Source organism: Staurois parvus, unplaced genomic scaffold (assembly GCF_062004578.1).
Source record: "Staurois parvus isolate SC_StPar_1 unplaced genomic scaffold, SC_StPar_1.0 ptg000576l, whole genome shotgun sequence".
Classification (NCBI taxonomy): domain Eukaryota; kingdom Metazoa; phylum Chordata; class Amphibia; order Anura; family Ranidae; genus Staurois; species Staurois parvus.
Window position 1 is genome coordinate 2,565,481 of NW_028318372.1, and position 72,089 is coordinate 2,637,569.

Genomic DNA, 72,089 nt, shown 5'->3' on the forward strand with positions numbered 1-72,089 from the left:
GGGAGAGGACAACCTGTGTGGCAGGGAGCGGCCCAGCTAGAAGGCCTGGTAGCAGCCACTGACCCACGAGCAACACAGGAGGACTAGGTAATAGTCACCACCACATGTTTTAAAGGAAACATGCACCATTTACAGCATCTGTTGTTACGCTTCTGACCTTTAAAAATGTCTTTATTACTTGCTGCCACATCCAGATAGTAAAGTAACATAGTTTTATACTATGCATCAGGAGCCTCATGCCAACCATATTCACACTCTTATGCGCGTGTGCAGAGACATGCATATACATGTATATACTGCATATATATATATACACAGTTATGTTCAAAATAATAACAGTGTGTTGAAAAAAAGTGAATAAAGCTCAAAATCCTTCTAATAGCTTTTATTTCCATACACAGAAATGCATTGGGAACACGACACATTATATTCCAAATCAATACATAAAGAAAAATATATCAAATTTGTGTTGTTCCTCTAAAAACATTGAAGAAAAGTGAATATTAGACTGTTCAAAAAAATAGCAGTGTTTGTATTCTTCTTTACAAACTCAAACATTCACTATATAAACTGAAAAATGTTTGAAGATTTTGCTTTCCTTTGAATGACTTAATGAATATTTGGTTGTAGTCGCACTGTTTCTGAGAACTGCTGTACATCTGTGTTGCATGGAGTCACCCAACTTCTGGCCCCTGTGATCAGGTATTCCAGCCCAGGATGATTGGACTACATTCCACAGTTCTTCTCTATTTCTTGGTTTTGCCTCAGAAACTGCATTTTTGATGTCACCCCACAAGTTTTCTATTGGATTAAGATCCGGGGATTGGGCTGGCCACTCCATAACGTCCATCTTGTTGGTCTGGATCCAAGATGTTGCACGTTTACTGGTGTGTTTGGAGTCGTTGTCTTGTTGGAACACCCATTTCAAGGGCATTTTCGCTTCAGCATAAGGCAGCATGACCTCTTCAAGTATTCTGATGTATTCAAACTGATCCATGATCCCTGGTATGCGATAAATAGGCCCAACACCGTAGTATGAGAAACATCCCCATATCATGATGCTTGCACCACCATGCTTCACTGTCTTCACAGTGTACTGTGGCTTGAATTCAGTGTTTGGGGGTTGTCTGACAAACTGTCTCCGGCCACTAGACCCAAAAAGAACAATCTTACTTTCATCAGTCCACAAAATGTCACTTTAGGCCAGTCAATGTGCTCTTTGGCAAATTGTAACCTCTTCAGCACGTCTTTTTTTCAACGTGGGCTTCTTGCAGATAGCTTGGCTTCACATAGGCGTAACAGTACTCACAGGGAACTTTACACCTTCTTTCATCTTCCTGGAGCTGATTGTTGGCTGAGTCCTTGCCATTTTGGCTATTCTTCTATCTATTCGAATGGTAGTTTTTCGCTTTCTTCCACGTCTTTCAGATTTTGGTCGCCATTTTAAAGCATTTGCGATCATTTTAGCTGAGCAGCCTATCATTTTCTGCACTTCTTTATATGTTTTCCCCTCTCCAATCAACTTTTTAATCAAGGTACGCTGTTCTTCTGAACAATGTCTGGAACGACCCATTTTCCTCAGAATTTCAGAGAGAAATGCACTGTAACCAGCATGTACAACATTTGCTGCCTTCCTTCCTTAAATAAGGGCAATAATTGCCACCTGTTTTTCAAAGAATGAATGACCTCACTAATAGAACTCCACACATGACATCCTGATAGGCGACCTATCAGGATGTCATCCAGGATCAGAACTCCATAGACTGGGAGGTGTGGATCCTGGAGTTTGAACGGCGGTGGACCTTCTGGTGTGCTTATGATGACCCCCAAGTGTGAGTGACACCATCCCTGGGAGTCTGCTGCAGCCCTAGAGGATGCCTTTCCGGTGACCAAACCTGACCAGACCCTGTAGCCGCTGGCAATAATCGCATGAACGTAGGACAGGTTGGTTATACCCAAGTTGATCGATCAATTGATTTGGGTACAATCAGCCTGCCCATACATGGTTCAAATCTCAGCTGGCCCCTGCTCAACCTGCCAAAATTCGAACCATCTATGGCCAGCTTAAAAGAGATATAACTCACACAAAGTTCCCAAACAGGTAACTAAGTTCTTCTGTGTGCATCTACTGTGCAACATTTGCACAATGAAAGTCAGCATCAGCAGCTCCCATTCAGATTCTTGGCTCGATTAAAAAAAAAAAATATATATATATATATATATATATATATATTTTTTTTTTTTTTTTTAAAGATTAAAAAAAACAGCTCATATTTTGGAAATAACTGTGGATTATCTATACAGGGCACATTGCACTACAGGCTACTCCTCCAAGCAGAGCACTGATGATTTCCACACCCTCCGCATTTCCTCCTTCTGCAAAGAATGAGACTTGTCGCTTGGTATAGACGTTCTCTTGCCAGATGAGGAAGCTCTGTGCAGTCAATGTGAGCGCAAACCAGCTCCAGATAACAGGGGAAACACAACGTAAGTCATAGTTTCCTTCTTCATTACACTTTCCTTCTCTTTCTATCTTTCTAATAGGAGATAAAGCCTATTCCTAGATGTTGTAGTATCTACAGGATTTCAGAGTAGAAGGATGGAATTCTATGAGTGCTTTTAATAAAACAGACTTCCTGTCCTGGAGTAGAAAATGTGTTGTTTTCCTCAACCCCATCCTTCCTAGATCTGGTGTCCCTTTAATAGGGTCTTTATGCCCGGGGGGGGGTAGGAAAGACTGCCGGCCATGTGATCACTGTTCTCCTGAACAATACTAGGAACCAGAATCTGTCTCAGTCAAGGTGCTGTGGTAACTAGTTTCACCCGTCAGAGTAATGGGCAATACTACAGCAGAGGACGGAAGATAACATTTTACCGACAGGTAGTTTGGTTGGTGATTGTATTACCGGTAAATGGTTTAATGCACATTTCTGGAGGAAAATACACAGGGTTCTGAACATCTATTAGCTTCAGATGTCCTAACACTGCCTCTGCTCTCTTGAACCAGGGACCCCCCAAGGGTAACACAAATGCTGGTTGCTGGCCAAGATACACCTTACTAATTGGTTGCTGCAGCTGTCCATCACAGTGGTAGGCCTATGGAAATGCATGTGAGACAAGAATTGGTGGACCACAATCAGTGATTAGCTAAATGATCTGTATCTGAGTTTTTCCACCTTTTGATGTTCCACCAGAAGTAGTGTGTGCACTCCTGGAGGCACCTGTAAAGCAGTTGTAATTGGGGAAATTTCCCTTCATTTCCTGTTCCAGAGACACAACAGAAATATAGACTAAATCTCCCAAAGTGATTAGAAATGCACTCGTAAACAGTTGTCCCCTTGACAGGTGTCCCATTTGAAGATTTTACCTCACTCCTTGTTCTGGGACAGCTGTAAAATTATAGATTTTCTCTCCCTTTTTTTCTTTTTTCAGTGAAAATGTCACCAGTACAATGGAGGAGTTATCTCCCCAATGGAGACACAGACATCTAGAAAACTTGAATTTAAATTTTAAAAAATGTTGCCTACATGTCGGCAGCTTGGGGGGGGGGGTAGGGCGAGTGGTTGTTCATCACATCCTCCATGTTCCTCCTCTAGTTGGGCACTAAACAAGGGTAACATGAAACTCCAACAGTAAACAGAAACCGGCGTTCAAATATCTCTTGCTGCACTCAAAATGGAATTGTGCACTTGCTGAGGTGCCGCCCTTGATAGATTGGGAATCTTGATTCTAGCAGAAAAAAAAAAACAGGGAACACTCTCCTCATGCATTAATGCAATAACAAAAACAAATGTATTTAAAAGATGCAAAAACATACTCACAAGCCATAACGGTCATACAAACAGATACCAGAAGTCAAAGTCGTGGACAGCATGGGGTTTATTTACTAAAGCTGGAGAGTCCAAAATCAGACTCCCTTCTGCATAGAAACCAATCAGCTTCTAACCTCAGCTTGCTCAATGAAGCTTTGGCAATGAAACCTGGAAGCTGATTGGTTTCTATGCAGAAGGGAGTCTGATTTTGGACTCTCCAGCTTTAGTAAATAAACCCCCATGTGTCCTCGGATAAAGTGATAAAGTTCGGGAGTCGAACTCCCTTCCTATTGCTCTGGGTCACTTTACTTCACACGTATGGGGTACTCTCATGCCATTTCTGTCAATGCCCTGGGACAAGGCTGAGGCTGCCGTTAGGGAATAATGGACCTTAAGCCAGACCTCTACACTTAGAGATGAGCGTATACCATGTATACTTAAACAACAACTGTTCTCCAGTTAACTCTCGGGTCCCCGTGTCAATGTACATCTCCCACTGTAGCTTGCACTTAGGCGGAACACGCCAAACACTGACCACAGCCAACTGTTCAGCATTTCCTACTACCAGTCCTGGTGCCAACATGGAACCCCGCTGTGCGCATAGTGTGGGCTCCAATGTGCACTTGACTTTAACTTGAACTTCTAACAGGATGGTGACCTCTGCAGTACAGATTCAGTCTGGTCACTATGAGAGATGGAATGCAGCTTGGGAGTGCCGATAACATCTCCCTCGAGGCTACAGATTCATCCACCTATAAGAAGCACACTTTTCCGACAGGCTGCTTGCTTACTGTACCTTCACTGCCCATGGCAACCACATGTATAGCTTACTCTAAGATGACTCTTCACATGCTAGCTCTTTGTACCCCATTTGTTAGTAACCCAGCCTTAGTGCATAGGTGCTGGTTACTTGCATTACACTCCTTTAAAGAACTTCAGACCAGGTAGAAGACAAATCTTTAACACTTTACTTAAAGTATAAATCAATATAGAGTCCAGCAAAAAGACCAGTCTTTTTCCTAAATCCCTAATCCTACTCAGGCTGTGTGCTGCCCCAGCATACCTGCAAAAGGAAAGTCCATGAGCTTCCAAGTCCAACAGAGGCAATCCCCAGCATCTGGTGTTTATTAATAATTGGTGGCACGTGTTTTTGTGGACTTTGTTATAAATGTATGTGTTTATCATAGACTGTCACTGGATTTTCATTTGTGGATTCACTGAATATTTTATTTATATATATATATATATATATATATAATTTTTTTTTTTCTTCCTGCTATTTATATAGCAGTATAGTCCCAAGTTTAGGGACTAGAGCATGGCAATTTATACTTTGGTACATGTGGGCACTTGTTGAGTGGTGCTTGCACATTTATGTTGAAGGATTTGTTATAGTCCTTGTAGATGTATCTTATAGTCAGGGTTAATTTATCCTGACCGTCTTATTGTTTGTTTTTATAGGCACAATAGTGCCATTTGTCAGTCTATTTCCACTGCACCTTTGGGCATTCATTTATGCCAAGTGTTTTATCACGTGTGGTTTACACGTTTGTGATTTCACGTGTGGTTTACACGTTTGTGATTTCACCCTGTTTAGGGACACAAGTAGGTTTATGTATTGTGTTCTTATGCGTTTTGCACATTTATATTTTGTTTCATATGGTTTATCAAACATCACTGTATAAGATTGTATAATAGTATGCAGAATTGAGTTTGGGATAATTACACACAGAAGGATTCACTAGGGGTGTAATTGAAACCTCATTTTTGATTTAATTATTTATATAAGTGTGGGAGCGCAGCACCAATTGTGTTATAATTTTGATCCCGTTCTATCCAGGTGTATAGCCAGGTGTCAGCGGCAACCCATTCCTAGAATAATAGTGTATTCAGGGTAGCGCAGGTGGTTCTCCATTGTTTTTTGTATTAAACTGGTGGTTAATCAACCTGCGGCAGGACCTCTCACTCTTGTAGCGACGTTGTGGCTTCCAAGAATACTTCTGGCTCTCTTTCTCATTTGTTTTTCCTTTCCCCAGGGTTCTCTGACTATGGACCATAGTACCTTTTTATATCCACAGGAGCAGTTGGGTCAGACCCAAAGATCTTGCCAAAACCTAAAAAATGGGAAACAGAGTTAATTATCACCCTCCCATCCGGGATTAGCACTGGTCTAACTAATCTCAACCCACTTACCTACACATACTGTATGTACACTTTAACCATTAGCCACCTGGCCAATGGCCGTTTGGCGGCTTCAAAAGTGCTTCGGCATTCCGGGTGCATGCCATTTGGCGTGCTCCCGCACATGCGCAGTTTGCGCTCCTGCAGAGCCGCGCAGCGGCGCGATCTGTCACCGGCCGTGTACCTCGGACACGGCCGATGACAGATCTGAGTATCGGCCCCCGTTGCTGGTACCATGTGACCTGCTGTGACCAATCACAGCAGGTCACATGACAGTTGTATACAATGGATGGCTTCATTCATGCCATCCATTGTATACTAGTGCCTAGCTGTGAATGGTCACAGCTAATCACATGCACATGTCATGTGATTAGCTGTGACCAAATCACAGCTAAGCACAAAAAAAAAAAAAACCTGAATGAATCGATTTCATTCAGGTAAATGCTTGCTTAAAGCAAAGTAATTCTTTGCTATAAGCAAATTGTGTAAAAAAAAAAAATACTGATCACTTCCCCAAAGTAGTACAATGTTACTATGGTAACATTGTACTACTTTGGTCATAGTAAAATATGAATAAAAAATCTTAAAAAAAAATAAAAAAAATGTAATAAAAAATTAAAAATAATAATAAAAAAAATATATATATATATATATATTTTTTTTTTTTTTTCATACTGTTACCAGTCAGTGTCCCTGTTCACCGCTATGCCAGTTATATGATTATGCTGTACTGCACTGGTGACAGTATGTAAAAAAAAATAGTGAAAATTATTTTTTTAATTTTTTCATTTTCCGAAAAATTATGACAAAAAAAATACAACTTCAAAAAACTCGCCATGCCTCTTATGAAGTAAGTACGTGGGACTGTCTACTCTTCAAAAAGGGGTCATTTGGGGGATATCTGTACTGTTCTGACATTCTTGGACCTCAAGAAATTAGATTGGCTGTCAGTACTTCAGGATTGATCAATATTCAGATATATACCATAGTTTGTGAACTCTATAACTTTACTACAAACTAAATAATACATCCTAATCTGGGTTATTTTCACCAAAGACATGTAGCAGAATACATTTCGACCTAAATTTATGAAGAACAATTATTTATTTGTAAACTTTTATAACAGAAACAAAGAAAAATGTGTTTTTTTTTCAAAATTTTTGGTCTTTTTTTGTTAATTTAGCAAAAAATAAAAACCCCAGCGGTGATTAAATACCACCAAAAGAAAGCTCTAGTTGTGTGAAGAAAATGATAAAATTTTAGTTTGGGTACAATGTTGTATGGCCGTGCAATTGTCATTCAAAGTGTGAGAGCGCTGAAACCTGAAAACTGGCATGGGCAGGAAGGTGTAAAATTGTCTGGTATTGAAATGGTTAAGTACCACACACAGCTTTGGCATTCAAATAGAAGTTTTTTTTGTTTGCAAGCACTTTAAAAGTAAGTGGAAGAGAATTTATTCGCTTTCACTAAGCTTGCAAATGTCTTCACTTTGTAAGGTAAACAGCCTATACTCCTTTAGTAAATCCAGGCTCAGTCATCTTTGCAGATAATGCTGATTTCACCTCTATCAGACAAGAGAAGTGAGCCGCCTGCATTCCATTTGCACAGGAATGGGTAATGGGAATGAGGTGGAGAGCTATCCAAACAACACAGAAAATATCAGATAAAAGATAACCAGGGTGTAACCTAGCAAGGCACTAAAAGTAGGGAAGGTTAGAAGAAAAGTAATCTAAATGTCACAGTGAAAATATAAATTTGTCCCACCTTTTTTAGCTTCAAGCAGTATTAAACCCTAAACCAAAAATTTAATATATTTCAGCTTGCCAATCATTACATATGGTGGCTGCATTAGGTTTCTTTTTTCAGGCTTTTCCCCCTCTGTTTTCCCCTGGTGAACTGGTCAGTAACACACCTCCTGTATTACAATGCCCCCACTCTGGATGAAGGAGCACAGGGGGTACCTTTGGACTGCAGTATTGTCAGTCTGGGGGATGGGGAGTGTTAGATGCACTAGCAGATAGGACACACTAACCAACTGAAGCCAAACCCCAGCTAACACTTAGTAAGCAGTTACAGCAAACATTTTTTTTCCTTTTGGGATAAATGCTTTACATAAATAAATAATAGCTGATCATTGTAAGCAACCGTGTTGGTGGTAAATGGTTTGTCTCAACTCTGGAACTGCTACATCTGCAGGACAGCTTGTTGTTTTGAAAAACAGATTTACTGATTGGATCACTAGGTGAAGATAAGGGGAAAAAAGCCTTCAGCGGGTATAAAGACCCCCCCCCCAAATAATCACATTTTGTTGCTTTGCAGCCTGAAAAGAAGACAGACCTATTTTTGTTTTATCCAGCTGTATTTACTGATTGCAAAGTATAAAATCCAAGTGAAAGATAAAACACCAACATGTCAGAAAAAAATGAATAAAAATCAAAAACAGAATCACTGAGTTGGAAAAGGGATCACCCCCTCCCAAAAATGACTTGTAAACTCAATCAGGTGTAGATAATCACCTTCTCAATGGCACACTATGATTGTTCAGCTGTGATCAGCTGTGGTCATTTTGATTAGCTCAGCATGAAAAAAACTTTCCTGGAGCATTCCAGTCCCTGATAGTGCAACTGAAGCAAACCATCAACTATGGGTGGTGAGGCACTGTCAAAACATCTCCGGAATAAAGTTGTGGACAGGCACAAGTCAAGAGATGAATACAAAAAAAATTGAAAGGCTTTATCAATGGCTAGAAGCACAGTCAAGCCTATTATTAAGAAGTGGAAGGTATTTGTACAACACAGACCCTGTCTGGATCAGGGCGTCGCTCTCAACTAGATGAAAGAGCCAGAAGGAAACTGGTCAGAGAGGCTACCAAGAGGCCTACAGCAACTCTGAAGCAGTTGCAGGAATTGATGACAAAGAGTGGTCATTGTGTGCATGTGACAACAACATCACAAATTCTTCACAAATGTGGCTTGTCTGGGAGGGTATCAAGAAAAAAGCCACTCTTCAAGAAAGGTCACATGTAGTCACGGCTGATCTTCTCCAAAACGCACCTAGAAGATTCTGAGGCCACATGGAAAAGGGTGTTATGGTCAGATGGGATCAAAATTGAATTATTTGGCCTCAACACCAAATGCTATGTCTGGCAGAAATCCAATAAAGCTCACCGTCCAAATACCACCATTCCTACAGTAAAGCATGGAGGTGGTAATATCCTGTTATGGGGGGTTTTAGCAGGGACTGGGGCACTTGTCAGGATAGGAGGAAAAATGTATGGGTCAAATTCTTGAGGAAAATCTGCTGCACTCTGCCAGAGAGTTTTCAATGGGAAGGAGGTTTACCCTCCAACATGACAATGACACAAAGCACACAGCAAAAATGACCACACAGTGGTTGAAGGAGAAAAAGGTGAATGTTCTTACATGACCCAGTCAGAGCCCAGACTTAAACCGCATTGAACGTCAGTGAAATGCAATCCTCAAAGGGTCATCATCAAATTTAGCTGAACATGAGTTTTGCAAAAAAGAGTTTGAAAATAATGTAAAGGCTAGAGACATATCCCAAAAGATTAATGGCTGGAAATAAAGCAAAAGCTGGTTCAACAAAATACTGACACAAAGGGGTGATGCTTTTTCCAACTCTGTGATTCTGATTTTGATTTTTTTTTTTTCTCTGACATGTTGGTGTTTTATCTTTCACTTGGATGTTATAAATCGCACTGAGTAAATACAGCTGGATAAAACAAAAACTGGGATTATTTGAAAGAGGGGTGATTATTTTCTATACCCACTGTATATAAGAAAACCAGTGTAGCCATCACATCTATGAATGAGTAAGCTTCAATATAATAAACGTTTGCTTTTGGGTTTAATACCACTTTCAGTGAGAAACTTGACATATATAAAGTCTCATGGACTCAAGAAAGAAAGGAATGGAGGAAAAAGGATAGAGAGGTAAGCAGAGTCCCCCCTTCACATCAGACCTCCCCCATTTCACATCAGAGTCCCTTGCCTTCATATTAACCCCCCCCCCCTTTATACATCAGCGTTCCCATAACTGATGGGTAGATCACAATCGACCTGTTGCCAACCCTCGCTTTAGTAAATCAGCCCCAGTGACCCTCCTGTGGAGGTGGGCTGGTTGGCTGGCTGTGCACCAGGGTCATTGTAGAGCTCCTGCTGAACAAACACTAAGGTGGTACTTTGCCCATAACAACTTAAAAAAAAATCATGTTCTTTAGCAAGGAACATATATTCCACACTAATAATTATGCTGCCAAAATTAGTGTTCTGTAAATTGTTCATGTTTCTTCTTGCTTGAGGCAACTATTTTAATGAGCCCCTGAGCAGCTGTAAATCTTTAGGCTGTCAGCAAATCAACCTCTACATTTTCTGCACAGTGCCACAAAATATAGAGCAATGGAGCATGTGCAGAGCAGAGTGAGACAGTGTATTACTGGATTATAAACAATATAGGCACTTATTTTAATGTTTTACACACCTGCAAATGGGGCCAGCCTGAAGGGACCTAGCAGGACTTCATTTTCTGACTAAAGTTCCACTTTTAAGCAGTTTTATAGTAATAATGACTATTGATCTGTCAACTTTCTGCAGGTGAGACCATTAGTTAGAAAAAAGGGGGGTAGATGGTATTAAAGCATAAATCCAGCTTAAACCATTTTTTATTTTTGTTTTGGACAGCGTGACAAAGGGTTAGAAGCTTTGTAGGCATTTTATTGCTGCTTGTCTCCCAGTTTAGGAGATTTCCCCTCACTTCCAATCTTATTGTAGAGTTTCCAACTAAACAGGAAGTGAGGGAAAATCTTCTCCTTCCTGTCCAATTGAGAGGTGACAGGCAACACAGGAAAGGAGGGGAAATCCCTGCATTAAGGATACAAACATCACAAAAGGATTAGGTCCTGGGTTGGAATAATATTGCTGTCTTTGACCCCATTAGGCAAATTTTCCCTCACTTTCTATCGAGGTAACTGGTTTCGGACAGAGAGAGAAGTGAAGAGAAATCATCTCAGAGACACTATTTTAAAACTGACAGAAGTTCTAAACCAGCCAATCTTATCCAAGGTTCCATGGAACAATAGGGTTCCTCCAGGGCTTGCTTCCTTGAGCAATGAGCAATTTCTTCCTCTCAGATAAGTTCCCACCAAGGATCTTTTTGGCTATCTGTAAGGGGGAGATTCTTCCCAATAGCCGCAAATGTAAGCAGCATTCTCCCCAGTGACCATCACACTAATGTACCATGAGGTTTAGATATATCATTTACTGGCAAGAGTTCCCTGAGAGCGGGAAGTTATGTCACGGGTTCCTCCAGAATAAGAAGGTTGAGAAAGACTGTTCTAACCTTTATTCACTCACACAAAGAAAAAATGTTTTGGCTGGTGTTGCGCTTTCGTTTAATTCTGTCATCATTTGTACACATGTGTGGTTTGGTTTGTTCCAAATCAAAATTTGGACTAATTCTTCATTATTCGGAGATGCGAATGTTTCCGAAATTCCGAATTACAATGTAATTAATTTAAACGAATCTGAAATGACAAGACAAAATTATGTCCGAGATGCAAATTGAATTAAAACTTGAACTCGAAAACTAAATCAAATTCGAAAACAAGAATAGAATACAAAATAATAAATACAATAGAAAATAATGGAACAGAATAGAATATAAAAGAATAGAACAGAATGGAGTAAAACAGAATTGAATAGAATAGAATACAGCGGGTAAAATAAGTATTGAACACGTCACCATTTTTCTCAATAAATATATTCTGAATAGGGAGAAAGGTGATCCTTACTATATTCTACATCATAACAATATATATAATGAAATAACAGTAATAAGAGTGTTCAATTAAGTTAATATATATATATAAGTGCTTTAGAGTGAGCTTTATTGCTTTAGAAATAGCTATTATTAGGCGTATATAGATATACAGGTGAAACTCAAAAAATTTGAATATTGTGCAAAAGTTCATTTATTTCAGTGTATATGACAAGTGCAGCGCTCGTCGCTAATAGAGTGAATGGATGAAATACAGTATCATAAGTCAAATTGAATTCCAATAAATGTAAGGAGTAGTCCCATAAATATAAATAAATCAGGATAGTAAAACAGGATAACGAAAGGTGACTTCGTTGTCCGGGTAGTAGTGGAAATGAAATGCGCACTCACCGGACGCGCATATTAAATGCGCCTTGTATGTAACAATCCTGATCCTTTCATTATCCTGTTTTACTATCCTGATTTATTTATATTTATGGGACTACTCCTTACATTTATTGGAATTCAATTTGACTTATGATACTGTATTTCATCCATTCACTCTATTAGCGACGAGCGCTGCACTTGTCATATACATTGTCTCTTTCATAGGTTATTGGTACCTAATTCTGTGCATAGCAGCTTGTTTATTTACACTAAGGCGCTTTTTACTCTCTATATATCATTTATTTCAGTAATACAACTTAAAAGGTGAAACTAATATATGAGATAGACTCATTACATGCAAAGCAAGATAGTTCAGGCCGTGATTTGTCATAATTGTGATGATTATGGCTTACAGCTCATGAAAACCCCAAATCCACAATCTCAGAAAATTAGAATATTGTGAAAAGGTGCAATATTCTCGGCTCAAAGTGTCCCACTCTAATCAGCTAATTAAGCCATAACACCTGCAAAGGGTTCCTGAGCCTTTAAATGGTCTCTCAGTCTGGTTCAGTAGGAATCACAATCATGGGAAAGACTGCTGACCTGACAGTTGTGCAGAAAACCATCATTGACACCTTCCATAAGGAAGGAAAGCCTCAAAAGATAATTGCAAAAGAAGTCGGATGTTCCCAAAGTGCTGTATCAAAGCACATTAATAGAAAGTTATGTGGAAGAGAAAAGTATGGAAGAAAAAGGTGCACAAGCAGCAGGGATGACCGCAGCCTGGAGATGATTGTCAGGAAAAGACCATTCAAAAGTGTTGGGGACTTTCACAAGGAGTGGACTGAGGCTGGAGTCAGTGCATCAAGAGCCACCACACACAGACGGATCCCGGACATGGGCTTCAAATGTTGTATTCCTCTTGTCAAGCCGCTCCTGAACAACAAACAACGTCAGAAGCGTCTTACCTGGGCTAAAGAAAAACAGACCTGGTCTGTTGCTCAGTGGTCCAAAGTCCTCTTTTCTGATGAGAGCAACTTTTGCATCTCATTTGGAAACCAAGGACCCAGAGTATGGAGGAAGAATGGAGAGGCACACACTGCAAGATGCTTGAAGTCCAGTGTGAAGTTTCCACAGTCTGTGTTGATTTGGGGAGCCATCTAATCTGCTGCTGTTGGTCCACTGTGCTTCATTAAGCCCAGGGTCAACGCAGCCGTCTACCAGGAGATTTTGGAGCACTTCATGCTTCCTTCCACAGGCGACCTTTATGGGGATGCTGACTTCATTTTCCAGCAGGACTTGGCACCTGCCCACACTGCCAAAAGCACCAAAACCTGGTTCAATGACCGTGGGATTACTGTGCTTGATTGGCCAGCAAACTCGCCTGACCTGAACCCCATAGAGAATCTATGGGGCATTGCCAAGAGAAAGACGAGAAACAGGAGACCGAACAATGCAGAAGAGCTGAAGGCCGCTATTGAAGCATCCTGGTCTTCCATAACACCTCAGCAGTGCCATGGGCTGATAGCTTCCATGCCACGCTGCATTGAGGCAGTAATTGCTGCAAAAGGGGCCCAAACCAAGTACTGAGTACATATGCATGCTTATACTTTTCAGAGGTCCTATATTGTTCTATGTACAATCCTTGTTTTATTGATTGCATGTAATATTCTCATTTTCTGAGATTGTGGATTTGGGGTTATCATGAGCTGTAAGCCATAATCATCACAATTATGACAAATCACGTCTTGAACTATCTTGCTTTGCATGTAATGAGTCTATCTCATATATTAGTTTCACATTTTAAGTTGCATTACTGAAATAAATGAACTTTTGCACGATATTCTAATTTTTCGAGTTTCACCTGTATGCACTTTTATTTAAAAAAAATACATATTCAGTTGTTTTTGTGTATTCAGCTACATTGGGCACATGTTGGTCCACTGCACCATTGGGTGTGCAGAGTACTAATGCACCATTGATACTGATAAAATGTGCAGACTGGTTCTCTATACATCATAAGTGTTGTGAACTGATAAGCAATGAAGGGTGTAGCATGGAACCCTATAAAAACGAGAACTGTAATCAATGTAGCCAGAGCATCTGATGGGCAGGGCATGGGTGCTCTCATACAGCTGTATTTTTGATAATAAATATATTATCTGGAGCTCTCGTCTGCAAGGTTATTTATTTCAGGTTTAAAGGTGCTTTTGACATGAAACTTTCACCACATATTGATAACAACCCATGCAATCCATACATACACAGAATCAAAAACAAATAAGTTCAGAAATCAAGTTATGTGTAATAAAATGGAATGACACAGGGAAAAAGTATAGAACACGCTAACTGAAATGTATTTAATACTTCATGCAAAATCCTTTGTTGGTAATGACGGCTTCAAGTTGCCTCCTGTATGGAGGAACTAGTTGCATGCATTGCTCGGGTGTGATTTTGCCCATTCTTCTACACAGTCTTCAAATCTTCCAGCTTCTTCTTTCCTTGGCTTTATGTTTGGGATTAGAGATGAGCGAATTATTCAAAAATTCGGTTCGGCTGATTCGCTGAATTCGCCGATTAAATTCGCTTCGAGCCGAATATATTCGCTGCGAATTTAACTTTGAAAAAGGGTGTTTCTAGGCTTCAGAGAGCCTTTATATTAGTGCAGAACACTGTACCTTTAATTTAAATGCCCTTGGAGTCTGCTGGGGAAGAGAAATAATACTGTCAGTCAGTATGACATGCAGATGAGTGCCGTCGATCTTAGAATCACCGCACACTTCACTCATTTGGGCAGTCACGGGGCCAAAACCAGAGTGTGGAGCCACAGTGTGGCGGTGGAGGCAGCAGCAATGGGAGGCCATACAGCACCCTATGGCAAAATGGAACCCACCAGCAGTGTGAGGAGACCTGAAAGTGGCACATGGCAGAGTGTGGCGATGGAGACAGCAGCAATGGGAGGCCGTACAGGGATCCATGACACACTCTGGACCTGGCAGCAGCATGAGGAGGCGGTACAGGGGCCCATGACAGATTACGGGCCTGGCAGCAGCATGAGGAGTCGGTACGGGGGCCCATGGCAGATTACGGGCCTGGCAGCAGCATGAGGAGTCGGTACGGGGGCCCATGGCAGATTACGGGCCTGGCAGCAGCATGAGGAGGCGGTACAGGGGCCCATGGCAGAGTGGCGGAGCGTAAGCAGCTAAAATTGAAGGCCATACAGAGGCCTATGTTAAAAAGTCCCCCCAGCAGCAGCGTGGGGAGACGACTATCAAGAGCCCAATGGCAGAGTGGCGGAGCAGAAGCAGCTTCAATTGAAGGCCATACACAGGCCTAGGTTTAAAAGTCCCTCACAGTTAATTCCAATAACGAACTCTACTCCTCCGTGCAATCTACTTACGAGACCCTGGGCAGGTCTGGGTCCAATTTGTGGTAGAGACTGGTTTTGTTCAGCCATGCTTGAGCGAGTAATAACAGGTCTGTGCTGCCCTTTGGTGTCTGGCTTAATGCGCACAAAACTGAACGTCCCAGCGTTTGTCAACGATTTGCCGTTAAGTGATGCAAACCCGCTGAACCACGTTCATGAGGAGCCGGTACAGGGGGCCATGAATCAGTATGGACCTGGCAGCAGCGTGAGCAGACGACAGAGGCACATGGCGCAGGGTGGCGGTGTAGGCAGCATTATTCTGAAGCCATACACAGGCCTAGGTTAAAAAGCGGAAGCCGTCAGCAGCGTGAGCAGACGACAGAGACACATGGCGCAGGGTGGCGGTGGATGCAGCAGTATTCGGAAGCCAAACACAGGCCTCGGTTAAAAAGCGGAAGCCGTCAGCAGCGTGAGCAGACGACAGAGGCACATGGCGCAGGGTGGCGGTGGAGGCAGCAGCAATGGAAGGCCATACAGCACCGTATCACAAAATGGAACCCACCAACAGTGTAAGGAGACCTGAAAGTGGCACATGGCAGAGTCTGGCGATGAAGTCAGCAGCAATGGGAGGCCGTACAGGGACCCATGACACACTCTGGACCTGACAGCAGCAAGAGGAGGCGGTACAGGGGCCCATGGCAGAGTGGCGAAGCGTAAGCAGCTTAAATTGAAGGCCATACAGAGGCCTAGGTTAAAAAGTCCCCCCAGCAGCAGCGTGGGGAGACGACTATCAAGAGTCCAATGGCAGAGTGGCGGAGCGGAAGCAGCTTCAATTGAAGGCCATACACAGGCCTAGGTTAAAAAGTCCCCCCAGCAGCAGTGTGGGGAGACGACTATCAAGAGTCCAATGGCTGAGTGGCGATCCGGGAAGTCAGCGTTGTGATTGCAGATGCAATGCAGAAATTCTACGAAGTAATGCCGTGGGTGCGAAGAAGATCATATACCGTCGTACTTCCATCCATAAGACGGAACAACCTGCGAACCGGGAGCTTTATTGCCCTGACCCGCTGAGCAGCTTCTGGGATACCCAAGAGTTTGGCTTCTGTGGGGAATATGGTTGAAAACTGAAACTTAAAGGCATGTTGACGGAAGGGCACCAGTGTCAGTGCTCCGGAGGGAATATAGCTTCAAAGCTGACACTTAAAGGTATATCGACGGTCAGAGACCACAGGAAGTGGAGCTTGCGTCTTAAATCGACTGAATGTGGCAGACGTGAAACGTCTACGGGCCGTATATGAAACGGGTTGTTCCTCTTTCTGGAATAAGTGTTGGAAATGGCCACTCTTTTTGGTGTGGCGTTTTGTCTATTTAATTCCGATAACGGACTCTACTCCTCCGTGCAATCTAGTTACGAGACCCTGGGCAGGTCTGGGTCCAATTTGTGGTAGAGACTGGTTTTGTTCAGCCATGCCTGAGCGAGTAATAACAGGTCTGTGCTGCCCTTTGGTGTCTGGCTTAATGCGCACAACACTGAACGTCCCAGCATTTGTCAACGATTTGCCGTTAAGTGATGCAAACCCGCTGAACCACGTTCATGAGGAGCCGGTACAGGGGGCCATGAATCAGTATGGACCAGGCAGCAATGTGAGGAGACCCAAAAGTGGCACATGGCGCAGGGTGGCGGTGGAGGCAGCAGTATTCGGAAGACATACACAGGACTAGTTTAAAAAGCGGAAGCCGTCAGCAGCGTGAGCAGACGACAGAGGCACATGGCGCAGGGTGGCGGTGGAGGCAGCAGTATTCGGAAGCCATACACAGGCCTAGGTTAAAAAGCGGAAGCCGTCAGCAGCGTGAGCAGACGACAGAGGCACATGGCGCAGGGTGGCGGTGGAGGCAGCAGTATTCGGAAGCCATACACAGGCCTAGGTTTAAAACTGGAACCCAGCAGCGTGAGCAGATGACAAAGACGCACATGGCAGAGGATGGATCTGGCAGCAGTATGAGAAGGCGGTACAGGGGCCCGTGGCACAGTGTGGTGATGGGGGCTACAGCAACTGGATGCCAGAAAGTGGCCGATAGGGCTATATACTGCATGGAATTATAAAGTTGTAAAGACAGCAGCCTATAAGGCTATACACACTATAACAATCATGACTTGATTGACCATTGGCCTATAAGGCTATACACAGCATGAATATCATGACTTATTCTGAGAGTGGTTTGGAAGGCTATATACAAAAAGTAATTCATGAGCTGTCCGGACAGCGGACAATAAGTACATATATACAAATCAATTCATCAGCTGTCCAGCCAGCGGCCTCAAAGGCGACACATATAGAAAGCAATTCATGAGCTGTTCAGACAGCGGCCTCTAAGGCGACAGATATACAAAGCAATTCCCGAGGTGTTCAGGGAGCTGCCTGAACGGCTAGGTTATTACTAAATATATTTTTGTGGCCAAACATCGGCCTATAAATAGATGTCTACACAGTGACAAAAAATTATGTCGCCAGACAGCGGCCCCTAAGGCGACAGATATACAAAGCAATTCCCGAGGTGTTCAGTGAGCGGCTTGAACGGCTAGGTTATTACTAAATATATCTTTCTGGCCAAACATCGGCCTATAAATAGATGTCTACACAGTGACAAAAAAGTAGGTCGCCTTACAGCGGCGTATCCTACAAATTGACATTATAAGAAATGGTTTAGACCAAAAAAAAAAAAAAAAGCCCTTTGATGCGATGCTATACCTTAGTAGATTGTGGAAAGTCGACAAGTCAAGCGTAACTGTGTACATTACAGAAAATCTTAACAAGACAACCAAACATGTGGCCAAACCGTGACCGATACAACAAGTTAACAATGTAAGAAACAGGAGGGGGCCAAACCGTGGCCAATAAATAAACAGTCCACCTCATTGATGAGATGGACAACACGTGTCAAATAAATATTTAAAAAAATTGCTATTCCATCGGTCTGGAACTGGTCGACTATAAATATTTAAAAAGTTTAAATTCATGTGACAGTCGTCCAGCGACGTATAAATAATTTAAAAACACCAATTCATGAGGGGCCCGACCAGCAGAGTATAAGTCATTAAAAAGGTTCAATTCATGTGACGGTCGTCCAGCGAAGTATAAATAATTTAAAAACCCCAATTCATGAGGGGCCCGACCTGCAGAGTATAAGTCATTAAAAATGTGCAAAACATGAGTCGGCCGACCAGCAGCCTCTCAATAAAATATATATACAAATGTACGGATCAGGTGGAGGTCTTCCATTTGTCCCTAATAACATGTTTGGGGCATGATTCATGGCGGATTTAGTCAGTTGTGTCAGGAACTGGTGGTTTGAAATCCAGACTAATCCACGCCTGATTCATTTTCACAAACGTGAGTCTCTCCACACTTTGGGTGGACAGTCGTGTCCTCCGCGGAGTTACAATACCTCCTGCCGCACTAAACACGCGCTCCGATGCCACGCTACTGGCCGGGCATGACAGCCTTTCAAGGGCAAATTCAGCTAGTTGGGGCCAAAGGTCAAGTTTCGTTGCCCAGTAGTCAAGGGGATTGTCTACCTCGGTTGGCAGGGTGCTGTCCAAGTAGGCCCAAGCCTGTTGTTTGAGCTCCTGCTCCAGGTCCACCTGATGCTGCTGCTGCTGCGGCTGGTTAGTAGTTTCCTCACTGCGCTGGTGAAGAAAGCTACTCATCATCGACTGCAGACTGAGGCAGCCGCTGCTGGTGGAGCTGCCACTGCTCCTACCACCCCACCCCTCCCCTGCTGCCATGGCAGCGGAACGCGAGCGCACAGGGCCCACAGTGTCTGAGGATGGACGTTGGCGCAGAAAGGCAGAGACCAACTGACTACATAGGTGGTTTTTATAGTACGTTATTTTGGCCTCCCTCTCAGCAGGTGTGAAAAAGGCCACCATTTTTGAACGGTAGCGAGGGTCCAACAAGGTGGACAGCCAAAAGTCATCCCTCTGTCTGATGGTTATTATTCGGCTGTCGCTACGCAAGCAACCGAGCATGCTATGGGCCATTTGTGCCAAGGAATGCGAGGGACTCCCTGCCTCCATCTCCACAGCATACTGCCACGGTGCGTCTGGGTCCTCTGTCTCCTCTTCCTCCTCTACCAGATGCTCCTGCTCCTCCACTCCTGTCCGCTGAGTGGAAAAACCACCCATTTCACTCAATAATTCCTGAGCACCAATGTCCTCCTCTACCTCCTCCTCTTCTTCCTGTCCTGCCCCCACAGGGGTCATGTGGCGTTGAGATCTGTGCGCTACGTCTACCGCACCCTGACCAGCCATTGTTAACAGCATTTGTTCCAGGACGTGCAACAGAGGAATGACGTCGTTCATCCCATAGTCCTGCCGACTCACGAATAGCGTGGCCTTCTCAAAGGGCCTGAGCAAGCGGCAGGTGTCACGCATGAGCTGCCAATGGCTGACATCTAAGTTACACAGGGGAGTACCTTTATCCGCTTGTAACATCAGGAAATCGGTGATGGCCTTTCGCTGTTCATAAAGGCGGTCTAACATGTGTAGGGTTGAATTCCACCTTGTTGCAACGTCGCAGATCAGGCGATGCTGTGGAATTCCGTTCTGCCGCTGCAGCTCAAGGAGGGTGTGCTTTGCGGTGTAGGAATGGCTGAAATGCATGCAAAGTTTACGTGACATTTTAAGGATGTCTTGCAGTGGGATGGTGGATTTTAGGAACCGCTTGACAACCAGATTGAACACGTGAGCCATGCATGGCACAACCTTCCTTGACGCAGAGCAGACACCATGTTCTTTCCGTTGTCGGTCAACATGGTTCCGATTTTCAGTTTGCGCGGAGACAGCCATCTGTCGATTTCTCTGTTCATTACACTCAGAAGTTCCTCCCCTGTGTGACTACGTTCGCCAAGGCATACCAGGTGTAGCACAGAGTGACACCGTTGCGCCCTGCACATGTGATATGACGGTCGGGTAATGGGACTTGGCACGGGGGTGGCGGCTGAGGACACGGCGGAAGAAGAGGTGGTAGAGGCGAACATCTTTGCTGGACCAAGGACGTACAAACGTGGAGGCAAAAGCGGCGTGACCTGTCCAAGTTGCTGGTGCGGCTGTGCCGGCACCACGTTCACCCAGTGGGCCGTAAATGACATGTACTGTCCCTGACCGTAGTTACAGCTCCACACGTCGGCGCTGCCGTGCACTTTGGCAGAGACCGACATGCTCAAAGACTGGCCCACCATCTCTTCTACATGTGAATGCAGGGCTGGCACTGCCTTTTTGGCGAAGAAATGCCGGCTTGGCACTCTCCACCGCGGCTCGGCACAAGCCATCATTTCTCGGAAAGGTGCTGAGTCCACCACTTGGAAAGGGAGGGACTGCAGCACCAGCAACTTGGACAGGAGGACGTTCAGCTTCTGCACCGTCGGGTGCGTGCTCGCAAACTGTTGTCTCTTGGAAACGGATTCCAAGAAAGACTGCTGACGGAATCCGTGAAGAGGAGTAGCAGGAGAAGGAGCATCTGAACGAGCGGAAGATGCCAATGAGCGACAACTCCCCTCAGCAGAGGTGTTGGAGCCTTGACTGGCTGATAGAGCGCGATTGACGTCGGATGACGGAGCAAGTAACGGAGCGGGTGATGGAGCGGGGGCTGGGGCAGGCAGAACCGCCGTATCTTTATCACGGTTTTCCCAGGCCACCGAATGGCGACGCTGCATATGCTGACGCAACGCTGTAGTCCCAACATTGGCCCCCTGGCCACGCTTGACTTTCTGGCCACATAGTCGACATACAGCTACGTTTACTTCCTCGGGCGGCTTGACGAAAAATTACCACACCGCCGAGTAGGAAACTTTGCCCCCGCTACTCCTCACTGGCTGACTGCTACTTCCTCCGTGCACACCGGCACCACTACTGACCGTGGTGGTAGGCTGCAGTGGAGCTGGTGCTCTACTCCGTGGCCGTTTGGCTCCACTGACACTGCTGCGACCCTGCTGCCTCCTGGGCAACCCACCGACTGTTTTGCTCGCTGGCAAGCTGGCACCCTCTTCTCCTGATGATGCGGAAGCAATAGCCTGATGACGACGAGGCTGCCAAGTGCGATCAGCCTCATCATCATCAATTAGGGTCTCCACGTCACTACTAGCCCCCTCGGCTGCGTGTGGGTCAGGAGACAGACCTGTCTCTAGACCGGCTACCGAGCCACTCTCCTCGCCAGTACTTCTTCGCCTGGCTGCTGAAGAGGCGGATGTCTCCCCCCGTTCCTGACCGCCCTCTGTTAGCTCTTCCTCACTGTACAGTGGGGCTGAGCCCACAGCATGCGATACTTCGCTTGGTGAGGGAACACCAAAGGACAGGGGCAGGTCGAGGACACGTGATTTCAGTGGGCTTGCTCCCGGGCCATGCCAACTAACGGTTGTGTCTGACGTACCCACCGACCGTTGGCTGTAGGTGTCAGAGGTGACCTGGGAAGAGGAAGACGACCGAGTCAACCAATCGATGACGGCAGGGTTGTCGGTGGAGACACGACCGCTGGATGACACCGGGAGCACTGGCCTCTGGCTGCGACTAGTGCTGCCTCGACCCCTTCCTCTGCTGCCACGTCTGCTCGCTCCTAAAACATTGCCTCCTCTGCCTCTGTGGTTGTGAAGCAGAAAGTCAGTTTATTGTACACAATCGGTCAATTGCAGCTTGCCGTTGGCTGGAAACTGTACGTTTCTGTCACTGGAATGCACTAATCACCCAAAAAATATTACCGCCAGCCGGCGTGCAAATGGATTTAACTCTTTGAACGTACAATAGTGGTTCTGAAGCAGAAAGTCAGTTTATTTAGCACAATCGGTCAATTGCAGCTTGCCGTTGGCTGGAAACTGTACGTTTATGTCACTGGAATGCACTAATCACCCAAAAAATATTACCGCCACCCGGCGTGTAAATGGATCTAACTCTTTGAACGTACAATAGTGGTTGTGAAGCAGAAAGTCAGTTTGTTGTACACAATCGGTCAATTGCAGCTTGCCGTTGGCTGGAAACTGTACGTTTGTGTCACTGGAATGCACTAATCACCCAAAAAATATTACCGCCAGCCGGCGTGTAAATGGATTTAACTCTTTGAACGTACAATAGTGGTTGTGAAGCAGAAAGTCAGTTTATTTTGCACAATCGGCAAACTGCAGCACCAACTGTGCACGACAGCCACCAAAAAAAAAAGGGTGTATGTCACTTTAAATTTTCGATTCTTTGATAGCTGTGGCCCTAAGTAACGATTCTGTGTCCCTGAGTAATGATTCTGTGTCCCTGAGTAACGATTCTGTGTCCCTGAGTAATGATTCTGTGTCCCTGAGTAACGATTCTGTGGCCCTAAAGTCTCTGTGGCCCTAACTCTGTCCCTTAATACACACAGGTCTGTCTCTCTTGAATGACCGGAGGCTAATGGAGAATTCTAAGATGGCCGCGATTTATAGCTCCACCATTACACAGTGCTGGCTGGCTGCTGATTGGCTAATGCGATCACATGTCATGAATGCATTATGGGTCAGCGCGCCTTGTCTGCGCGCCTTCCCAGAGATCCCTGCCCCATCTTCTCTGTCCATTTTCTCCGTCGCCACACATGTCGCCGCCATTTTTGGGAAAATTCGATTCGTGCATCCGAAGTTTGCTAATCTTCGGATTCGTCGCGAATAGAATTTTTCCAAATCTTCGGAACGAATTCCACTTCGTCATGTTCGATTCGCTCATCTCTATTTGGGATGATTGTCTTGCTGAAATGTCCACCCTCATTTCATCTTCATCATCCTGGTAGATGGCAGCAGATTTTTATCACAAATGTCTTGGTATATTTTTCCATTCATCCTTCCTTCCACAACATGACGTTTGCTAGTACTGTAAGCTGAAAAACAGCCCCACACCATGATGTTCCCACCTCCAATCTTCACTGTTGGGATGGTGTTTTTGGGGTGATATGCAGTGCCATTTGACCTCCAAACATGGTGTGTATTATGGCATCCAAAGAGTTCCCTTTTGGTCTCATCTGACCAGACTATATTCTCCCAGTATTTCATAGGCTTGTCTAAATGTTGTGCAGCAAACTTTAAACGAGCTTCAAAATGCTTCTTCTTCAGCAATGGAGTCTTGTGTGGTAAGCGTGCATACAGGCCATGGCGGATGAGTGCATTACTTATTGTTTTCCTTGAACAAAAAATTAATAAATGAGCTCCATTTATTATTCATTGTATTGAGTTCATTTATTAATTTTTTGTTCACTTGCTATTCCCCTTATGTTTATTTTTTCACTTTATTCATACTTTGTCCTTGAGGTATCCTATTATTCTATACCCATTTTTTTTACATCCACTGGATTGAGTTGTATTTATGATCCACTCATCTATTTGTTCACTTGCTGCATTTTTTCTATCGTTCTATTCATTTACCTATTTCACATTCATTATTGGGGTAGCGCAGTACAATTTTTTTTTTTGTAGCACATGAGCCCAATTCTCCATTCCTCTCTTGGACTGATTTTATTTTCGCACACACGCATTTATCTCGGGCACTCTGCAAATGAGGATTTGAAGCCAAGAATCCTTATTTGCATTCATCCGCTGCCCCCGTTGATTTGTGTTATACTGGCAGCATACAAAGCGGTAGATGAGGGAGGATGGAAAGGGGGCACAAGACAGGGAGCCAAGGTAGCAAAATACATTCAGCCATATAATAAGGCATTTCACATATATTTAGTGGTTGAAGAGACTAGATCTAGACTGGGGCTTAGTAAACCTTTCAGGTCACATGCACACACACAGTTTGGCCTGTCAGCATTAAATCCTAGCCTTTTCGGGCCCCTCGGAGTCACAGGTGCAGCTTCTAGCCCCTCTGCCAGCAGTCTGACAAAATAAGGCTTAAATATGCAGTGATAAGACGCTGTATTAGGGGGTCCTGCGTTCTGAGCTTACATCCCTGAATGCACACCACCCTAAGGGCCCATTAACACTTTAGATACTAAAGTCGCATGACAAGTCGTGCCGCGTGTTTTTCAATGAGAACCTTTCAAATACAGTTGCAAGAAAAAGTATGTGAACCCCTTGGGATTACGTGGAGTTTTGCATGAATTGGGCATAAAATGTGCTCTGAACGTCATCTAAGTCACATCAATAGAAGAACACAGTCTGCTGAACATAATACTACACAAACATTAGATGTTGCCATGGTTTAATTGCACATAACATGTAAACATTCACAGTGCAGGGAGGAAAAAGTATGTGAACCTTTTGACTTAATAACTGGTTGACCCTCCTTTGGCAGCAATAACCTCAACCAAACGTTTCCTGTAGTTGCAGATCAGACCTGCACAACGATCTGGAGTCATTTTGGACCACTCCTCTTCACAAAACTGTTTCAGTGTAGCTGTCAGGGATCTCCTCGATCCCCACTGCGATGGTCCTGGCGCAGGCGCAGTGCGCCGCCCTGTGCAGGGACACGGGCACTAGGTCCGCTGGGCACCAATGGCAGCGCAGGGCGGGATATTTAAATGGCCCTGAGCTGTCATTCAGTGCCTTCTGGTCTTTCCTGCATCCTGTGAATCTGTGAATCTGTGCCCTGTAAGTTATTGACCCAGATTGTACCTGACCTTGCTAATTTCTCCTGTCCTGACCCTTGCTTTGCCTGACCTCTCTCCTGGATGCCCCCTATTGGATTTGACCTGCTGTTGCTGACCTGGCGTGTGACCCGACCATTCTCTGCCTGCTGCCTTGTACCTTACCGTCCTCTCTGACCTTGCTCATCCATCCATCCATCCGTCCATCCCTCGCAGTGGGGTCTTCTGACCTCCTCATATCAGACTCTTTCCCGTGGGAGCCCTTGGCGCATACCACTACTACTGACGGACGTACCCAGTAGCCACGACCTGGTCTCGGGGTGCTCCAAGTCCATCCCCACCATCAGGGGCCCTGGTGAACAAGCACCCTGGGACTTAGATTCCGTGCGCTGGGGGCGCCTATTCAGTGGAGTGCTAGTGGTAACGCCGGGCGGTCACTTACAGTAGCAATATTCTTGGGATGTCTGGTGTGAATCGCTCTCTTAAGGTCATGTCACAGCATTTCAATCGGGTTGAGGTCAGGACTCTGACTGGGCCACTCCAGAAGGTGTATTCTGTGCTGTTGCAGCCATTGTTTTGTTGAGTTACTTGTATGCTTTGGGTCATTGTCCTGTTGCATCACCCATCCTCTGCGGAGCTTCAGTTGGCAGACAGATGGTCGTACGTTTTCCTGCAAAATGTCTTGATAAACTCTGGAATTCATTTTCCCATCAATGACAACAATCCGTCCAGGCCCTGAGGCAGCAAAGCAGCCCCAAACCATGATGCTCCCTCCGCCATGTTTTACAGTGGGGATGATGTTTTGATGTTGGTGTGCTGTGCCTTTTTTTCTCCACACATAGTGTTGTGTGTTCTTCCCAAACAACTCAATCTTGGTTTCATCTGTCCACAGTATATTTTGCCAGTAGTGCTGTGGAACATCCAGGTGCTCTTTTGCAAACTTCAAACGTGCTGCAATATTCTTTTTGGACAGCAATAGCTTCCTCCGTGGTGTCCTCCCATGTACTCCATTCTTATTTAATGTTTTCCTTATTGTAGATGTGTCAACAAAAATGTTAGCATGTGCCAGAGATTTCTGTAGGTCTTTAGCTGACACTCTGGGATTCTTCTTTACCTCATGCAGCATTCTGTGCTGTGCTCTTGCAGTCATTTGTACAGGATGACCAGGCCTAGGGAGAGTAGCAACAGTGCTAAACTTTCTCCATTTGTAGACAGTCTGTCTTACCGTGGACACATGAACATCAAGGCTTTTGGAGATACTTTTGTAACCCTTTCCAGCTTCATGCAAGTCAACAATTCTTGATGGTAGGTCTTCTGAGAGCTCTTTTCTGCAAGGCATGGTTCACATCAGACAGTGCTTCTTGAAACCAGTAAACCCAAAACAGGTGTGTGTTTTTTAAGGGCAGGACAGCTGTCAGCAACACATCCAATATCATCACACTGATTGGAGTCAAGGTTGGCTCACTCCTGGCTCCAATTGGCTCTGGGAGAAGTCATTAAGCTAGGGCCTCACATACTTTTTCCTCCCTGCACTGTGAATGTGTACATGTTATGTGCAATTAAACCATGGCAACATCTAATGTTTGTGTAGTATTATGTTCAGCAGACTGTGTTCTTCTCTTGTTGTGACTTAGATGACGTTCAGAGCACATTTTATGCCCAATTCATGCAAAACTCCACGTAATCCCAAGGGGTTCACATACTTTTTCTTGCAACTGTATGTGCGACTTAAAGTGTTTTAAAAAGGTTCCTGCACTACTTTGGTATGACTTTCATGTAACCTGAGTGCCATAGACTGCAATGTAAACCCTCAAAGTAACATGAAAGTCGCACCTGAATGTTATACTGTACATGCCACAGTTGTGCAACAGTTGTCTATTATCATTGGTCAAAGCCAAAGTCGCATCCAAATCACACCCATCCAAAGTTTCAACAAAGTTGTGTTGTGGGCAGCACAGTGGCTAAATGGTTAGCACTTCCGCCTGGCAGTATTAGGGTCGTTGGTTCAAATCCAAACCACGGCACCACCTGCCTGGAGTTTGCATGTTCTCCCTGTGTCTGTGTGGGTTTCCTCCCACACTCTTAAGACATGCTGGTAGGTTAATTGGCTCCTGTCTAAATTGTCCCCAGTATGTGTATGTATGAATGTAAGTTAGGGACCTTAGATTGTACGCCCCTTGAGGGTTAGGGACTGATGTGAATGTACAATATATATGTAAAGTGCTGCGTAAATTGACGGTACTATAAAAAAGACCTGTAATAAATAATAAAGTTGCACAAGTGTGAATGGAGCCTGAATCAGAGTATCACTCAAATAGGGAAATGTTTGCTGTACTAGGACCCAAGAAGATAATTTTTACAAAAAATGTCAACAAAACCATACACAAAAAATGGCTGTATAGTGATAATTTAAAAAAAAAAACACAACCAGTAATATATGCAGCTCTATGTTATACATCATGTGGGGGGTGGGACAGGACTAGAGATGAGCGAATCGAACCAGGCGAACCGGAATTCGAGTCGAATTTCAGGAAATATTCGATTCGCGTCGAAACCGAAATTTTGCCTACTTCGGGTGCGCGAATCGAAGATTTCCAGATCAGCCGGCAAAAGTGTCCCTGCAGTGAGCTCCGCTATTTCTGACAGTTCTCTGACAGAAGGAACACATGTTTAGCGGTTGAAACATTGTATCTATTAGTTTACATTTAGGATACAGATGTTTCAACCGCTGTACATGTGAAGAAGCTGTGAGAGAACTGTCAGAAATAGAGGAACTCTGCACATACACTTTTTGACGGCTTGGAATTATTCTTCTTTTCATCCTACTTCTTCTTCTTCTTCATCCTCATCCTCTTCTTCTGAGGATGAGGATGAGGATGAAGAAGAAGAAGAAGAAGTAGGATGAAAAGAAGAATAATTCCAAGCCGGCAAAAAGTGTATGTGCAGAGTTCCTCTATTCTGCAGATACACTTAGAGGAGCTCTGCAGATACACTTAGAGGAGCTCTGCACATACACTTTTTGCCTGTTTGGAATTAATCTTATTTTAATCCTACTTCTTCTTCTTCTTCTTCTTCATCCTCATCCTCAGAAGAAGAAGAAGAGGATGAAGAAGAAGAAGAAGAAGAAGTAGGATGAAAATAAGAATAATTGCAAGCCGGCAAAAAGTGTATGTGCAGAGTTCCTCTATTCTGCAGATACACTTAGAGGAGCTCTGCAGATACACTTAGAGGAGCTCTGCACATACACTTTTTGCCGGCTTGGAATTAATCTTATTTTCATCCTACTTCTTCTTCTTCTTCTTCATCCTCATCCTCATCCTCAGAAGAAGAAGAAGAGGATGAGGATGAAGAAGAAGAAGTAGGATGAAAATAAGAATAATTCCAAGCCGGCAAAAAGTGTATGTGCAGAGTTCCTCTATTCTGCAGATACACTTAGAGGAGCTCTGCAGATACACTTAGAGGAGCTCTGCACATACACTTTTTGCCGGCTTGGAATTAATCTTATTTTCATCCTACTTCTTCTTCTTCTTCTTCTTCTTCATCCTCATCCTCATCCTCAGAAGAAGAAGAAGAGGATGAGGATGAGGATGAAGAAGAAGAAGAAGAAGAAGAAGTAGGATGAAAATAAGAATAATTCCAAGCCGGCAAAAAGTGTATGTGCAGAGCTCCTCTAAGTGTATCTGCAGAGCTCCTCTAAGTGTATCTGCAGAATAGAGGAACTCTGCACATACACTTTTTGCCGGAAACCGCTGTATGGAGGGAATGTCCCAGAACTGTCATAAATAGACTATTTCTGACAGTTCTGGGACATTCACTCCATACAGCGGTTTCAACCGCTGTATGGAGGGAATGTCATAGAACTGTCAGAAATAGACTATTAATGACAGTTCTGGGACTGTCCTTCCATACAGCGGTTGAAACATTGTATCTATTTGTTTCCATAAATGGATCCATTTATGGAAACAAATAGATACAATGTTTCAACCGCTGTATGGAAGGATCCATTTATGGAAACAAATAGATACAATGTTTCAACCGCTGTATGGAAGGACAGTCCCAGAACTGTCATTAATAGTCTATTTCTGACAGTTCTATGACATTCCCTCCATACAGCGGTTGAAACCGCTGTATGGAGTGATTGTCCCAGAACTGTCATAAATAGTCTATTTCTGACAGTTCTGGGACATTCACTCCATACAGCTGTTTCAACCGCTGTATGGAGGGAATGTCATGGAACTGTCAGAAATAGACTATTAATGACAGTTCTGGGACTGTCCTTCCATGCAGCGGTTGAAACATTGTATCTATTTGTTTCCATAAATGACATTCTGGAAATACACTTAGAGGAGCGCTGCAGATACACTTTTTGCCGGCTTGGAATTAATCTTATTTTCATCCTACTTCTTCTTCTTCATCCTCATCCTCATCCTCATAAGAAGAAAAAGAAGAAGTAGGATGAAAATAAGAATAATTCCAAGCCGGCAAAAAGTGTATCTGCAGCGCTCCTCTAAGTGTATCTGCAGAATGTCATTTATGGAAAAAAATAGATACAATGTTTCAACCGCTGTATGGAGTGAATGTCCCAGAACTGTCATAAATAGTCTATTTCTGACAGTTCTGGGACATTCACTCCATACAGCTGTTTCAACCGCTGTATGGAGGGAATGTCATGGAACTGTCAGAAATAGACTATTAATGACAGTTCTGGGACTGTCCTTCCATACAGCGGTTGAAACATTGTATCTATTTGTTTCCATAAATGGATCCATTTATGGAAACAAATAGATACAATGTTTCAACCGCTGTATGGAAGGACAGTCCCAGAACTGTCATTAATAGTCTATTTCTGACAGTTCCATGACATTCCCTCCATACAGCGGTTGAAACAGCTGTATGGAGTGAATGTCCCAGAACTGTCAGAAATAGACAGAAACTGTCACAGAACTGTCCTTCTTCTCATCCTTCTCCTTCTTCTCATCCTTCTTCTCATCCTTCTCCTTCTTCTCATCCTTCTCCTTCTTCTCATCCTTCTCCTTCTTCTCATCCTTCTCCTTCTTCTCATCCTTCTCCTTCTCCTTCTTCTCATCCTTCTCCTTCTCCTTCTTCTCATCCTTCTCCTTCTCCATCTTCTCATCCTTCTCCTTTTCCTTCTTCTCATCCTTCTTCTTCTTCTTCTCCTTCTCCTTCTTCTCATCCTTCTCCTTCTTCTCATCCTTCTCCTTCTTCTCATCCTTCTCCTTCTTCTCATCCTTCTCCTTCTCCTTCTTCTCATCCTTCTCCTTCTTCTCATCCTTCTCCTTCTCCTTCTCCTTCTCTCATCCTTCTCCTTCTTCTCATCCTTCTCCTTCTCCTTCTTCTCATCCTTCTCCTTCTTCTCATCCTTCTCCTTCTCCTTCTTCTCATCCTTCTCCTTCTTCTCATCCTTCTCCTTCTCCTTCTTCTCATCCTTCTCCTTCTCCTCATCCTTCTCCTTCTTCTCATCCTTCTCTTTCTCCTTCTTCTCATCCTTCTCCTTCTCCTTCTTCTCATCCTTCTCCTTCTCCTCATCCTTCTCCTTCTTCTCATCCTTCTCTTTCTCCTTCTTCTCATCCTTCTCCTTCTCCATCTTCTCATCCTTCTCCTTCTTCTCATCCTTCTCCTTCTTCTCATCCTTCTCCTTCTCCTTCTTCTCATCCTTCTCCTTCTCCTTCTTCTCATCCTTCTCCTTCTTCTCATCCTTCTCCTTCTCCTCATCCTTCTCCTTCTCCTTCTTCTCATCCTTCTCCTTCTTCTCATCCTTCTCCTTCTCCTTCTTCTCATCCTTCTCCTTCTCTTCATCCTTCTCCTTCTTCTCATCCTTCTCCTTCTTCTCATCCTTCTCCTTCTCCTTCTTCTCATCCTTCTCCTTCTCCTCATCCTTCTCCTTCTCCTTCTTCTCATCCTTCTCCTTCTTCTCATCCTTCTCCTTCTTCTCATCCTTCTCCTTCTCCTTCTTCTCATCCTTCTCCTTCTCCTTCTTCTCATCCTTCTCCTTCTCCTTCTTCTCATCCTTCTCCTTCTCCTTCTTCTCATCCTTCTCCTTCTCCTTCTTCTCATCCTTCTCCTTCTCCTTCTTCTCATCCTTCTCCTTCTCCTTCTTCTCATCCTTCTCCTTCTCCTTCTTCTCATCCTTCTCCTTCTTCTCATCCTTCTCCTTCTTCTCATCCTTCTCCTTCTTCTCATCCTTCTCCTTCTCCTTCTCCTTCTCCTTCCTCATCTCCAAGGGCATTTAAATTAAAGGTACAGTGTTCTGCACAAATTTAAAGGCTCTCTGAAGCCTAGAAACCCTTTTTATAAGGCATCTTCGTAGCGGAGAAATTCGCATCGAATCGAATTTCATACTGGAATTCGCCGAATCAGCCGAATCGAATTTTTCATTTCTTCGCTCATCTCTAGACAGGACCACTGCAGAACATTGTCTAAACTGGCAGTATGATGTTAGCAAATTACCCACAACTATTGTCCTACAAGTTGTTTCTCCCACAAACAAACTCACCCTTCCTTGATCAAATCACTGGGTTTTTTAGGCTTTCTGCCTTGCCATTGAATACATTGTTGGAGCTGGTAACATGTGTTGGATTGTTAAAATATGCCTTTCTTAGGCCTTTTTTAGCTTGTTAACCTCAAGGCATACATACCAACATTGAACAAATTTCAGACACTCCATTTCTGCATGTTGTAGGAAAGCCAAGAGAAATAAAATCTTTATTGTATTTATCTGTTTGCCAATGTGCAGATTTCGTGCTTGGACACCAAGTCAAGTGGCGACCCATCTCAAATAATTTGAGTACCAACCTGTGGGTGGGTCCACTCGCCCTCCACGTGGGGGTACCTTTTGCCGTGCATGCGCTCATCAATGCTTGGGACAAGACAGGGAATGCGGTCATGTGAGAATCAAACATTAAGGCAGTTTCCTGATTTAAAGATGAGCATGTCACTGTATGCAGTAATAAAAGTACAGAGTTCCTCTGAAAAGTGCTGTCCCATGTCACTACACACCATAGCTTGATATATGTTACATTTAGGAGGGACACCTCTGAGCCTGTGCCCTCTCCACCAGTCCAGGATACCTCTACCACCTCACTCCCAGTTCTGCCGCGCACATAGAGCGAACCTCATGCACTTGTTAATTCCTTCCTTGTCCAACCATGTGGCCCAGATAGGAGCCTCCCGTAATGTTAGTTTGGTCCCGGTTGCTATGGAAGACCGACCACTGGGAAGGGAGTCAGGACACCCATCCCCTCACTACCCGAGGACCCCTCACCATGCCAGGTACCACACATTATGACTGCTGTGTACCTTGCATTAATTCTTGGTTACCAAAAGCAACTGCACTACTGTTGTTGGACTTGCTGAGTGGACCTTCAGTAGTGGCTTAGCTTCATACTCCATATGTGCTTACTGACCGTAGTTTTCTCATACGCCCGAAAACCATCATGCGCCCCTTTAAAGAACTTCAAACCAGTCTTAGGATAGTTGATGCAACTTTTATTTTAATTATCACAACAGCACAGTCCTACATGAACCTAACTATCTCTAGCAGGCTGCCCAGGCATACCTTCATAAAGGTAGTGGTCCATGTCTGGCACTCTCCAGAAGCTGGTTGATTTCTGGACTCCCAGTGCATCCAACAGACTGCAAGGTGCAGCAGTCCTTCTCCACAACAATCACACCGTCTTCTTCTTGATTGGGCCACTGACCCTTGAACTCAGCATTCCATCTTATTTATATTGCCTGGATCCAAAAAGCTCAGAAACAGCAGCACACACTTGAACTCTTCCCCCCAGCCTGGGCCAGCCATTGTCTAACCTACCTACAAACCAATAGTTTAGGAAACACTGATCTAGACCTGTAGTGGGATGCATCTACATTGGATCACATGCCTAGCTACAGAAGCAGGAAGTTCTCTATCTACTTCCAAATGCAACACTAAAACCATGGGCAAGCACTGGGAGAAATTTACTATCAAATAAACACACGCAGATTACATGGTCCAGTTACAGGTGTGAACAATTCCAAGCAGCATGTAAAATCAGGCAGTAATCTAATACATTCTAACAAACGCTTTAGCTATGATAAACTCACATACCGCATTGTAGGTTCTGAGTAATCAATTGCATCCATAAGTACACACTGCTCCACAACGTGCCAGTAGGAGGACAGTAGGTATGTACATCATGAAGTACTGTCTGCCTCTTTTCTGTTTATTTTCAAAAGCAGGTCTAAATCTTTTTACATTTTTTTTTCATTTTTTTCTTTTTTTTTTAATTGTTATTTTTTTTTGTCATCATGAACTAAAAAGTATTATCCCATACATGGTACTAATAATATTCTGAACGGTAGTATTCAATGCCCTTTATATGTCCTTTTTGATCATTATTTATATTACACCCCTTAGGGTTAACTCAGTAAAGTTTATTATTCGGGAAGACAAGTGCCGGCTATACCAATCCTCATCATTCAGGTCTAAATCTGATTGGCAGATATGAGAAACATCAAACTGCTACCTTTTTTTCTTTTTTCTCCATCAGGCTTTCTGTAAGTGGGAGATAGCAGAGTCTACAGAGTATGTCCAGCATCACAAGCAGTTGTTTTCCAGGATCATCATATTATCCACAAAAGAAGAGGACCAATTAAGAACAACAATGTCTAGATGAAAAACTGAAGTACTGTGTAGGTAAGATATGCTCCCTGTATGCATCTCAATTTTCAATTAGAGGTATCTTTGAAACAGGCAACCTATTAATTTTGTCTGATCAGCGTAAACATCCTTGTTGTCCACCACATCTATGAGTCGGGAGCCTGGGGCCCCTTCCATACAGAGCGGTGCCCACTCCGATCAGCAGGGAATCTGTGAGCAGACCCCCTACTGATCGGAGCCGAGCTGGATAGACATCACATTGTTGCCCGCTCAGTTTATGCAGAACAGACACAGGCTGCATGGGTGGCCAGGTGTAAATGGACTTTGCTGTCCGTTTACATCAGGCTACCTCTGATCCAGTCCACCAAAACAGAAAATAGACTCAAGTCTGTTCACAGCCACCTGTCCATAGGACTGCATGGACCTACCAATCAGGTCCACCTGAAAAACTCACAGGTGTACCTGACCGGAACAGCCATGTAAAAGGAGCCTGACTCCACCCTTCTCATCTCCAAATCCTTACTTTTGCTTAGTAATACCATAACAGCAATGGATCATTCAAACCTGCAATCACATCCGCTTGCAAAGAGAAATCTTCCAGCACCAGCTTTCTTTGTAGCACTGGGATAAAATGTGACTGCATGCTCAGAGCTGCAATTAAGAAGAAGCTGGAAGATGTGAAAAAGTGTAGACTAATAAACCATGTTCTTTAGAAAAGCCATCTTTTTGTTATAAAAATCCTGGTATTAACAGAGTCTCAAACTAATTATTGGGCTATAACTAATTAGGTAATAACTAATTATAACTATGTGGCAAATGAGGTTTAATGCTGATAAATGTAAGGTTCTGCACTTGGGGGCTAAGAATATGCATGCATCATACATACTAGGGGGGTACAACTGGGGGATTCAATGGTGGAGAAGGATCTGGGTCTTCTGGTAGATAATTTTCTTGTCTCAGTGACAATTGCTCTCTTTTCTTGTCAATGGTGTGACGGATATAAGAAGTGAGTGAAAATCTCCTGATAAAAGACACAGAGAAAAGTAAAAAAACAGGCAAAAACAAAAACAAATTTTGGCCGGAATTTCAATTTTCACACGTGAATACTCCTATGCTATCTTCTTTTGCTTTTGTCATTGTCAGTTTCAATTTCCCCATTCACAAACATCCACTTTAAAAATAAAGACAATTTTTAAAAATTGCTTGGCGTTAGATTTTATTCCAATTAAGATTTTGCTGCTTATAACATTTTATAGTTGTCTTTTATATATGTCAACAGTGCAGATGAAATTTTTCTTTAATTGGATGCAAATAGAAAAGCTTATTGGGTCACAAAAAATACAAAAAAGACAAATGAATTAGATTCCAGTCCAAAAAGTATTCACTTTTTATTTCCACCACATTTTTTTTTAAAGCTTTTATTTATATGATTCAACAAGATTACCAAAATTAAGAGACGGATACAAATTGCCAGCCATGGAAGGAATATTCTACAATGTGTTATTAAATAGACATACCTGTAGCCTAGATACTTCTTGGTCTATCATGTGTTGGCCATGAAATCTATAGTAATAAAGAGAAAAAATTGTTTTAAGTCATCTCTAATACACATGAGAATATCAATCCACTGGATATAACCATCCTGTAGAATCCAAATTTTAATTTGAGCAACATAAACAAATGATAAATGTCCAAGGAAGAGGATACAGAGGAACAAACTGAGGCAATTAGGGTCTAGGGTTGGAAATCCCTAGAATTAGGTCTAAAATATAGGTCAAAATGGGAAGGAAATTCTCCTCCGTCACAGTTTTACCTAATTTAATTTGGGTGTGCAGATATTGACTGAATAGTAGATAATATACATGAAAGTTTAAATACATTTAATGAAAATATATTCTGTTATGGAATATTTTCTGACAACAATTATTTTATTTCCAGGAAAATGACAGATCTGAAAATGGACAAACCAATTAATCTGCCTTCAAATGTGGAAGAATGGACAAAGAATCATGTAAAACTCTGGGTCACCCAACAACTTAAACAGGACTCATCTGTTGGAGACATTATTTACAATCAAGAAGTAACAGGGGAGATTCTAAAAGTATTAACAAAAGCAGACTTAGTGGAGATGGGAATCAAGCATGGGCCCGCTACATTTATAGTTCATCATTTTAAAAAACTCAATGAAACTTGCAAAGATGGCCAGCAGAGGGGGGTTAATGAAAAAGGTTCAGAGGCAAAGCAAAAATTATCAAAATCCAAAAAGAAGACACATGTCAAACAAGAAGAAAGAAAAAATAGTATGGAGGACGAGTCACAGAATACATCCAAAGAATTGGGAAATGTCAACACTGTCCCTGCTGAATTTTATCATAGTCCCTCAAAAACAATACCATGCTCTTTTGACTGCACCCCTGTAAATAAATGTTATACACAGCATCATTTTCTGCCACCTGAATCCGGGACATCTAATTACATTGACCCAGTACACGAGTACAAGGAGTTCACCAACACAGAAAATGCTACAACAGAAGATAAGAAAATGAAATTTTGCAATGAAGTCTTTAGGTTTGCTGCTGCATGCATGAATGCCCGCACCAATGGTACTATCCATTTTGGAGTTCGGGATAAGCCACATGGAGAAATTATTGGTGTTCACATTGAGAACAGTGAACTATACGTCAATTACATAGATCAAATGATGAACAAATATTTTGAGGAAAAGCAATTGGGTTTGGCAAAACAATGCATTCGCCCACCCCGTTTTGTCTGCGTACTGTGTCAGGACAACACAAAGTCTGATTTGTTTGTTATAGAAGTAGATGTAGTTCCTGCATATGCGTACTGTCACTCACAAATATTCTACACGTATGAACAGGTTTGTAAAGACAATACCTGGAAAAAGAGTAAGGAAAAATGTTGTTTTCTAAGAGATGGAGCAAGCTCCAAAGATATGCTGGCAAATGTACAACACAATGTAGCTGAACTAAAGTCATTTCACACTCAAACAAAAGACAGGGATGATGCCCGAAAAACAGCTGAAGACAACCAAAGAAAAAATCTAAAGAAGAGCAAAGAACATGGTTTCAAGCTTGTGAGTTTACTAACAGGAAACAGAGATACATTGGACAACTCATACTATAAATGGTATATTCTGGTTGTGAACAAATGCCAAGAAAGCTATACAAAGAACTTAGACTTCATACATGAAGTCCCTTGGTTTACAGTTTTGGATTTCGATCCAGAGTCGATTACGAGTGGTTTATGTAAAGCTTTCCAAGAAAAACGGAAACCTAGTTTGCACGATCCAAGCCAATACAAAAATATGGACAATGTCACAAATGAAAAGCTGGAAGAACTTAAACTGTATCAGAAGACCGCTTGGATCTTCTGTAATGGGAGAATGGACTTTGAGGAGAGTCAAGACTACAAACCCTTAAGTTATAAGTTATGGCAAAAAGAAAAAGCAGCAGATGTGAGACAATTGGTTTCCTTTCTTATCAGGAAAGATGTATTGGAAAGAGGAAAATTCCTTGTTGTATTTCTTTTGCTTTCAACTGTTGAAGACCCAGTTGACCCCATAAATGAAGTCTTCAGTGCCTTTTACCAGGGGCTTAATGGTATGACAGACATCCTGTGCATTTGCGAAAGTGAAGAATCCTTCCAAAGCTGGAGAGGTTTGCAAACTAGGCTAGTAAATGAGGAGGAAATGGAAGAAAGATGTATCTACAGCTTGGACATTGAAAATGTAAATGGCACCATTTTAAAGCTAAAGTCTGACACCCGATCATCAAGCAGATTTTTGCCATCACATAATGGATCTTCAACCATACTTCACAGAAAAGATGAAGATTTGATGACTTCTTTAAATATTCTTTGCGTCAATGAGTGTCATGACACAGAGATGGAAAGTAATGAGCCCAAATTTAGAGATTTTATAAAGGCTCAGGAAGAACATTTTTACAAAGGAGGCAAAGCCACATGGTGGAACTTCTACTTTTCACTGAAAAAGTACACAGGACCATTCATTGAGAGAGGTAGCCATAAAAAGCTGAAGGAACACATTGAATGGTGGTCTAAATGTGACAAGCAAATAAGTGTAAAAATTATTACACTGTTTCACCACCCTGGCTGTGGAGGTACCACTACTGCAATGCATGTCCTCTGGGAACTACGGGAGACATTTCGATGTGCAACATTAAAGCGAAAAACAGATAGCTTTAAAGACATTGCAGGGGAAGTTATTAATCTAGCTGTCTCTGGCTCACCCAATCGCACAGATTATTACCCCGTGTTGCTTCTTGTGGATGATTATGAAGAGGAAGAAAATGTTTTTATTTTACAGAACTGTATCCAGTCTGTAATTGCAGAACGGTATATGAAATTTGAGAAGCCAGTTGTCATCATCTTGAATTGCATGAGATCTCAGAATCCAGAGCAAAGCTCAAAATCGAATTGTACATGTAGTGTTCCCCTAACGTATAAGCTTTCTGAGCAGGAGCGAAGAGCCTTCGAAAAAAAGTTAACAGAGATTGAGGAGAAGTATGAGAAGCCACATGATTTTTATTCCTTCATGATAATGAAAAGCAATTTTGACAAGAGCTATATTGAAAATGTGGTACGAAATATACTAAAAAGATTAAACAATGCAAGCAAGCAGGCCCAACTCATTTCCATTCTAGCCCTTTTAAACACATATGTAAAGGATTCTACAATTTCTGCATCAATGTGCGAAGAATTCCTTGGCATAACAGCAAAGAAAACATATTGGGGTTACGAAAGTATAGAAGACACAATGGGGGCTTATTTTGCCATAATGCTCCGCACAGAGGTGGAAGAATATGGAAGATACGAAGGTCTACGGATAAGTCATCCACTGATTGCAAAACAATGTCTAGAGGAATTAATGAACACATACCAGATTCAACAAAGTAGCATAATGCGTAGCCTGCTGGACTCCAATGTTTTCCATAGCAATGGAATTGGCAGAGAGATTCTGTGTCAAAATATGCAAAGCATGCTGGTAACGCGGCATCGAAAGGAACATGGCGATGAAACAGACACTTTGTTCTCTCCATTAATTGAAGAAATACAAAAACATGAAGGTAATTCATGTGTTGAAACAGTTCTGACAGAAGGGACATTGAGATTCGACCAAAATCCTTATATCTGTCAAGCATTAGCAAGGCACTTCTATATTCGAGAGAAAAAATTTTTAGATGCCTTTCAATGGGCAAAGAAGGCAAAGGAAATTGCACCAACAAATTCCTTTATTTTAGATACTCTTGGTCAGATATACAAGACCCAACTGAAATCAATGATAGACGCATTAAGCAATGATAACCCTATATCTGGCACAGTACTAAAAAACATTCTAGAAACAGCTGAAAATGCATCGATTGCCTTCAGGGAGTGCCAGGAACAAACAGAAAAAAAAGAAAGAGAAAGAGAAGAATATGAACCGACAAAGACTAGACGCTACCGGGTGTACAATACAGCGGGGTACCTTGGCCAAATTGAAGTATGCCTTTCTACAGTAAATATACTTCTACAGTTGCCATGGTTCAATTCAAAAGATTTTTTGTCTAGAAAACACCTAATGCAATATTTGTCTGGTAAATGGGACATTTCCGTCGACAATGTCTGTGAAGATTACACAGAGTTTCATAGCATTCTTAGCGATTCTAGATCTTTTTTGATTAAGCTGAACACTTATCTAAAAGAAGCTTTTGATTTCTTTCAAGACTATTTTGTGTATCTAAAACAGCGAAACACCCTAAAGGAAAGTACAGAGTTTAAAACAAGACACAAAGTTTCAGAATGCTATACAAAATACAGAGAGAATTTCTGTAACACTGATCTAATGCAGATTACAGATGAAAAGGACACACAACGAGGAGGCGCTTTAAGACGTATTGAGGATTACAGGATTGGCCTTCAGTCCTTAAAGGCAGACATGTTTTCAGGTATTCTGGAAAATCTCACAGATCCTGAGAAGAAAGATAAAAACATGGAAGCCATTGTCAAAGCCTACAAATATTTACTCCAGAACCGCACAGACAAATTCATTATGAGAGACAAGCAAAATTTTATTTTGGCAAATATTGTGCTTCATTGTATCTCTCCAAAATCGACACTGGTTGCACCCTTTGAAACACTGAAAAGGTATCTCAGAGAGCTTTTGCAGCTTTCTAGCCTGGATTACAAGTATCCAGAACCTTACTTCTTGGCTTCACTACTGTTCTGGCCCAACAACATTCACCAGTTGGATTCTGACTCTAAACACATTGCCGAGTATGTCATCTCCATGAGAAAAACTTTCAGAGGTCGGTATCGGCACATGTGCCATGCCAAACAGCCCATAGCTCATTTCTATCTCGGAAAACACGCTGGCTTAGAAAGACTAATTCACAAAGGCAAACTTGATCAGCATTTTCCTGTTCCAACATCCGATCTAAATTCTCTGTGGCAGAGTGGAGACATCTGGAAGGAAAAAACAACAAAAGAATTGTTACTTCTTGTAAATGGAAGAGCAGAAGATAACATGATCTATGTGGAGTGTAAAGGTGGGATAAAGATTCCAGTGAGACCAGTTTATCTTGGACAGCTGAGAAGCGGGAAAAGCATTGAGCGGGTGTCCTTTTACCTTGGATTCTCTATGGATGGCTTAATTGCTTATAACATAGAAACCTTATAAACAGCATGTAATCTACTTCCATTAATATCCACAGTCAAATATTGCAGCAAGTTGAGAATAGAATCTAAACTTTGCATTTTATTTTTGTGATCATTTTTAAATTGTGAACTCCTTTGTTATTAAAATGAAATGTTTTATTTCTGACAGAAGTAAGACTTTTGGTCCGTGTGTTCAACAAAGTTTATCCTTTTTATGTCACTTGGACCTTTTAACTAAGCTACATGTTCAGCAACTGGCAGAAGTTGGCCTGTGGTCCTCCAATGGTCCATAAAGCTGTGGTTGAGAAATATGGCTTGTGTTATAGAGCAGAGAATGTCCTCTTTGTCTACCAATAAACGTAAACAATGTACTCTTTGTTATCTAAAATGTGCTTTACTCTATAAGACTTTTTTACTTCATAGCTGCAATAAACACATTATACAAACAAGTGCAATAAAAGAAAAGTAACACACTCAAAGCTGAACTCCAGACAGATTTAAATATTACGCATGAATGCAACTCGGTATTCATTATCTGTACAACAATGCTCAATTTGGAAGATGGAGAAGCAGCACAAGGAGCCAGTTAATTGTACCACAGTTTTAATTACCTGTACAACAGTGCACAATTTGGAGGATGGAGAAGCAGCACAAGGAACCAATCAATTGCGTTGCAATACAAAGAGCATGTTGATAGAAAGGGAGAGTATCGTGATGGAGAGGTGAACTCATCGGTCTGCTGCTTCTTCTTTCACTGTCCAGTCACAAGCTGGGAGAGGGACAAGACCTGTCCCTTAGCTGCCCTTAGGGCAGTGTTTTGTGGCAGAGCTGTGTAAATCACACAACTGGATATTAACCACATGCCGCCCAGCCACTGTAGAAATACGGCGGCAGGGCGGCACGGCTGGGCAAAACCACATTTTAAAACGTGTGTTTTTAAAACAGGTAGGGGGCGCGTGTGAGGTGTGCCGCCGCCCTACCTGTCCCACTGATCACAGCCGCGGATGTCAGTCGCTGGGTCACAGCCGGTCGTTACCGGCTATGTCCCAGTGATCGGCGGCAATCGCTGACAGAGAGCACAGCTGCAGTAGCTGTGCTTTCTGTCAGTTCCCTGACAGCTCCAGGACACGCTGATCGGAACAGAAGAGTTTCTCTCTCCCGATCAGCGGTGTTCCCTGCAGTACACACCCCCGCCCCCTAGTAAAACACTCCCCCTCACACAGTTAACCCTTTCCCTGAATAACGTTATAACTTTCACGTAAACCAATTAATTTACACGTATTGGGTTTTTTTTTTTTTGCAAAGACATGTCGCAGAATGCATTTTGGCATCAATTTATGACTAAATTTGATTCTTAAATTTTTTTTTACTGGACATGTTTGATAGCAAAAAGTCCAAAATATTGTTTTTTTTTCCTCAAAATTGTCAGCCTTTTTTTTTTTATAGCACAAAAAATAAAAACCGCATAGGCGATCAAATAACACCGAAAGAAAGCCCAATTTGTGGGAAAAAAAAGGATGTAAATTTAATTTATGTACCGTTTTGCATGACCGCGCAATTGTCCGTTAAACTAGTGCAGCGCTGTATAGCAAAAAAATGGCGTAAATTGCAGTATCTATACCATAGTTTGTAGACGCTATAATTTTCACACAAAGCAATCAATATACACTTAATGGGATTTTTTTTACCAAAAACATGTAGCAGAATACATTTTTGCCTAAATTTATAACTAACTTTGAGTTTACTATATATTTTTTATAGCTGAAAGTAAAAAATATCATTTTTCTTCAAAATTTTTCTATAGTTTTCTATTCCTCAAATATTTCCCTTTAGCAGATAACTTGGTGGCTCAGAAAGAGAAGAACTACCGAAGATTTTTCCCTTTCTGAGTTGACCTCATTGTTTGCTAAGTGTAACTATTGGAGGTATAGGCCATTGAGGTCAAAGAGATATGGGACTAAGAGCCTCTAGCCATAGTGGGCCAAGCACTGACACTGTGAACCTGGAAGCACTCTGAACTCTGGGTTCTCTGCACATAGCAAGGACTGGGGATTGGATTTTCTTGAATCCTCCTCCACTTGTCATTCCAATGCAGTTTTTGCCAATTCCTTTCTCCCGGGAGCAGCAGGCAAGCCAAGAGACTGTGTCAGGAGTTGCACATGTCAGCACCCTGTAGAAGTGATGGAACGGATTTATAGCCGTCCTATCATTGCTAAATTACAGTAGAGAGCCAGCTGTACAAGTGATCTTGTTTCAACCCACTGAGTGTCATAACATATAAGACAAGTGCTTGGCAGTCAAAGGTTTAAAGTATATCTAAAGCCAATTTGTTTTTCTCATTTTGGATAGAGTAAGGTATGGTAACTCCTCTGTGTCACGTACTTGTTATAAACAGCCTGAGATGATGCATAACTGTGCATTACAAACACTGTGCGATATGCTCTGCTGACCCCTACACTCTACAGTTTCAAGAAAAAGTATGTGAACCCCTTGGGATTACGTGGAGTTTTGCATGAATTGGACATAAAATGTGCTCTGAACGTCATCTAAGTCACAACAATAGAATAACACAGTCTGCTGAACATAATACTACACAAACATTAGATGTTGCCATAGTTTAATTGCACATAACATGTAAACATTCACAGTGCAGGGAGGAAAAAGTATGTGAGGCCCTAGCTTAATGACTTCTCCCAGAGCTAATTGGAGCCAGGAGTGAGCCAACCTTGACTCCAATCAGTGTGATGATATTGGATGTGTTGCTGACAGCTGTCCTGCCCTTAAAAAACACACACCTGTTTTGGGTTTACTGGTTTCAAGAAGCACTGTCTGATGTGAACCATGCCTCGCAGAAAAGAGCTCTCAGAAGACCTACGATCAAGAATTGTTGACTTGCATGAAGCTGGAAAGAGTTACAAAAGTATCTCCAAAAGCCTTGATGTTCATGTGTCCATGGTAAGACAGACTGTCTACAAATGGAGAAAGTTTAGCACTGTTGCTACTCTCCCTAGGCGTGGTCGTCCTGTAAAAATGACTGCAAGAGCACAGCGCAGAATGCTGCATGAGGTAAAGAAGAATCCCAGAGTGTCAGCTAAAGACCTACAGAAATCTCTGGCACATGCTAACATTTTTGTTGACACATCTACAATAAGGAAAACATTAAACAAGAATGGAGTACATGGGAGGACACCACAGAGGAAGCCATTGCTGTCCAAAAAGAATATTGCAGCACGTTTGAAGTTTGCAAAAGAGCACCTGGATGTTCCACAGCACTACTGGCAAAATATACTGTGGACAGATGAAACCAAGATTGAGTTGTTTGGGAAGAACACACAACACTATGTGTGGAGAAAAAAAGGCACAGCACACCAACATCAAAACCTCATCCCCACTGTAAAACATGGCGGAGGGAGCATCATGGTTTGGGGCTGCTTTGCTGCCTCAGGGCCTGGATGGATTGTTGTCATTAATGGGAAAATGAATTCCAAAGTTTATCAAGACATTTTGCAGGAAAACGTACGACCATCTGTCCGCCAACTGAAGCTCCGCAGAGGATGGGTGATGCAACAGGACAATGACCCAAAGCATACAAGTAATTCAACAAAACAATGGCTGCAACAGCACAGAATACGCCTTCTGGAGTGGCCCAGTCAGAGTCCTGACCTCAACCCGATTGAAATGCTGTGGCATGACCTTAAGAGAGCGATTCACACCAGACATCCCAAGAATATTGCTACACTGAAACAGTTTTGTGAAGAGGAGTGGTCCAAAATTACTCCAGATCGTTGTGCAGGTCTGATCTGCAACTACAGGAAACGTTTGGTTGAAGTTATTGATGCCAAAGGAGGGTCAACCAGTTATTAAGTCCAAAGGTTCACATACTTTTTCCTCCCTGCACTGTGAATGTTTACATGTTATGTGCAATAAAACCATGGCAACATCTAATGTTTGTGTAGTATTATGTTCAGCAGACTGTGTTCTTCTATTGTTGTGACTTAGATGACGTTCAGAGCACATTTTATGCCCAATTCATGCAAAACTCCACGTAATCCCAAGGTACAACGATATGCATACAATAATCCTTTATAAAGGTAATCAGATATTTTTGAATATTTATTTTTACATTTATGCTATAATATTGGAAACATGTAAAATATATAAAGTAGGTGTTATCCCAATGTGGCTGCAAAAGTGGAAATACACTTTTAAAGTGGAACATCAAGAATTGAGCTAATATGTAAAATGTGCTGAATTAGCAGGGGTTAAGTCCAGTGAGGTGCATGTCACCTTGTGGACATATCTCTTTTAATTTACAGTTTACATTTTTTCTGAGTGCCTGGAGCATAACTATCACTATGCTTCTGGAGCTGCAACACTGGACCCTCTGGTTGCAGCTCCTGAGGCTGCAGAGTTGCATGCAGTTGCTGTCCCTGCACCTCCTCTCCTTCTGCCCAATCACAGAGCACTATGTATTAAGTGAACTCATTCATTGAATACATAGCCTTCTGTGAATGGACAGCAGAGGGAAGGTGCTGGCAGAAATGCTATGGGTGAGAAGGCAGCATCTCTCCTGTCAGAGCTCCAGGAGTGTGGTGATAGCTGCACTCCTGGAGTACCACAAAACTGTCAGTTGTACATTAAAGAGATAAGTCCATTAGGTGGCACCTCATTGGAATCAACTCACAGTATGCCATCACATTTTACAAAGTGACTGAATTATTGGAGTTCAGCTTTAAGTTGAAGTTTAGGAACTAAAAAACTCAAAGTTTAGACATTTGAAAGATCCCATGCGGATCAAGTCACATTTATGTTTTTTGCACGTTGTGTCACTCTATATATTGTTTTCATATTTTTTATATTATGCATATATTAGTTTAAAATATGTGATTTATTGCTTTTGAGTAGCGCTGCATCATTTCTTTCTTATGACACTAATATACACTCACTGGTCACTTTATTAGGTCCACCTTGCTAGTACCGGGTTGGACCCCCTTTTGCCTTCAGAACCGCCTTAACTCTTCCTGGCATAGATTCAACAAGGTGTTGGAAACATTCCTCACAGATTTTGGTCCATATTGACATGAGTTATTGTTGCCTTTCTATCATTTCTAACCAGTCTGCCCATTCTCCTCTGACCTCTGATGTAAACAAGGCATTTTCGTCCACACAACTGCCGCTCACTGGATATTTTCTCTTTTTCGGACCATTCTCTGTAAACCCTAGAAATGGTTGTGCGTGAAAATCCCAGTAGATCAGCAGTTTTTGAAATACTCAAACCAGCCCATCTGGCACCAACGACCATGCCATGTTCAAAGTCACTTAAATCCCCTTTCTTCCCCATTCTGATGCTCATTTGAACTTCAGCAAGTTATCTTCACCACGTCTAGAGACTTACATGCATTGAGTTGCTGCTGTGTGATTGGCTGATTAGCAATTTGTATTACCAAGCAATTGAACAGGTGTACCTAATAAAGTGGCCGGTGAGTGTATGTGATTAGTTAGGCGCAAAGCTTGTACACTAGATCACCACAAGAGGTCAGTATTGTCAAGTTTATGTAACTAATGAAACTCAGCAGTTTGAAGTGAGCAGATTCAGCTGCCAAAGGTTGACATTGTCATGTGATGTCACGGAAGGTTCCAAAATGTCCACCAGCCAAAGGAGAGGGGAATTCTACTCCAACCAGCCGGACAGAGGTCCTAGTTCCCTGGCTGTTATGCTGATCCTTTGGCTTAAACTCCAAGCACACATTAAAGATACAAAATAAAGCAGCTCTGTAATTATTATTACATTAACAAAATAATGTTTTAAATACAATCAGCATATCCTGGTACTGTATATTATTATTATTATATAGGATTTATATAGCACCAACAGTTTTCTCAGCACTTTACAATATAAAGGGAGACAATACAGCAACAATACAGTTCAATACAAGAGGCTTAGGAGGGCCTGATCCTGGGAGCTTACAATCTAAGAAGGAGGGGCTGGTGGTAAAAAACATAATAACTGTGGGGGGTGAACTGATAGGAGGAATAGAAGATTCTGTTATTAGCTAAAGGCAGGATAGGCTTCCCTGAAGAGATAGGTTTTCAGAGATTGCCTATAAGTGGGCAGAGTAGGCCAGCTGTTGGATAGATTGGGGTAGAGAGTTCCAGAGAATGAGGGAGGTTCTGGAGAAGTCCTAGAGATGAGCATGGGAGGAGGAGAGCAGGAGATCTTGGGAGGAGCGGAGAGGACAATTTGGGTGATATTTGGAGACAAGATTGGTGATGTAATTTGGGGTGTTATAAATGGTTTTATATGTTATTGTTAATGTTTTGAATTTTATTTGTTGGGCAATGGGAAGCCAGTGGAGGGATTGGCAGAGAGGGGTGGCAGATACAGAACGGTTGGTAAGGTGGATGAGTCTGGCGGCAGCATTCATGATAGACTGAAGAGGGGATAGCCTGTGATTAGGTAGGCCAATGAGGAGGTAGTTGCAATAGTCAAGGCAAGAGATAACAAAGGAGTGAATAAGTTGCTTAGTAGTTTCAGAGGTTAGGAACGGGCGTATCTTGGAGATGTTGCGGAGGTGAAGTCTACATTATTTGGACAGTGATTGGATTTGGGGCTTAAAGAACAGATGGGAGTCTAGGATTACACCTAGTACCCTGGCATAAGGGGAGGGACTGATGGTTGTATTATTGATCTTGATGGAGAAGTCAGGGGAGGGGGCATGGGCTGGGGGGAATAGTAGGAGATTGAGTTTGAGGAAGTGGAGTGACATCCATGCTGATATGTCACTTAGTAGGTTAGCAGTGCGAAAGGGGACTGAAGGGGTGAGGTGAGGAGTAGAAAGTTAGATTTGTGTGTCATCAGCATAGAGATAATACTTGAAGCCATGGGAGTTTATCAAGTGACTAAGGGGGGAGGTGTAGATGGAGAAGAAAGGGTTCCAAGGACAGAACCTTGAGGGACCCCTACAGATAGAGGGAGTGGAGAGGAGGAGACAGTTATAGATAACGCTGAAGGACCTGTCAGGGACCATCGCGACGCCTGGGTCTACACATGCGTAGGTGTCAGTCAAGACGTGCAGGTAGCAGGGCACTAGGACCCAGGCGCACCCGTCGTCTTGACAGTACTAGGCAGGCACTGGGACCTAGGCTGCGCCTGTCAGGTGCAGGGCGGGCTACTTAAACCTGCCCTTCACAGACACTTGTTGCCGAATGGTCTTTTGTATCCTGTTGCCTGTGTTGTGAATACTCTGATCTGGATTGTCTGACCTTGTTGCCTTCTCCTGTCCTGACCCCTTGGCTTGCCTGACTCTGCTCCTGGATGTTCCCTTATAGATCTGATCTTTTGGTATTGACCCTGCGTGTGACCCGACTATCCTTTGCCTATCGTCTTGTACCTCACCGACCCGCTAGTTATCGACCCGGCTTGTTTGACTCTGACTTTGCTCATCCGTCCATCCATCCCTCAGGGATCCCTGGGCTCCCTCACATCAGACTCTTAACCTGCTGGAGCCCTTGGCAGACTCCTCTACCTCTGATAGAGATACCTAGCAGCTGCGACCTGGTCCCGGAGCGCTCCAAGTCCATCCCCATCATCAGGGGCCCTGGTGAACAAGTGCTCCGGTACTTAGACTCCGCACTCTGGGGAGGCTCTATCAGGGGACTGATAGAGGTACTGTCAGGCGGTCCGTTACAGGAGCGCTGCAATAGGTAGGAGGAGAACCAGGAGAGAGCAGAGTCTCGGAGGCCAAGAGAATGGAGTTTTTTGAGGAGGAGGGGATGGTCAACCGTATCAAAAGCCGCAGAGAGGTCAAGTAGTAAGAGTACGGAGTAGTGGCCATTGGTTTTAGCAGTTAGTAGATCATTAGTGACTTTTAGTAGGGAAGTTTCAGTGGAGTGTAGTGAGCGAAAGCCAGACTGTAAAGAGTCAAGATGGTTGTCAGTGAGGTAGGAGTTCAGGCGATTGCAGACTAATCGTTCTAAGAGTTTAGAGGTAAACGGGAGCAGGGAGATGAGTCTTAAGTTGTTCAGGTTGGTGGGGTCCAGCGAGGGCTCTCTAAGTATGGGAGTGATGTGTGCATGCTTTAGTGGGGAGGGGAAGGCACCAGTAGAGAGGGAGAGATTGAAGATGTGAGTGAGGGGGCATAGGATGGAAGAAGAGGGTGACCGTAGTAGTTGTGAGGGGACTGGATCCAAGGGGCAGGTAGTGAGATGGGCTTCTGAGAAAACTTTAGTAACCTCTTCAGTATTAGCAAGGTCAAAAGAGGAAAGTGTTGAGGGAGGTTTAGTATAAGGCATGCTAAGTGGGACAGATGCCCCTACGAAAGGCATCAATCTTGTTTTTGAAATGATTGGCAATTCCGTAAGCAGTGCATGAGTTACTGCGTGGAGGTGGAGAAAGCAGAGAGTTAAAAGTAGAGAACAGATGACGAGGACTGGATGACAAGGATAAGAGTGACAAAGTAGGCTTGTTTGGCAGCATGAAGGGAGGAATTGTATGTTAAGAAAGCAGATTTATATAGGGTGAATGCTTGCTGATATTTGGTTTTATGCCACAATCGCTCCAGTGCACGACTATGCCTCTAAAGATTTCTGGTGTTGTCAGTCTGCCAAGGTTGTAATGGTCGGGGCCTGATGCTTCGTGTTGTTAGAGGAGCAAGTGAGTCTAATGTGGATGAAAGTGAACTGTTGTAGACAGCAGTGGCCAGGTCAGGGCAGGACAGGGGAGAGATTCTGTCATAGAGGCGGTCAGTTGCAGAGTGGAAAAGAGAAGGATTTAAGTTGTGAAGGTTCCTGCGGGTAATTGTTTGCTGCTTGGAGGGATAAGTATTTGAAGACGAGGAGACTGTGAAGGTGATGAGATTGTGATCAGAGAGAGGAAAAGTGTTTGTGAGGTTGTAGGGAGTGCAAAGATGGGAGAAAACAAGATATAATGTAGTCCCATCAGACTGAGTGGAGGACTGTGTCCATTTTGTTAAGGCAAAAAATGAGATTATGTTGAAGAGTTGGGATGTAGCCGAGTTGTTCACATTAATGGGAATGGTAATATCACCAAGAATGATAGTGGGTATTTCAGAGAAGAGAAAGTATTGTAGCCAAGCAGAGACGTCATCAAGACACCGGTCCAGGAGGACGATAGATCAGTGCAATCCTCAGAGAAATGGGAGAAAACAGCCGAATACAGTGAGTCTCGAAAGAAAAGAAGGATAGAGAGGGAGGGTTATGGAGGACTTGAAAGGTGGGGATAGAAGCAAACCAACCTCACCACTTTTCCGACCACTGGGTCTGGGTGAGTGGGTCCACATGAGCCCTCCACAGGAAAGTGCTGCGGGAGAAGCAGAATCTGATTCTTGAAGCCAGGTTTATGTAATTGCTGGTAGGTTAAGGGAGCGGGAGACAAAAAGGTCATGGACAGAGGTGAGCTTAATACAGACAGAGCGGGCATTCCAGAGCACACATGAAAAGGGGAGGGTGGTTTCTTAGGAGCATGGGGATAGAGATTAAATTGAGTGGATTGCGGCTATTCCCGGAGGAAGGTGGGTGCCTGGTGTGGGGGTGAGATACTGGAGGACCAGGGTTCAGGGAGATATCCCTAGATGTTAGGAGAAGAAGGAGGGTGAGGAAAGTAAGATGGAAGCGGGATGTATATGAGCGGTTTTAATGGGCTGTTTTTTTAATCTTTTTTTTTATCTGGAGTTCTGCCTTACTGCTGCCTGAGCCATTGACCCAAAATAGGAATTCTGACACTTTTCTGAAATATATTTATAGCACATTGGTTCCAGGTTTGTTACTTAAACATACTCTACCAGACAAAGCCAGACAACTAGAATTTTCTTCAGGAGGCCAGAAAATGCAGCCCCCCCCCCCCCCCCCACGTCATTTTAAGGATAGCTGTCTTTGGAGAAGCATGCAGGCTGGCATTAGTGAACTCTCCCTAATAGCTGACCTTCTTGCTTAAAGAAGTTGTAAATTTTATATATGTTTTAATTAAAATAAGAAACCAATTTTATTTACCTGCTGTGTGCAATGATATTGTACAGAGCAACCCAAAACCTCCTCTTCTGGGGTTCCCCACCAGTGATCTCAGCTACTCCTCTTCTGTGTCTGTCCCCTTAGTGTGCTGCTTGCTATGGGGGGCAGACTGTGGGTGTGCTCATGAGCTGGGCTGTGTGCATCCATAGATACACAAAGAGCAGCTCGGCCCCACCCCTGCCGATGGCTCTCACTGCTACGTCTGTGTTCTGTGCGGCAAGGATTATAGACCAGCATTGCTGCAGATGGGCACATTTCTGGATCGAGATAGGACTCAGGTATGTATTTAGGGAGGTGAAGGGATGATAGAACTACTGGGATTTTTTTTACCTTAATGCAGGGAATACCTTGTCTTTAGAACCATTTTAAGTACTTTTAGTTCTGACCCAAGACAAGTATGCAGACAAAAACTCCTGTGCCTTCTGTTCCCATTATCATTAAAAGATAGTTCTCCCCTAGTTTCACCATCAAGCAAAGAAACCAGATTTAGCACCAAAAAAAAGAAGGCACATGACTGCATTAGGGATCGGTCACAAGTACAGCAAGGCACTTCCGTTCCCCGTAAAAGCAATCCATGCTCAGATCGCTTTTCAAAGGTGTTTGACAGGTGGTGAGCAGCTGGCTCCTCACTGTCTGATTTAACCCTTTAATTGCCGTACTACTGCGGCACAATCACGTGTGTTGCATGCGGTTGCGGTGCAGTTCCAGCATGACCCCATGGAGCTGCACAGACCAGTGAAAGTGAGATGCTGTTTAAGCTTTGCCACAGCCACAGCATGTGTACAGCCATGAACTGCATATGTTAGTGTTCAGGCTTTCCTCCTGCACTTCCACTTTAAAACATATAACTCACAAATTAAAGGTCCCCCAGGCAGAGAAGAAAAAAAAAACAGTTCAGCATACAATACCCACTTGAGCTCTGGAAGGTTTTACCCCCTTCATGACCAGCCCATCTTACTGAATACTGTGCTGATTAAACTGGTAATTGTTCGGTCATGCAACATGGTACCCAAACAAAATTAAATACATATTTTTTCCACACAAACAGAGCTTTCTTTTGGTAGTATTTGATCATCATTAGGATTTTTCTTTTTTATTCTTTTGCAATATAAACCAAAAAAGAAAGAAAATTTTGAAAAAAGAAACAATATTTTTACTTTCTGTACCAATAAAAAAAATGAAAAAATCAAATTTAATTTTGGGCAAAATGTATTCTGCTACATGTCTTCGGTAAAAAAAAAAATCCCGATAAATATAAAGTGATTGTTTTCCGTGAAAGGTATAGCATCTACAAACTATGATATATGAAATGGTTTATCCTGATGAAGTCACGTGTGACACGTGACGCAACGCGTCGATACGCTACGTGGTGACGTCATTACGCCGGCAGCCATCTTGGTGCACCCAGGATACAGGTGGATACACCCATAGCATGTGGTGGAAATGCTTTACTAAACCTGTGTAAATGTGAGTGTGTCTACTGGCGTTTTTTGGTCTGATTACCTACATTAAACAGTATCGCACTATGAAAGTGTTTTTCTTCTTTTATGGGCATGTTTACATTGTGAGCTGAGCAGAGTTTCTGTGAGTGGGCTGGAGGTATTTGAGTTATCTGCCTAATCGATCCAGGAAGGGAGATATATACTTGGCATATTGGATCCGTGGTTACATGGAGATCGAGCAATAAGGAGATCCATACTTTAGGATCCGGGTGTGATCCAAAAAGCGTGATGACCCGTTGGGTCACTTATTGGAGGTGAGCAGGCATTTCAGCCGTTTTTGGGATCCCTTGGAGTGCACACCACATAACACCAGTTTCTTGTTTAGAGTGGAGCACTGTCTGTTTTAGTGCGGAGGATTCCCACAGCACTAATATTTGGACTCAATAAGGACTTTTTACTGTTTTTTGTGATTTCACTATTATTGTTTCACTGCATATTTGATGATTGTTCACTATACTTAAGATTGTTTTTGTGTCCCTCACTATACTTAAGATTGTTTTTGTGTCTCTCATTGTGTGTATAGTGTATACACTTATGTGTGTTTGGCACTTGTCACTTTATATTTATCCCTGTTGTAGGGTTTCACTTTGTTTACACTATTGGTGTGAAGTATCCCATATTTGGGATTTGGGTTTGGAGATTTATTCACAGTATTTGGGGTCTGTTAATATGACCCATGTTTTATTTATTTATTGTATTGCACTTTAAGGATTTTTTGCACTTTTGTATATTAGTTCCCTGTAGTGGGATCCGTATGGTGGTATTTGAGTTATTTATTTATTTATTATATTTAGTGCCAGGGGCGGACTGACCATTTGGAAACTCAGGCACTGCCCGAGGGCCCGGGGTCAGTAGGGGGCCCCATAAGATGCCCCTGGTACCTTTTTCATAGGCTTTTTTGAGTTTGGGCAAGGACACAGGGGCCCCATGATCCCCTATTGCCCGGGGGCCCCATGAGTTGTCAGTCCACCCCTGTTTAGTGCATTTTGATTGTTATTTAGCGCTGCACCATATTTATATCGAACTATGATATATACACTGGGATTTGTACTTTTTTTTATGCTACTAATGACATGATCAGTGACTTATAATGGGACTGCAATAGTGTGGCGAGCAATCTGACACAAATTGCCACTGACATTACCAGTGACACTAATATAGTGATTAGTGATACTACTATACACTGTCACTGTACTAATGACACTGACTGGGAAGGGTTTAACATCTAGGGTGATTAAGGGGTTAAATGCGTAGCTAACGATGTGTAATGTGTGTAAAGTGTGCTGGTTTTACTAAGACATCTCTTTGTTACCCTCTGTGCAGAGCCCTGTGTTGATTGTCAGCCGATCACCAGGTCCCAGCCTGAATCATTGGTTGGGACCTGCTGACAGACTCCCGTTGTGTACAATCACAATGGGAGTAAGCAGGGGAACACGAATGTGCGTGCCCTAAACAAGGAAGCAGGCAGCAATGTACCAGTATGTCACTTTGTCTGCACGGGCCGCCTGTCCGCAGTAGGGTGGATACTAACCTTCAGTATGGATCTCTCCTTCGCAGTACCTCTTTTCTACCATAAGATGTCCTCAGTCAACCATGATATTGGATGCCCCCTTGTCACTGTACCTGGAAGATTGAAGAGTTGCTCCTTAGTCCCCGCAGACTTTGGGGTCACCACACCACACTGCACTCATAAGAAGCACAATACAATACTTGAACAAAAATTAGCTGCATGGTCGAGCTGCCAACAACACCTTGACACCCCTCAGCTAGATTTTTTGTGGCATTAATTGGTTTTCAATGCATTCCTATGGGAAACCGCTTTTCGGTTTACAAATTTTTTCGCAATACGAAAAGTCCCGCAGAACGCATTAAATTCGTAAACCGAGGTACGCCTGTAACCGTAAATGAAGGACCTAGAATTATTTCTTACTTCATCGTGTGCAGTGGTAGCCAATGTGTGTTGTGCAACTGTGCGACTATTTACATATACATGCACACCCTATGCATTCGATTAATTTGTATGTGTCATGGGACTGAGATTGAGCTCTGCAGTCACTTGTGCAGAAGTTGTTTTCTAATTCCGGGTCACAATCCTGCGCAATGTTCTTTTGTCTCTTTCAGTCAGTTGACCATGTCAGCCGCGCTTATACTTATCAGACGACGTCTTCCCGGAAGCTGTGTTTGCCTTCACAACCTTTGACACTTTACCCCGCCACATGGCAAATACATTGGCAGCTTCAGTCACAGAGGCACGAGCTAAGCAGCACCAACAACTTGCCCTGTTTGACGCTCAGTAAGGTTGAACATGACTTTATTACTAGCAGCACACGCAGTGTATGACAAAGCAAGGCTTCCCATCTGTTAGCTAGGTGTCTCATCACACAGTGGAAGCAAAACGTCACATTCTCTTTCATTGCAAAACATGCCGTTACTTTCACACCTGTAAATCATGTAGTGTTTCCATTTTTTTGTCCAATCCCTGTATTTAACGCACACAGTTCAGGGGTCAGGAATAAGTAGCACAGAGAGTGCAGGGGTCAGGAATAAGTAGCACAGAGAGTGCAGGGGTCAGGATTAAGTAACACAGATAGTTCAGGGGGTCAGTGTTAAGTAACATAGAGAGTTCAGGGGTCAGGATTAAGTAACACAGATAGTTCAGGGGTCAGTGTTAAGTAACACAGAGAGTTCAGGTGTCAGTGTTAAGTAACACAGAGAGTTCAGGGGTCAGGATTAAGTAACACAGAGAGTGCAGGGGTCAGGATTAAGTAACACAGAGAGATCAGGGGTCAGTGTTAAGTAACACAGAGAGTGCAGGGGTCAGGATTAAGTAACACAGAGAATTCAGGGATCAGGAATAAGTAACACAGAGAGTGCAGGGGTCAGGATTAAGTAACACAGAGTGCAGGGGTCGGTGTTAAGTAACACAGAGAGTTCAGGGGTCAGGAATAAGTAACACAGAGAGTTCAGGGGTTAGGATTAAGTAACAGAGAGAGTGCAGGGGTCAGGATTAAGTAACACAGAGAGTTCAGGGGTGAGTGTTAAGTAACACAGAGAGTTCAGGGGTCAGGATTAAGTAACACAGAGAGCGCAGGGGTCAGGATTAAGTAACACAGAGAGATCAGGGGTCAGTGTTAAGTAACACAGAGAGTGCAGGGGTCAGGATTAAGTAACACAGAGAGATCAGGGGTCAGTGTTAAGTAACACAGAGAATTCAGGGATCAGGAATAAGTAACACAGAGAGTGCAGTGGTCAGGATTAAGTAACACAGATAGTTCAGGGGTCAGTGTTAAGTAACGCAGAGAGTTCAGGGGTCAGGATTAAGTAACACAGAGAATTCAGGGATCAGGAATAAGTAACACAGAGAGTGCAGGGGTCAGGATTAAGTAACACAGATAGTTCAGGGGTCAGTGTTAAGTAACACAGAGAGTTCAGGGGTCAGGATTAAGTAACACAGAGAGTGCAGGGGTCAGGATTAAGTAACACAGAGTGCAGGGGTCAGTGTTAAGTAACACAGAGAGTTCAGGGGCTAGGATTAAGTAACACAGAGAGTGCAGGGGTCAGGATTAAGTAACACAGAGAGATCAGGGGTCAGTGATAAGTAACACAGAGAGTGCAGGGGTCAGGAATAAGTAACACAGATAGTTCAGGGGTCAGGAATAAGTAACACAGAGAGCGCAGGGGTCAGGAATAAGTAACAGAGAGTGCAGGGGTCAGGATTCAGTAACACAGAGAGTTCAGGGGTCAGGAATAAATAACACTGAGAATTCAAGGGTCAGGAATAAGTAACACAGAGAATTCAGGGGTCAGGAATAAGTAACAGAGAGTTCAGGGGTCAGGATTAAATAACAGAGTTCAGGGGTCATAATTATCTAGGCTCACCCTCACAGGAGCTGCTGAGTGTGATGAGACACCTGTCACCCCTATTGGGTGACTCCATCAGAGAACCACTTCCTCACCACTGGGACCCAGGACCAAGGTATTATAGCTGGGCATTGCACCCAAGATTAGACGAGACTAGTTTGAATGCCAAACTGGAACTACTTTGTTGAACAGAGATACAGTTTTTATACACTCCAGAAATAGGGGCTGCCCCCCCCAAAAAAAAACTAATATTACACATTGAGATAAACATCCCACACTGATTAGATAACGAAGTGAAGCTGACATCAGAGTGACCTCATTATGCAGGAGCTTCCATCAGGACTTGCCAACAGACAAACAATAGGTGACTCAAATAACCAGGTTATCCTGAAGAAGTCACGTGGGATACGTGACGCAACGCGTCGGTACGCTACGTGGTGACGTCATTACGCCGGCAGCCATCTTGGTACACCCAAGGATACATGTGAATACACCCATGGTATGAGGTGGAATGCTCAATTTATACTACAACAATGTGAGTGTATTTATTGGCATTTTTGATTACTTTTATTAAAACAATATTGCACTATGGAAGTATCTCTTTCTTCTCCTATGGGCCATGTTTTTTACTGAGAGCTGGGCTATACCTCGGTGAGTAAGGTGGAGATAATAAGACCTGCCTATCGATCCAGGAAGGGGAAATCTTATATGGTATAATTGGAACCCTGTGTATGTGGAGATCGGCTACTAAGGATATCTTAGGATCCTGGTGTGATCCAAAAGCGTGTTGACCCATAGGGTCACTTATTGGAGGTGAGCGGGCATTTTAGCCTTTTTAGGATTTGTTTGGAGTGTACACCGCACGGCACCAGTTCCGTGTTGGTAGTGGAGCACTGTTTTTGTGTGGAGGATTCCAACAGCATTATTATTGGACTTTATTGGACTTTTGCTGCCTTATTTTATGTGATCATTTTTTCACAGCAATTGTTTTCTTCACTGCATATGTTTTTTCACTGCGTATATATATATATATATATATATATATATATATATATATAATTTTTTTTTCAGTGCTGCCCCCCCCCCCCCATTTTTTCACAGCAATTGTTTTCTTCACTGCATATGTTTTTTGCGTATATTTATATATATATATATTTTATTTATTTTTTTTATTGTCTCACTACACATATTTATTGTTTTTTGCATTTTTTTATTGTCACTGTGTTTATTGTGTATACACTATATATATTGTGATTCAGCACTTGTCACTTTATGATTATCCCAATTTTGGGATTCACTTTGTTGACACAGTTTGGTGCGTATTATCCCAATTTGGGATTGGGTTGTGTTTTTTTGGTTTTCTCACTGCATTCAGGGTCTGAATTTGTGACCCTTTTTGATATATTCACTGAGTTGCACTTTAGTTTCTTGCACTTTATTTTAGATCCCATAGGATCTTTTATCATTTTTATTACTGTAATATTGTTTATTTATTTTTAGCGCTGCACCATATGTACACTATTTAGGTTTTGTGCTGCCTTAGGCAACACAAAAATTGGCGCCCCCCGCAGAAAGAGCCTGACATTGACCAAGAACAACCATGCCCTCCACCCGAGCCTTCCACTAACACTGCCCCCCATACACCAGCCACCATCCCACATGGCGAGACAGCTCCGGACATCCCCAGGAACAAGAGTCGGGCTGTGCATACACCGCCATGAAACCCGCAGCATCTCTCGGAATCCACCAGGTCCCCATGCCGCACGTGTCCCTTCTTCTGTCCCTTCTTCCAAGGAGCAGTGCTGCCCCCCCATGAAAAATGCCACCCTAGGCAAATGCCTTGTTTGCCTTGTGGTAAATACACCCTTGACGAGGGGTACGAGGGGAGGTGGCCGTGTGTGTGGATGTTCATCTATGACCATTTTGACCACTGTGTGGATGCTGCTGCCATATATTACCACTCATGTTGATATATGAGTATGTGGAGAAAGTTTCTCGTTGTAAGAATTTTGTAATAATCATAATTGTATGACTAAGGTTATACATATGTGCATATATGTATCTTCAAGCTAGGGCATTGGACTTCTTTGCCTCCAACTCTTTTGGGGTCCTGAGGAAGCTAATAAGCAAAGCGCATTGACCTCTGGAGGACTTAGATGTCATAATACATAATGCTGTGATTTATTGGGCTGACTACCTAAATACTGTTTTTTTATGGTAGATTTTTGGAAGATATGTTTTCAATAAACATGTTCTATACTGTAATATGAGGTTGTCCATTTTCTATGCCAGTAAAGTCCCATTAGTTTTTGGTGGTTCAGGGTTGAAGACCTCATCGTCCATCCTTCATGTAACACTGTTGAAGACCTCATCGTCCATCCTTCACGTAACACTGTTGAAGACCTCATCGTCCATCCTTGACGTAACACTGTTGAAGACCTTATCGTCCATCCTTCACGTAACACTGTTGAAGACCTTATCGTCCAACCTTCACGTAACACTGTTGAAGACCTCATCGTCCATCCTTCACGTAACACTGTTGAAGACCTTATCGTCCATCCTTCACGTAACACTGTTGAAGACCTTATCGTCCATCCTTCACATAACACTGTTGAAGACCTTATTGTCCATCCTTCACGTAACACTGTTGAAGACCTAATCGTCCATCCTTTACGTAACACTGTTGAAGACCTCATCTTCCATCCTTCACGTAACACTGAGCAGCTCTGGCAATTGGTCATTCACACTAGCACTGCATCATGGGAGGAGGTCACATGCTGCCCTATACCTGGAATCACAGGAGGGTAACAATGGAGGGTCAGAAGAGCATGACCGAATTAAGTATAAGTGGGTCATGGGTAGGATTTTTAAGACACTGTTTTGAGCAGGAAAAGTGACAACCCCTCTTTAAAGAATGGAAACCGTCTCCTGTAAGGACAATCTCCTGCGAGTCCCAGTATGGATACATTCCTCAACCCACACACTGGGTGTGACTGGCACAGACCCACCGCCAAGTCAAGGAATGTTTTCCTTTTCTTATGTGCTCTGCGTCTTCCTGTGCCCGGCTCTTTCTGGTTAACCATTGAAACCCTAATGACGGCTGATGGCTTGTGCTGATCTGACACGTCCGTGGGAGTGATGAGTGGAATGTGCTTAGTGGACGGATCCCAATTACACAATCCTTTCCTAAATTTACTCCCAAGTATCAGTTTCACTGAACAAGTTAAAGCTCAACTCTAGGCAGTCAACTAAATGCACAGATATATGACACATATATAGGAGCTGCTTTACCTGCCAAAAGATTTCTATTTCTGTTCATCCAACTTTGAGATTTACACAGCTCTGTCACACAACACAGCCCTGTCCAGCAGAGCACGATACCTGATTTTTCTCTGCTCTAGTTACTTAACACTTATAGTTCTTGTCCTTCCCCAGCCTGTGATTGCAAAGGAAAAGCAGCAGACTGACAGGCAAGCTCTCTCCTCTTATAAGCATGCCCAGGGCAGTGCAAGGATTTTTAACTACATAGGAGAAGAAGCATTTTGTCGCCCCCCCGTCCTCCAGCTACCCCACAATGGAACTGCTAGCTCCCCCCCCCCCCATCCTCCAGCTACCCCACAATGGAACTGCTAGCCCCCCCCAATCCTCCAGCTACCCCACACTAGTACTGCTAGCTCCCCCCCCATCCTCCAGCTACCCCACAATGGAACTGCTAGCCCCCCCCAATCCTCCAGCTACCCCACACTGGTACTGCTAGCTCCCCCCCCATCCTCCAGCTACCCCACAATGGAACTGCTAGCCCCCCCCAATCCTCCAGCTACCCCACACTAGTACTGCTAGCTCCCCCCCCCCATCCTCCAGCTACCCCACACTAGTACTGCTAGCTCCCCCCCAGGGGCGGACTGACAACTCATGGGGCCCCCGGGCAATAGGGGATCATGGGGTCCCTGTGTCCTTGCCCAAACTCAAAAAAGCCTATGAAAAAGGTACCAGGGGCATCTCATGGGGCCCCCTACTGACCCCAGGCCCTCGGGCAGTGTCCGAGTTTCCAAATGGTCAGTCCGCCCCTGCTCCCCCCCATCCTCCAGCTACCCCACACTGGTACTGCTAGCTCCTCCCCCATTCTCCAGCTACCCCACATTGGTACTGCTAGCCCCCCCCCAATCCTCCAGCTACCCCACATTGGTACTGCTAGCCCACCCCCCCATCCTCCAGCTACCCCACATTGGTACTGATAGCCCCCCCCCAATCCTCCAGCTACCCCACATTGGTACTGCTAGCCTACCCCCCCATCCTCCAAAGCACCCCAAGCTGGCACTGCTGTACCCCCCCCCCATTCTCCAGCCACACCATGCTGGTGTTGCTAGCCCCCCCCCCCCCCACTGTTCTCCTGCCATCCCATGCTGGTACTGCAAGCCCACCCCCATCCTCCAGCCACCCCACACTGGTACTCTTGTACCCAGGGCTGCTGTTAGAAACCACAGGGCTCCATACAGCCAACCTGACAGGGCCCCCTCAAACCCCCCCCCCCCCAAAAAAAAACACGGTTTACCATGCTTCAGTTATGAATGAACACAATGAGTGATTGGTACCGATCACTCATTGCATTCATTCAGGAAAGGAAGGGACTGGTAAATGTGACATATTTACTGGACCCTTCCAGGGGGGGCACACAGGGGGCCTTGGCAGCAGAGGGAAACATATGGTGCACAGGGAGGGTGATGGGTGCTGCGGGGAGGGTGATTACTGGAACTGATCCCCTGTATGGCTCTCTCTGCAGCAGATGAAAGACAGCGGGAGGGAGAGAAGAGGAGAAGTCAGCTTTCACCTGCTGCAGAAAGCCATACAATGGATTGGTTCCAGTAATTCCCCCCCCCCACACCATGCCGATCACCCTCCCTGCCCACAAATCTGATTCACCCACGCTGGCCTTGGCCCCGTACAGGAGGACTGGTGGTCCCCGGTATCCACAGCCCTGGTTGTATCCCCCCATCCTCAAGCCACCCCATGCTGGTGTTGCTAGCCCCCCCACCTCTGTTCTTCTGCCATCTCATGCTGGTACTGCTAGCCCACCCCACATCCTCCAGACACCCCACACAAGTATTGTTGTACCCCCATCCTCCAGCCACCCTATGCTGGTGTTACTGGCCCCTGCTCCCACTGTTCTCCTTCCACCCCATATTGGTACTGCTAACTCGACCCCCGTCTTCCAGCCACCCCACTCTGGTACTGCTAGCCCACCCCCCGTCTTCCAGCCACCCCACTCTGGTACTGGTAGCCCACCCCCCTGTCTTCCAGCCACCCCACTCTGGTACTGCTAGCCCACCCCCCGTCTCCCAGCCACCCCATGCTGGTACTGCTAGTTAACCCCCTCCACTCCATGGCACCCCATACTGGTACTGCTGTAACCCGCCCTGAACTCCAGCCACCCCATGCTGGTACTGCTGTACCCTCCCAACCCACCTAACCCCTGTCCTCCAGCCACCCTACACAGCTGTACCAAGTGACTGGGAGTTTACATTTTATCACCCCCCCCCCTATCCTGGCACCCTAAGGCAACTGCCTAAGCTGCCTTTATGCTGGCGCCAGCCCTGAACATCTCTTTTGTTAGCGCGATTTGCAAGGCAGATGTCTATGCAAATCACAACAAAAGTAGTGCATGTACTATTTTAGAAATTGGTGTGGCTCCGACCAAGTCAGAACCAGACCTCTGTAATTGTGGACAATAGGGTGCGACTTGGCATGCGATTTGCAAGTCGCCTGGCATGCAAATCGCATGCCAAATTGCAGCCGATGTGACCTTGGGCTAAAGTTTTCAGAAATTGCTCCTGAAATTGCACAGAAATTGCGTCATTTTAAATTGTAGCAGTGTGACTGGTGACTTAATGTGTTTTCTGAGTCAGATGACCTATGAAAATCGCACACTAAACATGGTAAAATCGCAGGTAAAATTTCAGCAAAATCATGGATAAATCCCACATTTTTGGCGCCCATTATCGGCACCTTTTTTCCTATCCGCAAAATATGCTTATCACATTGTTTCGGCTGCTACATTTTGGCTGCCGATATATCGGGGCATCCCTAGTTTAGATAATCGTTAACCTCTTGTCAGCCACATAATGTGTCTATGAGCGGCAGAGCCTTCTCTGCAGAAAGCATGCACACTGCGCACTCCCAGCACAGTTACTGAGCTGTCATAGACAGCTCTCAGTCTCCAGTAATGATCGGGAGGCAGTCTGGACCAGTGGTGTATTTAGATTTTGTGCTGCCCTAGGCAACACAAAAATTGGCGCCCCTTGCAGAAAGCCTGACATTGACCAAGAACACCCCTGCCCTTCACTTGAGCCTTCCACTACCACTGCCCCCCATACACCAGCCACCATCCCCCATGGTGAGAGAGAGAAAGAGAGAGAAAGACACTCACATTCACAGCTCCGGACATCCCCAGGAACGAGAGTCAGGCTGTGCATACACCGTTATGAAACCCACAGCATCTCTCAGAACCCACCAGGCCCCCATGCTGCATGTGCCCCTTCTTCTGTCCCTTCTTCCAAGGGGCAGTGCTGCCCCCCCAAAAAAAATGCTGACCTAGGCAAATGCCTTGTTTGCATTGTGGTAAATACACCCCTGGTCTGGACTAGTGCCTAATCATGTGACCACTGTAACAGCCAATCACAGTAGTCGTGTAACTGGGCAGTCCTTCTTGCCCTGCCCAGGCGTGAAGACCTATTTAAAGTGACACCGGGGCTGGGTAGAGAGCTTACACAGGCCAGGGTCATGTGACCACAACCAGGGGAATCTGATTTATGTAAAACGTTGGATTTACAGGGAAATGGGCCAATTCGGTGTTTCCTGGACGCCGGTATCAGCGCACAGACTGATTTTTACTTTTGGCGCAGAGTTGATCTTTAATATGGTAAAGAAGGAAATGTGTGAATGTTTGCTCTGGCTCCGGCGTCCTCTAATGTCGCCCTCATTTCCAGGGTTTTATCTCTGGGGTGCCGCGTGCTTTCAGCGCCAGCCGGGAAACTGTCTGGATGGGAAGGCTTGCAGAAAGCTTTTAGGAGCCCCTCAACCCCCGGGCCGAGATCTGCGCCAGAAAAGTGTCCGCCGGCCTTCCAGTAATAACAGACGTGTAGAGGATTTCGAGAGGCTAATTGCCGTTTTCCAGAAGTCTTTATGAAGAATGGCTGGGATGACATAACGAGCTGTAGGAATGAGTCTACAGTGTGGCCCGCTCCCGGCTGACGGATGGCTGAGCCCAGATCTCCGAGGACAGGAAGGATTGAATAGAAACCAGCAGAAGAGGAAACCTCATTGGATGGAAAGTTTTTACTTCTTCACATTATTCTCATCAAATTATCATTGAAAACCCGCACCGCAGAGCCGCACATGAGGTCGGAGGGCGGTTGCGGTGCCGCCCCATTCAAGTGAATGGGTTGCATTCGGCAGGTAGTACTGCAAGCTGAGCGCAGCACAGGGAATCATTTTTGCTGGGGTGAGGATGGGGGGGGGGGGCTGTAAAAAACATGGCTCAACTGGGTGATTTTAGGGATCTTTCACATTCACTTTGATCTTTGTTTGGATCGCTCTTCAGAGATCATTTGACAAACAAGGTGGAGGTGTTGTATTGCCTCCTCACCACCTGCTTTAGCCCCTTGAACCCCACACTAGCATGCAGCGATTGCGGTGTGGTTGCAGAACAGCTCTATTGACTTGAATGGGTCATGTTCGGCACTCCCCACAGGGGGTATAATTTCTGCTGAAGGGGTTAATCCTCTGCATTGTATAAAAAGGCTTTTTGATCCTGTCTTCTCTGATCCTCTCTTTCTTCTACTGTCCCCAATCCATCTGCTGATAGAACAGAGCCTTGGGGGCAAGCTGCACATGCTCAGTTTGGTGTGTATTGCTAAAGAGTTTTTTTCCGTGGGAGAGTGCATGTGATCATCCCAGGGCCAATCAGCACTGTCCAGACATCAGGGGTCATGCAGCCTCATAGGACAGTCAGAGGAGAATGAAATCTCCTTCTACAAGCTGTAACCAGTGCTCTGCTGGATACTGATAGAAGTCACAAAATGACTATATACTACTGATGAGAAAAGGTATTTAGCAGTTTATATTTACAAAAATAATCGCATTTCCATGTTCTGTGTACTGTGGGCAGGGCTGTGGACAAGGGGGTACCACCAGTCCTCCTGTACGGGGCCCAAGCCAGCAGGGGGGGCCCAGGAAGCTGGATAAATTGGATGTGGGCAGGGAGGGTGATCGGCACTGTGAGGAAGGGGGGATAATTACTGTAACCAATCCCTTGTATGGCTCTCTCTGCAGCGGCTGAAAGTGGGCTTCTTCTCCTCTGACTCTCACTGACTTTCAGCTGCTGCAGAGAGAGTCAAACTGGGGATCAGTTCCAGGCCCCCCACCCCTGCAGTGCTGCCGGCTTCCCTCCTTTCCTTCTCACCCGAGCTGCAAGCACACAATAGGATCCTTCAGCATGGAGAGTGAGGGAAAGGTCCGGTAAATACGTCACGTTTACCATCCCCTTTCTTTACTGAATGAACTCGATGAGTGATCAGTACCGATCACTCGCTGTGTTCATTCATACCCAAAGCATAGTAAACTGTGGGGGCCCTGTCAAGTTGGCTGTGTGGGGCCCTGTGGTTTCTAACAGCAGCACTGACTGTGGGAGACCAGATATAGTGACTGCAGGGTCCGGGGGGGACCAGATATAGTGAATGCAGGGTCCGGGGAGACCAAATATAGTGAATGCAGGAGTCCGGGACACCAGATATAGTGAATGCAGGGTCCTGGGAGACCAGATATAGTGAATGCAGGGTACGGGGAGACCAGATATAGTAAATGTGGTGTCTGGGAGACCAGATATAATGAATGCAGGGTCCGGGAGACCGGATATAGTGAATGCAGGGTCCGGGGAGACCGGATATAGTGAATGCGGGGTCCGGGGAGACCAGATATAGTGAATGCACGGTCCAGGGAGACCAGATATAGTGAATGCAGGGTCCGGGGAGACCGGATATAGTGAATTCAGGGTCCGGGGAGACCGGATATAGTGAATACAGGGTCCAAGGAGACCAGATATAGTGAATACAGGGTCCGGGGAGACCAGATATAGTGAATGCAGGGACTGGGGAGACCGGATATAGTGAATGCAGGGTCCGGGGAGACCAGATATAGTGAATGCACGGTCCGGGGAGACCAGATATAGAAAATGCAGGGTCCGTGGAGACCAGATATAGTGAATGCAGGGTCCGGGGAGACCAGATATAGTAAATGCAGGGTCCGGGGAGACCAGATATAGTGAATGCAGGGTCCGGGGAGACCAGATATAGTGAATGCGGGGTCCGGGGAGACCAGATATAGTGAATGCAGGGTCTGGGGAGATCAGATATAGTGAATGCGGGGTCCGGGGAGACCAGGTATAGTAAATGTGGGGTCTGGGAGACCAGATATAGTGAATGCAGGGTCTGGGGAGACCGGATATAGTGAATGCAGGGTCCGGGGAGACCAGATATAGTGAATGCAGGGTCCGGGGAGACCAGATATAGTAAATGTGGGGTCTGGGAGACCAGATATAGTGAATGCAGGGTCCGGGAACCAGATATAGTGAATGCAGGGTCCGGGGAGACCGGATATAGTGAATGCAGGGTCCGAGGAGACTGGATATAGTGAATGCAGGGTCCGGGGAGACTGGATATAGTGAATGCAGGGTCTCGGGAGACCAGATATAGTGAATGCAGGGTTCGGGGAGACCAGATATAGTGAATGCAGGGTCCGAGGAGACTGGATATAGTGAATGCAGGGTCCGGGAGACCGGATATAGTGAATACAGGGTCTAAGGAGACTGGAAATAGTGAATGCGGGGTCCGGGGAGACTGGATATAGTGAATGCAGGGTGCGGGGAGACCAGATATAGTGAATGCAGGGTGCGGGGAGACCAGATATAGTGAATGCAGGTTCTGGGGAGACCAGATATAGTGAATGCAGGGTCCGGGTTGACTGGATATAGTGAATGCGGGGTCCGGGGAGACCAGATATAGTGAGTGCAGGGTCTGGGGAGACCAGATATAGTGAAGGCAGGGTCTGGGGAGACCAGATATAGTGAATGCAGGGTCTCGGGAGACCAGATATAGTGAATGCAGGGTCCGGGTTGACTGGATATAGTGAATGCAGGGTCCTGGGTTTAGAAATACTTTAAATGATGCTTACGCGCAGGGTATTGATGTACATGTGAATGAGCCTTTAGTGCAAATATAAAAAGAATTATAGGCAGTGTCAGCTGCATTGTGGTAAGTGCACTGATAATGCCACAAACACACTTTTCCCTTTATTCTCACCTAGTGATTCGATCAGTATCACACTTCCTGTCTTACCCCAGGTTCACACGTGATTACTGCAGCATTTTGAATTTTGTAGAAACACATTACAGTCCATTTAACATGATTTCCTATGGGACATGTTTACATCTCTGCGTTTTCACCCGGTATATTTTTTGGAAAGGGTCAGGAACTTTTTTGAACGCGAAACGTTGCGTTTTTGGTTCTATAGACTTCAATGGGAACGCTGCAGAAAACCATGTATTGCGTTTTTGCTATGTTTTTGCTGTGTTTTGCCTTTTAAATCTGCCTAGCAACAAGAAAAAGAAAACGTGAAAAGCAATAATGCAAAACGCAACACAAAACGCAATGCAGAAACGCCTCAAACGCAACCTGCATAGGTGTGAACCTAGACTTAAGCTGGCCATACATTTTACAATGTTCTTGTTTGATTTCCTTTAGATTTGCCTTCAGCTATGTAGTGCAAGGGCCTGCCTGATTGCATACAAAGTGAAAGTGTTGAATTTTGAGCTCATATTATATGGTTTTAGTAAATCTAAAGGAAAATTGTACAATGTATGGCCAGCCTTATGGTGTCTCCACTCTGGATGGAGGAGCAACAGAGACACCTTTGGACATCAGCATTGTCAGCCTATGGAGGGGGGAGTATTAGATGTACTAAGAGATTTAGACGGTCTTGACTAACAAATGACAGTGGAACCCAGCACATGCCGATCCGCACAGCTAAGCTTTAAGGCCCCATTCACATATCGCATAGCAGGAATTAGCATTCCCGCAAAACAATTTCCAAAGCGCAATTCTTACATGATTCTGCCTTTTTCGATAGGGCCAACCCAATCCAACTGAATGGGCTAATCTATGCACGTTTGTCACCCAAAAATAAGCGCCTGCTCCTTTTTGGGCGACAAGCTTTGAGCGATTTTTAAAGGTGTGTTTTGCCGTGACTGCTGCGACACAATCACTGCAGAATCACATCACGCTTGGGCTGCCATTAAAGGATAATGTCACCCAAACATTCGTTGTGCAGTGATTGCTACAGAAATTGGAAACTGGAATTACCACGATTCTGCCCTTGATTCCAAATCGCAAATTGTGGGGAAATCAATATTCCTCCCTTGCAGTGGGGCCGCCCTTGCATTGCAAGGTTTAAATGCTCCTTTATGTCTATGGTACTGGAAAACCAATTTCGTTTACCTGATCCCCTCCTCCCCCAGTAGTCAGTGCTTTCCTCTATGCTCTGGCTTGTGGACTGTTCTTCAGAGTCCTGACATCTAGTGCAGGGCCATAAGCCCCGCATTGTACTTCATGTCAGAAGGCACAAGGCTGCTGTTAGAAACCACAGGGCCCCATACAGCCAACCTGACAGCCCCCCCCTAAAAATACCCAAGTTTACTATGCTTCATTTATGAATGAACACAGTGTCTGATCAGTACCAATCTCTTGTGTTTATTCAGGAAAGAAAGAGGCTGGTAAATGTGACATATTTTTCCCCACTCTCCATCCTGAAGGATCCTATTGTGTGCTTGCAGCTGCTGGCCGGAAGGAGAGGAGGGAAGCCGGCAGCAGGCGAGGGTGGTGGCACACAGCGGGAAAGCAAGGGAAATATATGATGCACAGGGAGGATGAACAGGTTCTGAGGGGGGCAATTACTGGAACTGATCCCCTGTATGGCTCTCTCTGCAGCAGCTGAAAGCCAGCGGGAGGGAGAGGAGAAGCCAGCTTTCAGTTGCAACAGAGAGAGCCATACAGGGCATTGGTCCAAGTAATTGCACCCCCTCCATGCCGATCACCCTCCCTGCCCAAATCTGATTTACCCAATTATCTGGGCCCCCCTACTGGCCTGGGCTCCATACAGGAGGACTGGTGGTACCCCCTTATCCACGGCCCTGAGAAGGTATGTGACCCCTGGAGCAGGGAGTAGAAGAAACTTCAGGGAACAATCTTTCACCTTGAGAGGAGTCTGTGGGGGGATCGGATGAGAAAAAAAGACCTAAGACCTACCCTGGACATAAATGAGATTTGAACTATTTTATGCTTTTTATTTTGTTTGAAATAGAGTAAGGGTGAGAACTTCTGTTGGATTTTTACTGCCATATAAAAATCCAGCAGGTTAGGAAGTGATGAGAAAACTTTCCAAATGGGACACAGAAGACAAATATTTCGCTGAATGGGTGAGGGTCAGATGACAGCTTTGCCCTATTGTCCTGGTGACAACCGCACCCTTCATTTCTACTACAGCTCTCATATGGACAGGAAGTGAGGGGAAATCTTCCCAATGGGCTATCAGCCGAAAATTAAAGCTTGCCAGAAATGTTAAGTTCTTGCTATGTTATCAAGAAAATTTAGACATGTTAATTATGCCTAAGAAGTACCCTAAACAATGTACCTATTGTCTGCAATTCCAGCTGCAGAATAGTCACTGCCTGGTATGTGTGTGTGCCTAGGCACTCCTGTCTCTGCAGCCTCATAGCTGTACAGTCTATCTGCAGTGTGAGATCTAAAGCACTGCTGCCTCTGACTGCTAGTCCCAGGAGATTTGGTGATGTCACTCCTGTGCTGCTCACTGTTCTCCTTGCTGGAGGATTTGACATGAGGAAGGAAAGCCCTGCCTCCCCATACAGAGACAGTGCAAAACAAGACATGGTATGTCAGTAATGGGGATCAACTGCAGGAAGACCACAGGCAAGGATGGTGAGTAATCCTATGTATTCTGCCCACCTTTTCTGTGCAAAGCTTCCACAGTCCAGTTCTTCTATAAGTCTTCTACACACTTTTCAAAATGGAAGGCTTAAAACTAGTAAAACAAACTCTAAACCCATTCTATGCATAAAGGTAGAAAACCTTCTGTTTGTAGCAGCCCCCATAACACTTACCTGAGCCCTATCCTTATCCAGTGATGTGCACGAGAGCCTCGGTTCTCCAGGGACTCTCACTCCTGATTGGCTGATTGTCTTCCTCTATTGTCAATCACAGCCAGCAGGAGAGGGAGGGGGTGGGCCGGGACCTAGCAGCAGCTCTGTGTGTGAATGGACACACAGAACTACGGCTCAGGAGAGGGCCTGCTCGCGTGCCCCCATAGCAAGCTGCTTGCTGTAGGGGCACCTGACAGGACGGAGGGGCCAGGAGCGTTGGTGGGGGACCCGAGAAGAAGAATATCCAGGCTGCTCTGTGCAAAACCACTGCATAGAGCAGGTAAGTATAACATTGTTGTTATTTAAAAAAAAAAAAAGACTTTAATATCACTTTAACTATTTGTTAAACTTCTTACCCCAGCACTTGCACTTTACAGCTTTCACTTCTGCTGGCTTCTGCTCCCTCAGTACTGCTTATCTGAACCTTTGGTCATCATAGGAAAGAGTTAACAGTGGACGGTGCAGTCTGCTAGCTTGGCTAGCTTGGAGAAGGGAGGAGCAAGGAAGTGCCTTGCAATCCAAACCTACAGGGCTGTGTGTTTCTATTGATGCACACAGCGTAAAGTGTCACAACTCTAGTCCCTGGACACAAATGGAAAACTCAGCTAAATTGTCTCAAAAACGAAAAGCATTTTTGGTGCAGTTTTTGAGCACAGCAAGTGCGGAAAAAAATGCATATGTGTTTCAAGGGAAAACTATACCTTATGGCACCACTCCAAGCTATGGATGGAAGGAAAAGGATCACCCTACCGGCAAGTGAGAAGAGGGGAGCATGAGTCCAAGTGATTCCAGTGTCAGCCAATACAAGTCAAGGGATAGACGCTGCTCAACGGACCCCAGATTGGTTGAGGAATGGCCTCAGTTGCCATTCTGGCCACACCCTCTGGTGCAGTTCTCCCCGCCCAATGGGGCTTGGTCACACCGGTAGTGAGGATGTGAGAAGCCAGGAAATATATATGCACCATTGGCCGTGAAAAAAGAATCAGGTGTGTATATGTGATGGCAGAGTGATTGGAAAACAGGAAACTGAATAGTAATGCTGAAATACAAGAGAAGAGAAAAGAAAGAGAGAGAAAAAAATTAAAAATAAAAAAAAAAATAATAAAAATAATAAAATGAAAAATAAAATGCATATGTGTTTTTAGGGAATAGTATTTCTGATGGCGCCACTCCAAGCTATGGATGGAAAGAAAAGAATCACCCCACCGGCAAGTGAGAAGAGGGGAGCATGAGGGGAGCAAGTGATTCCAGTGTCAGCCAATACAAGTGAAGGGATGGACGCTGCTCAACGACCCCAGGAGTCCAATGTTGAGGAATGGCCTCAATCGCCGTTCTGGCCACGCCCTCTGATGCGTTTTGCCCAGCCCAGCGGGGCTTTGTCACAGCGGTAGTGAGGATGTGAGTAGCCAAGAAATATATATCCACCATTGGCCATGAAAAAAGAATCAGTTGTGTATATATGATGACAGTGATTGGAAAGCAGGAAACTGAATAGTAATGCTGAAATACAAGAGAAGAGAAAAGAAAGAGAGAAAAAAATTGCAAAAAAAATAAATAAATAAATAATAAAATGGAATAAAAAAAAGGTATGTGCGTTTTTGCCAAATTTTTTTTGTCGGATCAGTGTGAACGTACCCTAAGATTAAATCAGACGCTGATAGTGCTTAAAAACTGAGGGGTTAATATTACCCATTACCCAACCACGGTAGTACATGCTCACTGGGAGGTGGTGACACCAGGATCATTGTTGTAGCTGCAGCCATGATCCTGCTATCAAAATTTCCAGCCAGAGATTTACCCTCCTATAAAAATAATCAGAGCAGCTCTACAGCCACCCAATCACGTTTACAGGGTGCAGAAGGGAGCACCCCCTCCTGCCACTGCCTGATGCCATTCCCGGGCTTTCCAGAGTGACGGCTGAGTACGGAGGAGGGGAGGGTACATCCATTCCCAATCCCCCCCCCCCTCCCCGTTTCAAATGAAGCCAGAACTGATGTGTTTTAAGTTGCTTCTAGTTTTCGTTTGTAGTGTACAAGTCATTACCGATCCCAGATCTCTCCATAAAGAGAACCTGCCACTGTCCAGCTGTCACAAGGAATGTTGTTCATCCCTTGAAATAGCAATAAAGTTGCTAAAACAAATTAAAGAGACAGTGTTAAAAAAATTTAAATAAAATAAATAATATATTTTTAAAAAAATGTAAAACCCCCCATCTCCCCATGCCTATCTACAAATGTGAATGTGCTTGTAGGCAAACCGTAATTGCACAACACGTGAAGTATCACCGTGAACATCAGAGTGAGAGCGATAATTCTATCGCAAGACCTCCTGTTTAACTCTAAAATGGTAAAGGCTTTAAAATGTTTAAAAAATGTTCTCCCTTTTTTTTCACGTTTAGGTTTGTTGTGGCGCCCCATTTGATCTAATTTTAAAAATGTTGCCTATGGATAATTTAGTGTAGCATAGTTTGTTGCATTCAGGGGCGGAATGACCATTTGGAAACTCGGGCCCGGGATCAGTAGGGGGCCCCAAGAGACGCCCCTGGTACCTTTTTCATAGGCTTTTTTGAGTTTGGGTAAGGACACAGGGGCCCCATGATCCCCTATTGCCTGGGGGCCCCATGAGTTGTCAGTCCACCCCTGGTTGCATTCCATAAGTGCGCACACTTTTAAATCATGACATGTTAGGTATCTGTTTACTTGGTGAAACGTCATCTTTTATGTTTTACCAAAAAAATTAGATATTATATTGCGTTTGTGGGCATTAAAATTCAAGTTAAAGGATAAGTTTACCTTTCATAACATGTTACATTCATGTTATAAATAGACCGCCCCCCCTCCCCCGCTTTGATATCTAGTGTACATCCCGTACGGGCAAGCAGATATACTGACAGGTCTGAAGGAGACCTGCATGGCACCAGTGGTCTGCTGATCGCTGGTGAAGTGGTTTACAGGTTCCTGCACTCAAAAACTTTCAGGAAAAAAAATTAA

The 72,089-nt window shown here is 44.1% G+C and overlaps 1 protein-coding gene across 1 annotated transcript; it reads left to right on the plus strand.

The window, feature by feature from the left end:
* Positions 1-2,373: 2,373 nt before the first annotated feature.
* Positions 2,374-40,817, plus strand: LOC149450274 (sterile alpha motif domain-containing protein 9-like). Its single transcript, XM_089692119.1, has 3 exons — positions 2,374-2,487; positions 33,662-33,807; positions 35,710-40,817. The coding sequence occupies exon 3, from the start codon at positions 35,714-35,716 to the stop codon at positions 40,466-40,468; it is 4,755 nt and encodes a 1,584-aa protein (XP_089548245.1). The 5' UTR covers positions 2,374-2,487; positions 33,662-33,807; positions 35,710-35,713; the 3' UTR covers positions 40,469-40,817.
* Positions 40,818-72,089: the final 31,272 nt, after the last annotated feature.

Bases quoted from the DNA above. Each gene is read 5' to 3' on its own strand.
- LOC149450274 (XM_089692119.1), top strand. From the start codon at position 35,714: ATGACAGATCTGAAAATGGACAAACCAATTAATCTGCCTTCAAATGTG.